Source organism: Anolis carolinensis, chromosome 1, assembly GCF_035594765.1.
Source record: "Anolis carolinensis isolate JA03-04 chromosome 1, rAnoCar3.1.pri, whole genome shotgun sequence".
NCBI lineage: Eukaryota > Metazoa > Chordata > Lepidosauria > Squamata > Dactyloidae > Anolis > Anolis carolinensis.
Genome location: NC_085841.1, coordinates 96,395,988 through 96,467,902, shown reverse-complemented (window position 1 = coordinate 96,467,902; position 71,915 = coordinate 96,395,988). Strand labels below are relative to the sequence as shown.

Here is a 71,915-nt window from a genome sequence, read left to right as displayed (position 1 = left end):
AGGATCTCCCAACTTTGTTCCTTAAACTCTGGGTTCAAAAAGAGACTGAGAGTCATGGCAAAATGGTCTTGTAAACCTGCTGTTTTTCTGACTTTTTCATTTCCCTCCAAATTACATGTTAAGGAGTCAAAGATGTTCAGGATGTTTTTGTTATTAAACTAGGTCCTATTGATTTAGACTCATCCTCACAATATTATTCTCTTAGATGCTTTAAAGACATTGCTTCGATGCCCATTAATGAAGTGATAGTAGTAGCTGAATAAGTTATTTCATTGGCAGTGCATTTGCATGGGTTTTATTATAATATTCTCGCTACCCTGAAAAATGCTCAGAAAACCAAAAAGGATTATTACAATGATCTTGGGGCGGGGCAGGGACAGGACCATTTAATCCATGTGCTCAGAAGCTTTACCAAATAGCTTGGCATGTGACTGGACAGTCCCCAGTGTATCCACATGCCAATAGACATGCTATAACAGTGTTTTCCAACCTTTCATCCTCCAGGTGTTTTGAACTTCAGCGCCCACAATTCCTAACAGCTGGTAAGATGGCTGGAATATCTGAGGGTTGAAGTCCAAAACAACTGAGGACCCAAGGTTGGGACGTGACATCTGCCATGTTGCTTGGTTTCTTTCTTATGTACCTTGCATCTATATCAGAACTGGATTATGTTGGTAGTTTGATGGTTGGTTTGTCATGATGTGTGAACATGGAACTGTGGGTTTTCTGTCACTAGCAATCAATAGTCATGAATCATTTGTTTGATCCTGGCTTATGATTCATCTTTCCTGACAATCCAGAGTAATAGATTCACACAGCAAAATGAACACAGCTTGTGTGGCGAATCTGTGCTTTGTTCAGCCCCTCCTGCTTGCTTTGGGGAGCCGTTGGACAGTGTGCATGAATGCTCTGCATCTAAACAATATGGCAAAACTCTCCTGCCCTGGGACATATGAACCAGGCTGCTTGCATTTTCATTAACGTTAAATGTTACTATTGCAGTTGGAAGTCTGAACCTATCACTGTTAATTTTCCTTTTTTGCATTATAGGTGTCCAGACGACCCTAAAATTCATTTATCCAGGGAACTACCCAGATGAAGCCCCCCTTTATGAACTGCTTTCTCAAGAGAGTCTTGAGGATAGGGATGTTACAGACATACTGAAATTATTGCAGGAGCAGGTGGGTAACATCCAAAATAAATAGACGTACCAGTGTATGTAGAAGTAAGTATATATGTTTTGTTTAACTGAGAAACAGGATTATGTCTCATTTTCTTTCAGAGCTCAAGATGATGGGTTATTTGTATGAAAACGCAAATAAAATACTTGATGTATAAATATTGAAAGAAAAAGAAATTTGGGTATTGTTGCTTCCTCACCTGTATTATTGAACTCAAGGCAAACTCTTGTACAGCTCATATATTATACCTTATTACTTAATTTCAGATTACATGGGTGTGTATTGAAATATCTTCCACTTACCAGCACCCAGTCAACCTCTGACATAATGTTAAGGAGTGATCAATCTTTGCTAAGTGGATAATTTCATTTAGTGCTTTCTGATCAAGACATATGAACATAGGTTTTTTTTCCTTTCATTAAGTCAGCAGTAGCTATGAAACATGCAGAGTGTGTGTGTGTGTGTGTGTGTATAGACCAAGATAATGTCATCCTGTTATGGGAGGCTGCATTCCACCAACGTAGTTGAAAGTGCAAATATGGGGACATCAAGGCTGGTTTCTTGCCATTTGCAAATTCCACCTTTACTGTATTAGTCTTAATCATTACAAGTAGTTGACAGAGAATCATAATATTTCATGGAATGATTTACCCAGGAGTGCCTGCCCTGTTTAGATTTTACAGTAAATAGGTGATGATGACTGTATGAGAGAACTCCGGCCTGCATCCTCCTGAATCTGCCTGTCCCTAGAGAGTTGTAGGGACCTGTTGAACATTGTGGGCATGGACTGCCTACTGTGAAATATTTTTGAAATAAAAATGTAACACAAATATTTTTTTAAAAATCTGTCATATCAATATTAAGCTTTTTAAAAGTGAAAGATATTCCCCTTTGTGTTTCAGGCAGAAGAGAACCTTGGTATGGTGATGATCTTCACACTAGTATCGGCGGTGCAAGAGAAATTAAACGAAATAGTAGATCAGATAAAAACAAGAAGAGAAGAGGAAAAGAAACAGCAGGAGAAAGAAGCAGAGGAGGCAGAAAAGGTGTGAGAAAACTATCAATGTAGAGTTATAAGTATTAGCAAGCTTTTTGGTGGTTAGGTGCAGGCTTTAAACACACTAGTCTTTTGCAAGACAAAGAGAAGAACATGGTAGTTCTTCAATTAGCATGGTAGCAATGGATATTATTTAAAATGGGATGGAGTATAAAATCAAATGAAGCCAAGTTGGGTAATATTACCTAATGATTGGTAGGATTATTTCTTTTCCTTTACCAAAAAACCCCCATCACATGGTAGGTAATTTGCCTTTCATTTTAAGATTCCTTTCAGAAGGCTAAGCTTGGTAGTTTCCAAAGAATATGGACAAATATACGTTGGTATTAATCCATTAAAAGAATATGAACCAAGCAGCAGCCATGAGATAATATATATTATAATATAATATTTGAAGAGGTTGGATGCCCACTGCAGAAAGAGTAAGTTGTTTTGGATCACTGTTCAGTTCTTTGATTCTAGGAAGATCTTTTATTTTGTCTGCACTAGTTACACTGGCCAGCACACATTTTGGTGCTTCAAATGTAAGATCTGTTTTTGGGTATATTTGACCTGTTGATTCCAAAAATGGAACCAGTTTTCCCCCATCAGCTCTAATTTTTGAGATGCAGGACATATGCTATCTACTCCTTTCCTAAAGAAGTTAGAATGGCTTCCTCCCTGCTAGCATTCAGGATCAAGTAAAAACTTTCCTCTGAACACAGGCCTTCCCTGAAGGAGAATAAATGCCAGATCTTTTGGGTGCATTGTTTTTACTAAAATGGACCTCCGGTAATGGACCTGACTACAGCCTAAAGGAATCGATATTAGATGGGATTTTTAATCTATTTTAATCTATTGAATGTTTAGTTGTGTTATTTGTTTGGATGCTAATTGCATCGATGTGATTTTTTATAATTTTTATTAGATATGATTATGTTTATGATGGTGTTGTTTATTTTATTGTATATTATGTTTTTGCTTTTTATGTGTTGTTTGCCACTTTAAGTCCTGATCTGGGAGAAAAGCGGGATAGAAATAAATGAATAATAAAATAATAATAATACCAGTTGCAATCTGTTCGACCACAAAAAATCATGATAACCATATCTCAGAAATGAAAGCTGATGTGGTCTATTCTATGTACTTTTTTGAATCAGCACTCCAAATAAAACCAGGAACAGGCCTAAAAACCAAGACACTAATTAAATGTATTATAATTGGTTTAATGTGCATATTGTAAGAAATTGGTGCGTTCCAGTTGATCACCTCCACTTATAGCCAGTATGCTCAAAGGGAGCCTGTCATACCCAAATCCAGCAGGACCTAGAAATCTTGTTTCTCTTTATTATAGTAAGCTAGAGGGGAAAAACAACAGAAGGGAGAAACAAACAAGTGCACCAACTCCTCCTAGATTTGGGTGAAAGATTAATCAAGCTTGAAGTTTCATGGTTTTTTAGTCACATGAATGGTCTACCAAAGAGCACAAGTGAATGTGCCCATTGTGTCTTATATTTGCCCCTTCTTGGCTTTCAAAATATGTAGTAGGTGTTTCTTCGGATTCCATTTGCTTGCACTTAGCATAGGAGTAGGTCATAAATGAATGCTAACTCTGTGAGATTTTTTAATTTTTGTATCAAGATATCAGCTTGAAGATGTCACATCTGAAGACAAAAGACATCAAAGCCTATATTATTTGTAGTATGATGGGGGCATTGCATGAGTGAAGCCAGGCTGTGGGTTCGAGCTGTTGTAGTGCATGCCAAGATTTCCTTGGACTATGTGAAGCAGGGACAGTTCTGATCAGCGGCTCCCAGCAGCTTGGGCCAGCATAGCTAATACTGAGGAAAGCTGGGTTTTGCAGTTCAGCAACATTTGAAGACCTTCATAAATTCCCATCCCTGATGTAAAATAAATAGGTCTGCAGGCTTTCTCACTGTGAAAGGAGACCTTTGGTTTCTGGGTTTCTGGGGATTTCCCTGTCTTGCTATATTTAATATGTGTGGAGTATAGAACCTGGTCTCATTTTCTGCTTTCTTTTTCCCATTTTAGAGCAGAATCAGTGTGATAGTTTGCACTGTTACCGTTAGGAAATAGAGTTTCCAGCTTGGATGACACTTTCCTTCCAAGAACACTCTTTGGTAGACATCTTTTTTTTTGAAGGAGAAAAATTCATTTTTCACAAACTATTGTTTTCATAGTTGGGAATGATTATATTGATGGCATGATTGGAGTATTAAAAGATCCCATGTCCTTGGTTGAATTGTCATGCATTTGCCATGATCTCTCCTACCCCCATTGTTTTGTTATAGCAAACCTTCCATGGCACTCCGGTCACCATTGAAACCTTTTTAAGCTGGAAAGCAAAATTTGATGCTGAACTTTTAGAAATCAAAAGAAAAAAGATGAAAGAGGAAGAACAGTCTGGGAAAAATAAACTAACAGGTAGGATGTGACACTTACCTTGAGTCTCCTATCTTGCTATGCGAGGGGTCCATAAAGTATGTCTCTCCCCCCCCCCCCCCCCCATGATGTTGGACTGCAATGCCCATCATCCATAACCACCATGGCCAGTTGTTAGCAATGCTGTTAGTTTCAGTTCAGCAGCATCTGGTAGACTTCAAAGTCATATCACAAATGTCGAGGCTTTGTATTTTACATGTTTCCTTTTTTCTAATGCAAAGAGAAACATGACCAGTGATACAGTGATGACAATATTATTCAGAAGCAAGCCATTAGTGACCAATTTTCATATATTGCTTGAGCATGGGCCAGTTATGTATGCATGATCTCGGATGGGCTTGTCTGTTCCTACTCCATTCTGTTTTTGTGTAGTTCTGAAAAGACTGGAAAAATCCAGTACTTTGATCTTTCTAAACTTGTCTGGTTTAAAAGCAGAAGTCAAAGCTTCTGGTCTTATGTGTTTTTGTGGAGGAAGAGGTGCAGAAACATGTAGCTGCAAGGCTTGTATCAGCTCATATACTACACCAAACTTTAGTTTAGCACTATATCTAAATTGGCTAAATCTTCAGAACACACATTTGCAGCCTTAAGCACTGAATGGAAAAGATAAGAATATTATCTTAATTTATAATATTTATATTACCTTAATTTAGTCATTTTGTATAAGGAATACTATTTTACTACATTATATATAATGGGACTAGATCCAAACCTCAGCAAATACCAAGTGCCCATTGCATTGTATATTGCTGTGAATTACATGGGGGAATTTCTGGATAGTCACCTATAGAGCCAAATATAGAGATATATAATTGTAACTGTCTTAATTCTAGTAACTATGTTTGAACCAATTTATTCCTACTTTTCTCTCGCAGGAAAACAGCTGTTTGAAAGAGATCATAATCTTGACACATCTGACATTCAGTTTTTAGAAGACGGTAACATGTTTCATTTATTCCTACTTTCAGTGCTATATATCAGGGTGGCAGAGTGCATTTTTGTAGCCCTCAGGGATAAAAAAAAAGTTGTTTTGCTACAGAATTCACTGAAAGACATTCTGGGAATTTAGAGGATGTTTCCACCTCATTAGGTATCCCTGTGGGGCCCCAGAAATCAAAGATATTTTTTGTATAAACTTTAAAACAATTGCCCTGAAATATACCTTAGAGAGTGTGGAATGCATTTTTTGCCACATTTTGCGTTTCCCTCAGGAAGATTTATGTCCAACAGCCCTTTAAAAAAAAAAACAGCAGGTGAAAATGCCATTTGAGCCCCCAGAGGGTGTTTGAGGACAAAAAAGGGGAAAAAATCTATTTTATTTTGAAGGAGTGACTGCAGTTGGAAAATGTGCCTTCTAAAGTCTTCTCAGGGATTAATGCAGTTCCCATCCCCTGCTATAAATGGTACTTTAAAAAAAAGTCCCAATATGAACTAACTAATTGTTGTTTCCAGTATTTGTTAAAGGAGATGTAACTTAATCTAATACATGCTTAACCTAATACCCGCTTAACAATGGGACTCTGAAGTTGAATGGGAAGATTTGGTACCACAGAAGGCAATGTGTCTCCCTCCCCACATTCCTTCCTCCATGTGATGAACTTCCTGTTGGAAGCAGACTTTTCTAGGAGGAAGGATATGGAGTGACAGTTATGGGTAGAAGATAAATTGATGTGAAATGACTACTGCTCTGAAAGAGCAAATAAAGGCTGTTAGAATTGCAGTCCAGAAGAGGTCACTCTAATACCACTGTAGCATTGGATGACCTACAGTGGGTAAAACATCACCATTCTAGTTTGGTTCAAGTTATGCTCAAATTCAAGAGTCACTTTATGGAAAAGTGAAAAGATATGCAGGCCTTCCCCCCTCTCTGCATCTAGTTTTCATTCCCAAGCAATTTTTTCAACTTCAGTCAATGTTCTGAGCACTCAAAATATGTGGTTGGAAGAGCAATCTCAGCAAAGAAGATCTTCCATCTCCTGTTACTCCACTCAGTCTCTTTATTGGGCTAGCAATACTTTGAACAAAAGCTTTTTAAATGCAGAGCAGAAGTTGAGGAGCTCTATATTGCTTGCCTTTTGTATCTCTGGTCCATCGAGTGATGTCAGTGAAGTGTTTGTTCTCATTTGAATGATCATTAGTTCAGAACATGTTGAGTTTCCTTTATCTGGAATTCTCTTATTCAAAATACTCCAAAATCATCCACATGGTGGACTGAGATAGTGACACCTTTCTTTTCTGACAGTTCAGTGTACACAAACTTAGTTTCACGCATAATATTATTTTTAGAATTGTGTATAAAATTATCTTCAGACTATGTTTGCAATGTATATCTAAAACCTAAATGAATTTCATGTTTAGACTGGGGTCACATCTCCAAGACATTTCATTATGTATATGCAAGTATTCCAAAATAGGGGTCACTTTCGGTCCTAAGTATTTTGGATAAGGGATACTCCACCTGTATAACTATATGGAGCACAGATGGGGAATGTTTGCCCCTCTGGATGTGTTTGGTCAAATGTTCTTGAGCTTTTTTCAGCCTCAGTGGGTGGACCAATGGTCAGGGGTGATACTTTTCAGCAATGTTACAGTACTTTGAATAATTTCTGTCTACATTGTGGATGGTGTCTTCACATCCCTCAATAGGTTTAGGCAGTAGACCGCAGGGTTTTGCTAAAATATGTCAAAAGGCTTCCTGGGCAGGCCATTTGGTAATGGCTTCTTCTTTTATAAAAGTGTCAACTTCCTCTTTTCTTTTTCCTCTGCCAGCTGGAAACAGTGTGGAAGTAGATGAATCCTTGTTCCAGGAAATGGACGACTTAGAATTGGAAGATGAAGAAGACGACCCAGATTACAATCCCGTCCATCTAGACAGTGATTAGACTGAAATTACTGTGCTTCCTATATTTGTCACCAGATTTGAACATTTGTACAGAGAGAAACCATGATATGCTTGGGTTCCCTTTGAAAAATAATGGAAATGTCTCCTTTGGCAGCTTTCATCATCATAGATAATAAAAGGACTTACTAATTGAAATATAATTTGCTTATCTCTCTCTAGCCTTCTTAAGGAAATTAAATCACATTGCAAAGTGTAACATGTTTTGTGAGCAAATTGTAGAGCTCTAGCCTAAGGTTGCTGCTTTGGGTGCAAAACAAAGCAAACAAACCTCATATTTTCTTCAGTCTCCACAAACAGGAAAACCAGTTATTCTAACAAGATGCTGAACCCTGAAGTTCTCAGTTTTAAATTCAATACAGAGTATGTATGGAAGAAATATAAATATGTGAAGCGAGATTGATGAGATTTAAAGACTGACTTGAAAAACTACAAAGTCGAGTGTGACTTCAGGCCAAGAATTTAACAAGATGCCAATGTCTATGGTTGTTGCTGCTGAGTGCAATTTTTGCAAAAGACATTTTGTTGAAATCCAGGAACAGTGAATGGCTGGAGTTTACAGACTTGCCATGTGCATCAATTACATTTTGGTTGGCAAACAAGCAGATGTTCCAAGTTGTTTCCGATCCACAGTGCAGTTCCTTTATTTTCATAGAAAATAAACAGCAATGTTCAGTTATTATAAATATGGCATGTTAGTTCATAGTTTTTTTACCGGTATTTACTCAAGTCTAATGCACACCTCGATTTTCAAAACACTGTAACCTATTTCACTCTTGTCCATAGAAGCTGATTTTCCTGGTTTTTAAGTATGCCATGTGTAGAAAGTGCTATGCCTGCAGAATGACCTGGCCTTTGTTCACCCTGTTAGAGAAACTGTTACTACTGGAAGCAAGTTATTACCATATTTTGCTGCAGACGGGCTTGTTGTAGGAATGTTACCTCCTTGTGGTAAAATCAATGGTTTCATCTGTAATCCGGACTTTTAGTTGACAGTATGACAACACATATATATATTGCATGAAGTCACTATTATATTTGAACGTTTCCTGTGGATTATAGATATCTACTTAAAAACAAAACTGAAAGAATATCTGAAAACAACACTGACACACTATAAAATACACGCATGTAATAATATAACAAATTTCATTAGTACATATTAAATAGTAAAAAGGAAATGACTTTAAAAGGGGGGACACATAGCTTGGCTTTCGGACACTCAGATCATGGTAATATTAGTTCCTTTAATCAATCTTCTCTAATACAAACATTATTGTAATTTTATTTATCTTTAAATTGAAGAAACATAAACATTATACTGATAATATCTACTACTCTCCAAATACTATTATTGATGACTTACTCCAATGACCCCTTAAATATGCAACAAAAGATAAGAGCATAATTTGATGTTTGTGATGTTTCAATGTGCTCCTCATTGCAGTATCCTTAATATTCTTCTGAATGAGCCCCAGGGCTTACCTTGACAGTTTGGTATGTATTCTATTAAATGCAAATGTTCCTTTATAAACCCTCATAAATTGTTGGCAATGCACTTGGAAGATTTCATTGTTAAAATCAATTTCAGCGGAACAGTTGAAATTAATCAAAAGGAAAAGTCTAAAAGGGAATTACTTCTGAGGGACTCAGAATGTAAGCTACCCTGTTTCCCTGAAAATAAGACATCCCCTGAAAATAAGACCTAGTAGAGATTTTGCTGAATTGCTAAATATAAGGCCTCCCCCAAAAATAAGACCTAGCAAAGTTTTAGTTTGAAAGCATATCCGGCACCTGCCAAACAGAACACCAGAGCATGCAGGATTGGTAAATGTACATACCAGTTGTACATGGAAATAATTGTAGTAACAAGAAATTCTTGATAAGATTCACAATTTGTCTGGCTATGTTGGTTTCTGATGACACATAAACAATAAATGTGAATTCTTCAACAATAAATGTTGAAGAATAAATGTGAATTCTTCACGGAAGAAGAACAACAATAAATGTGAATTCTTCTTCATGGAAAAATAAGACATCCCCTGAAAATAAGACCTAGCACATCTTTGGGAGCAAAAATTAATATAAGACACTGTCTTATTTTCGGGGAAACACGGTAACAAATATATGTGTTAATATTTGTTGGTTTTCTCTATAAGATGATGATGCTGGTTTTAGGTGGACAACTGTCGTAGTCAGCGTTGTAAAACGTAACCTACAGCCAGGGAACACGTCTGCTTCTTCAGTCTCATGTTGATGTCCTTCATGATCAATCAAGCTCAAAATGTTCTGCATCCACACAGTACTTGTATATTAAATATGAACAACTTGATTGAATTCTTCCCAAGGCATCAAAATAGCATGTACTTTAAATATGAGTGACTGGGAGGGGGAGGACCTGCTGGGGGATAAGTGATTATAAATATATAATAATAATAATAACTTTATTTTTATACCCCGCCTCTATCTCCCCAAAGGGGACTCAGGGCGGCTTACATGGAGCCAAGCCCGAATAAAAACAATAGCAATATAAAACACAACAATAGACAAAAAACATGTACAATTATAAAAATTTAAACATTAGCCAGTAAAAACAAATGACAAGAGCTAATAAAAACATGGATTAAAATGGAGAGGTTGTAAAAGTAGACTGGGTAAGGTACACCATATAAATATTGTAAACACAAGGTGACTGATAAAGTGCTGCAAATTCTTGGAAGTGCAAATTGGGATGGGAATAGACCCTGTGTCTTTATCAAGTTGACATAGGTAAAAAGTGTAAACCGGTACAGGAATGGTCACTGTCAAATATCACTGTCTCTGATTTTCTCTATATCTCTACTTCTCCCTTTTCCCCTCTATTCTTCGAACAACAGCAGGGAATTGTCAGAATGGTGTGCCTAACCAGACCCCATAGTTTATGTGGCCTTTTGGTTGTTTTGCTGCTTTCACTTTGCTATAGTTCCACCTTTGATATGTGTTCTCCATCAGATTTCACCCAGTCCTCCAAGCTTTCTCAGGGCCCTTCCACACTGCCCTTTATCCCAGGATCTGATCCCAGATTATCTGCTTTAAACTGGAATATATGAGTCCCCACTGCCAGATAACTTGGGATAAACAGATAATCTGGGATCAAATCCTGGAATATAGGAGCAGTGTGGAAGGGCCCTTAGGCCCCTTCTACACAGCTGTATAAAATCCACAGTATCTGCTTTGAACTGGATTATATATAGACTAAGATAATCCAGTTCAAATCAGATAATGTGAATTTTCTACTTTGATAACCTGGATTATAAAGCAGTGTAGAAGGGGCCTCGATCTCTCTCTTTTAGAATGAACAGAAGATAAACGGGGAGGGTGCTTGCAATAAGCCATTGCACCATCATTTGAATGAAACAGTATCAACTTTGTTCCACATTTTTGCTCCTATAATGGCTACGGACTTTTAAAAAGTGAAACCTTGAAATGTCACCCAACTAATAATGCAAATGGATATTAGTTGGACTGGCTGGAGGGCCAGTTCACTGTCCCTCAAACTGTTGTGTTTGGGTGTGTGGGCGAAGGTTACCTTGCCACATATGTGCTGCCACGCACACATGCACTCTGCCACTACCACCAAAACCTCACCACACATGCACACCCACACACCTCCACCGCATGTGTGTTTGTATGTGTGGTAGTGGTGGTGGGGGATGACCTTCATGAGCCAGATTTGGCCCACAGGCCATAGTCTGGGGATTCCTGACTCAGATGATGGTGATATGAAGACATATTGTTAGGAAGCTGCAGTCCTTGAGAGTGACACTTTCTCTGAATCTGAGGATCATTCTATGGAGCATACACCTCCATCCTTCAAACCAGGCTCCATTTAAGTAATAAATCTGGCTCTAATGATTAACTCTTGTGACCTATGAGTAGCCCAGAAATATTCTAATAGTTCTCTTGCAACCTTAGTGGTGTCACGTATCTTGTTGCCTGGCTGCTCTCTTGTTTTTGCCTGTTGTTTCTGTTTTTGTCTTTACCTTGGACTGACTCCCTTTTGGTCCACTCTGTTACTCCATGTTTGATAATAATCTAATGTGGAGGATAATGGGAAACTAAAGGCTATGGCCAGGAAAAGAAGGGTTGTAGATTCTGTCCTATTTGAAGCAGAGAAATGCCCCTCTTGTATGAAAGTTAATGCATCTACTAAGTCCAGAGAAGTAGGGATAGGAAGAGCGAGATTAATACTAGTCATGTGCTAAACTATCCTATATCCAGTACGGATTAGGTATATTTTGCTCCCATCTCTCTTTTTTGATACTGTTCCGTCCCCCAGGACGATGGTTTGCCTTACCTATTGGTCGTTTGTTTGGTTTCCCTCCTTTACATTTTGTTTCAGCCTCTGGCTGCAAAGCCCAGGAAAAGTGGCTTGGAGTCTGCAAGAGCTGGCTGCAGTTTTCTTTGCAATGATTGGTCAAAGAGTACAACATCTTAGGACCGCCCTTTTTTACCAGGGTCTAGTCTCCATTTTGGAGCCTCATTTTGGCTATAGTCTTCCAACGTGCTGCAGCTGTGCAAAGCTAACTGGGACAAATCATCCTCAAAACCAGGCCAATCTAAGCCTATCCAAATTAGATAAGTATTGAATTATACTGATCTGGAATAGGAAATCTAGTTAGAGGAGCAGGGTTATTCCATCGCTTCTAGAACTAATCTTTGCTGTAAAGATAGGGAAGGAAAGAGTTTCTCCTTCTAATATAGACAGCGTGATTAGGGTATAGTGGTTTTATAATCACCTTTGCCTTCTGGAACCAGGGATAATTCTGCAACTAAAACCTATGGAAATTTGTTTCATTTTCTGCAACTTTAAGATCTGTGCCAGGTTTACAACCTTGTATGAATAAACATCCTTTTTTGAAGTTCTCCAGACTCAGTCGTTCAATATTTTAGGACAGCTTATAGGGATTTGCAGTTCGCCCGGATAAAGGACGGCACGTTTCAGCTTTATAGTTTTTTTTTATTGTCTGGCGGACGGCACAGTTTTGAGGACGATCAGCGGTTTTCCGCTTGAGCTAGCCTGCACGGCCATAGAGACTTTGATTTTGTTGGTCTGTTGCAGTGAAGCTTGCTGCCATTCCTTCAGCCTCTGCAGTATCCTGCTCTTCAGCTGCGGCTGTTTCTGCAATTGCACGGCTGTGCAAAACCCAGCAATCTACCCCGAGCTCCTTCGGTGGCAGGTATCGAGCCGCGGAGCTCCAGCAGCAGTCTTTGGGCTCACACAGAGGTGGTGAGTCCAGAAGCACCAGGCCGGGACCCAGATAAGCCTGGCAACTCCAAAAGAAAGTTCTGGCTGAGTCTTCACAGTGGCTAGGATCTCGGCCGGGACAGTCGCCCGGCGGTGGTGACCTGCCTCATGGTCCGGCGGTGGTGACCTGCCTCATCATCCTGCGGTGGTGACCTGCCTCATTGACCTGCGGCGGTGACCTGTCTCATCATCCTGCGGTGGTGACCTGCCTCATTGACCTGCGGTGGTGACCTGTCTCATCGTCCTGCGGTGGTGACCTCCCTTCACAGCGGGGAGGAGGCGTCTCTTCTCTCCTCCTTTCCAAAGCCAGCCTCGGTGCTCCTTCGGCGGCAGGCCTCGAGCCGCGGAGCACAAGGTGCTTGAAAATTTGGCGAAGTCGCCATTTTGGCAGTTTACGTCACTCGGGCAAGGGAGGTATCAAGTGGCAAGTTGCTGTCAGTTGGCATTTTGCAGCTTGCCTACCAAAGTTTGGCGCCAAAGGTCACAATCTTTGTAAAGTATAGTTACTTAGTGATATATATTGCTATGGTTAAGTGCTGTGAATTGTATTATATATTGAATTTGCTTTTATTGTAAATTTACTTGCAGGTATATTGCATTTGCCTTTGTTGTAAATTTACTTGCTATTAAGAATACATAATGTCTATGCAATTTCAAGATGATGCAGATGGTATACCTCCTTCTGAGGCTGAAAGTAGGAATGAAAGGCCCCAAAGGATAAAGCACCCTTCAGCCAAGATGCTAGCCCATCTAATAGATGAAAAGGAGCTCCTCCATGTGAGGTTAGGTTCGGCATGGGAGCGAATTGTAACATTAATGGACAGAATTGAGAGCTTGGGTATTACAAGGGTGCCATCCATATTACAGACAGACCTTGAAGAGACCTTCGGTATTTGGAGGGGTTTGGTGTCTAAGATAGTCCAGGTCCTCGAGCGCATTAACGCCAAGGATTCAGAGTTAGAAATAGTGAGTGTCTTAGCTGACACTAATGAGAAAGAAAATAAGGTGAGGGCAATTCTAGATGCCTTGGAATTTAGTTCTCCATCTGTTAATCTAAGGTCTGAGCCAAAAGGAAATCAGTCTTCCTTATGCAGCCATGAGACCAATCTTTTAAAATCACCTGCTGTGGCACTTAGTCTTAAGTCCAACCGCTCTAGCCAGGTATCTAAACTAAGGGAGTGTGCATCATCTAAACATAGCCACTCTAGCAAGTCTTCTGCTGCTGGGAGTGCCATCTCTTCCCTAGCTGCCTTGCACATTAAGGAGGCTGCACGTCTAGAGCTAAAGAGCAAGGTAGCGGGGGCGGAGGCTGATGCTAAGGCAGCTGATCTCACCCTTCCCTTTAAAGAAGAAGAGCAACGACTGCAAATAGAACAGGCCCGTAGACAAAGCGAAATGCAAATAGAACAGGCCCAAAGGCAAGGTGAAATAGAAATGCTTAGAATAAGGATGGATGCTACAGCCAAAAGGGTAAGGGCTGAGACTTTGGCCAAAGCCCTAATTGAGCCACTCACAGAAGAAAATGTAAGCCAGTTACCAATACAGGATCCTTCTGCCAAAGTGTTTGCGCACCTTGGCAGCATGAACAGCCAGTTTTCGGATGAGGAACAGGAAGACTTCTCTCCTTACCCAGAGCAGGGCCCCAAAGTCACTTTTGAGTTTCCTGCAGAGCAGAGCGTCATAGCGGGGAGCTCACCCTTGCTCGAGCTACCTGTGCCTCCTGCTAAAACCCTAGGTCAGTCAATCAGGGCCTCAAGGCCGAGTGCTAGTTGGCCCCTACAGACAGCTGCACAGGGAGCCATCGATTCGTCAGTGGTCGATGTCATCCCTCCAAGAGGCCAAAGGTTGACGCAAGGTGCACGGTGGGAGTCCACTCCACAACAGCAAACTCCTCACTTGTTCCCTTCGACGCCAGAGTCCCAGCTTGTCTCCATCATCAGAAGCCCCAGAAGAGATCTTAAGGACAAGGGTGTCGAAAAGTTTTCGGACAAGCCTGAGGAATTTCTTCTCTGGAAGGCCACCTTCCAGAGAGCAATCAGAGGCTTAAAGTTATTGCCTGAGGAAGAACTGACTCTTCTGGCTGCATGGTTGGGCCCAGCCTCATCCTCACAAGTTAAGAAGATCTACGCAGCCCACGTAGCCGATCCCGACAAAGCCCTGGAAAAGGCCTGGGCCAGGTTGCAGCAGAGGTATGGGGCCAGCACAGAGATTGAAGCATCTCTTATGGACAAGCTCCAAAGGTTCCCAGCTTTAAAACTCAAAGACTTCAAACTCTTGTGGGACCTCAGCGATCTCCTTACGGAATTAGAGTCGGCCAAGGAGAATCCAGAACTGCCCGGTTTGAGATGCCTCGATCAGCACCTGTCCCAGAGGCAGATCTTGACCAAGCTGCCCTTCACTTTGCAAGAACGCTGGGGACAGGAGGTCTTCAACTACAAGGAGGCCCACTCCCAGGCATACCCTCCATTTTCTCATTTGGTCCAGTTCATCACCAGGGCGGCCAGAGAAAGGAATGATCCACAGACGGGCCTCCCCACCTTATACCAAGGGACCCAGCCAGAGAAGGCACCTAAAGTGGAGAAAAAACCATCCAGAGAGGCCAAAAGACCGGTTAGTGTTAAGGCTGTTGAAATTCAGCACAGGGCCAACGAATCCAAGTCAGAGGTGAAGGAGGTGCTCTGCCCTCCTGCCTCACAGTTTGGCCAACTGCCGGGAATTTGGCAAGAAGCCTTATAAAGAAAGACAACAGATTGTTCAGAAGCTGGGCATATGTTTTAGGTGCTGTGGAGCAACTCTTCACTTTGCATCCAACTGCAAAGAGGACGTCAAATGCGCAAGGTGTAACAGCCTTAAGCATTGCACCGCGATGCACAACTCTGACGCTGTCTCCCACGCCAAAGGGGACACGTTTTCCAAAAAAGGGTCATCTACTGAAGCCACCAACACGCAGGCCGCGTCACGGATGCAGGAGGATGCTCCATCGGTCGCCTGCACTGAACTATGCTCTGACGTGCACCAGTTCAGAGTCTGCCATCCCATCTGCCTAGCAGATGTATATCCAGCCAGAAGACCTTGGCTTAAAAAGAGACTTTACGTGGCTTTGGATTCACAAAGCGACGCCTCCCTGGCGACTCCAGAGTTCTTCCAACTGTTTGACATAAAAACCCAGACGGTTGACTACACCATGTCCACCTGTGTAGGGAAAAAGAAGTTGCAGGGTCGCATAGCATCCGGCTTTGTTGTTTCCTCTTGTGACCAGAAGAGACTGTTCGAGTTACCAGACCTCATTGAGTGTTCCTCTATTCCCCGGAACAAAAGGCAGATTGTCACCAGAGAAGTCGTGGAAGCCCATCCTCACTTGCGAAGGCTGAAGAACGCCTTACATGCTTTCCGTCCAGATGTGGACATTGCCCTTCTGCTTGGTGCGGACTGTCCGAACTTGTTCTATGTGAACGACCAAGTTAAGGGACCTCCAGGGGCGCCCATTGCTCAGCTGCTACCACTAGGCTGGACAGTTACAGGCCCAGTGTGCATAAATAGGATGCACCCTCCATCGTCGGTGGGCACTCGTCAAGCGCACGTGCTTCAAGGCAGTCGCCCCACACTAATGCATAGCTGTTTGAGTCATATCTCGGTCTATTGTCAGGGGATAACACCAGAGTATTCTTCCATCTTTGAAGTCTCCGAAAGGGATGAAACTACAGCGCTTTCCAAAGATGAACAGAGGTTTTTAGAGATCATGAACTCTCAAGTTTCCCGGAGTCCAGAGGTGAAAGTTTGCAAGATGACCACAGAAATCAAGATGGGCCAAAGATCTTGCCTGGAACCACACCGTTTTGAATGTTTTTCGGAGTGGCACAGTCTTCTTAGAGCAGTTGCTAGGCTTATACATCGTTTAGCTTGCAAAGATAGTGAGCCTTTACAGGTCCAGGATATGATAAAGGCTAAGAGCGTCATATTCAAGTCAGTACAGAGATCTGCTTTCAAGCAGGAAATAGCTAGGCTAGAGCAAGGGCTCAACATCCCTAATCAAAGTCTTCTAAATGAGTTAAACCCATTTCTAGACAAGGAGGGTATTTTGAGAGTTGGAGGAAGGTTAGCCAAAGCTAAACTCAAGGCGTGCATAAAAAACCCCATCATCATACCCCCTAATAGTCACACTGCATTGCTGCTCGTTCGGCATCACCATGAAAGGATCCATCATCAGGGTAGAACTCTAACTGAGGCAGCCCTTAGAAATGAAGGTCTGTGGGTAGTTAATGCCAAAAGGTTGGTCAACAGTTGTATTTTCAAATGTGTTAAATGCAGGCGCCTTAGGCGAAACTGTCAAAGTCAGTTAATGGCAGAACTACCTCAGGATAGGACTTTGACAGACCCACCCTTTTCCCATGTGGGAATCGATGTGTTTGGTCCTTGGGAAATTGTTACCAGAAAAACCAGGGGTGGTGTTGTAAATAACAAGAGGTGGGCAGTTTTGTTTACTTGTTTAGTAATACGAGCTGTCCATATAGAAGTCATAGAAGGAATGGACACTTCATCATTTTTAAACGCATTGAAAAGGTTCATAGCCCTCAGAGGGCCAATTAAGTCAATTCGGTCGGACTGTGGCACCAATTTTGTAGGTGCGACCAAAGAACTCAATTGTGTGTCTAGGTTTGGGAGAGACCCAAAGGTTCAGAACTTTACGAATACTGAACAAATTATGTGGACTTTCAATGTTCCCCACGCCTCCCATATGGGTGGTGTTTGGGAGAGGATGATTGGTATTAGTCGCAAAATCCTTAATGCCATGTTTTTGAGTCATAGGTCATTGACGCATGATGTTTTGGTGACACTTATGGCGGAAGTTACCGCAATTATCAACAACCGGCCGCTGGTTCCCCTTACCAGTGACCCTGAGAACTTACAACCACTGACTCCTGCACTTATTTTGACACAAAAGGTGCCAGGATGGAAGGACATCATGTTGCCAGTTCCGGACGGAACTCACCGTGCCCTGTGGAAACAGGTGCAGTCCTTGGCCAACCACTTTTGGAAAAGGTGGAAAGCTGAGTACTTAAGCCAGCTTCAAGCTAGAAGAATCTGGCAAAGCCCACAGGACAACATTGAGGTTAACAACGTGTTGTTAAAGGACAAAGACTTGCCCCGCCATGCGTGGCCCATGGGCATTGTATTAAAGACCTTTCCTTGCCCGGACGGTAAGGTCAGGAAAGTTCAATTAAAGACTTGCAACAGAGACAAAGTGTCCATTTTGGACAGACCAATTAGTGACCTCGTGTTGCTTATTGGAGATGTTTAAAGTTCTAGTGTTTGTATTGTCATATGTGCAAAGGTGTTTGTATTTTGGGGTGGTAAATTCCCACATCCTGGGAATTTAAGCGGGGAGTGTTCCGTCCCCCAGGACGATGGTTTGCCTTACCTATTGGTCGTTTGTTTGGTTTCCCTCCTTTACATTTTGTTTCAGCCTCTGGCTGCAAAGCCCAGGAAAAGTGGCTTGGAGTCTGCAAGAGCTGGCTGCAGTTTTCTTTGCAATGATTGGTCAAAGAGTACAACATCTTAGGACCGCCCTTTTTTACCAGGGTCTAGTCTCCATTTTGGAGCCTCATTTTGGCTATAGTCTTCCAACGTGCTGCAGCTGTGCAAAGCTAACTGGGACAAATCATCCTCAAAACCAGGCCAATCTAAGCCTATCCAAATTAGATAAGTATTGAATTATACTGATCTGGAATAGGAAATCTAGTTAGAGGAGCAGGGTTATTCCATCGCTTCTAGAACTAATCTTTGCTGTAAAGATAGGGAAGGAAAGAGTTTCTCCTTCTAATATAGACAGCGTGATTAGGGTATAGTGGTTTTATAATCACCTTTGCCTTCTGGAACCAGGGATAATTCTGCAACTAAAACCTATGGAAATTTGTTTCATTTTCTGCAACTTTAAGATCTGTGCCAGGTTTACAACCTTGTATGAATAAACATCCTTTTTTGAAGTTCTCCAGACTCAGTCGTTCAATATTTTAGGACAGCTTATAGGGATTTGCAGTTCGCCCGGATAAAGGACGGCACGTTTCAGCTTTATAGTTTTTTTTTATTGTCTGGCGGACGGCACAGATACTGACCAATGAAAAACTGCCAGAACAGCTTGACTTTGACATGTATATATTTCATAGGTTACATATTATATTTTTAACAATATTAAGTCTATAATCTGTAAAGTATTTTAACTGTGATCTGTTAATCTATGACAAGAAATGTTCTACGTTCAGTTCTCTGAACAGATCTTTGGTTTGAAGGACACTCTTTGCATGCTTTCACACTCTGCTTTTTTGGTTCATTTGTTGTGTGTGTGTGTGTGTGTGAGAGAGAGAGAGAGAGAGAGAGAGAGAGAGAGAGAGAGAGAGAGAGAGACAGCGTGAACGCGTTCACACATTTAGCCTTTCAAGAGTCTGTAGAAGGAAAAGAGAGCAGGTTTTTCTTAGCAAACTGTCACTAGTCTATTTATATTAATTTATTCCCAGAATATAGTAAGAAGTATTAAGCAGCAATTTCTGATGTTCTTCTAAGTTAAAAACAATTTCATAAAATACAACAAACAGGTAGAAAATTTAACATACATTGGATACTAGCTATGCCCGGCCACGCGTTGCTGTGGTGAAGTATGGTGGCATGGGAAATAAAGTATTGAGGAATTGGTGGTAGTTAAGGTAAAGGGTAAAGGTTTTCCCCTGACATTAAGTCCAGTTGTGTCTGACTTTGGGGGTTGGTGCTTATCTCCATTTGTAAGCCGAAGAGCTGCCGTTGTCCTTAGATTCCTCCAAGGTCATGTGGGATGACTGCATGGAGCGCCATTACCTTCCCACCGGAGCAGTACCTATTCATCTACTGTCATTTGCATGTTTTTGAACTTTAGGGTTGGCAGAAGCTGGGGCTAACAGTGGGGGCTCTCTCCGCTCCCCCAATTCAAACCTGCGACCTTTCGGTCCAGAAGTTCAGCAGCTTAGCGCTTTAACACGCTGCGCCATCAGGGGATATTATTTCCTAAAGGTTGTTAATATACAATATTTTTGTTTTTGTTTTTTTGTCTGTGTTAGCTGGTCCTGATTGTTTCCTTTGTGGAATTTCCAATTTCCCTGCTTTCAGAGTGTTGCTCTTTATTTATTGTCCTGGTTTTAGAGATTATATTGTTCTGTATTATTCTATCACAGTAATTATTTCATATTAAAGTAGAATCTCACTTATCCAACATTCGGTTATCCAGTGTTCTGGATTATCCAACGCAGTCTGCCTTTTAGTAATCAATGTTTTTGTAATCAGTGTTATAAATTCATTGTAATATTTTGGTGGTAAATTTGTAAATACAGTAATTACTACATAGCTTACTGGGCATGGAACTACTTTTTCTGTCAAATTTGTTGTATAACATGATGTTTTGGTGCTTAATTTGTATAATGATTACCTAATTTGATGTTTAATCAGCCTTTTCTGAATCCCTTCTTATTATCCAACATATTCACTGTTATGGTTGAGCCTTATGGCTCTGATATTGGGAGACGTGGTCGTAAGACTCCTCGGGAGTCAGATACTCTCGAGGAGCGAGAAAGGAAGCGGCTGCGGGACTTATTTGCAGAACCATCTGACGAGGACTCCTTTGAGGGTTTTACTGAGTGAATGGAGGAAGAGATGGTTAGCTCAGAGGAGGATGACATGGAATGGACTCGTGTGAGGGAGGATTTGGGTGCCACTGGCAATGATAGTATGGAAGGCGATTGGGGACCTTCAGGATTAGACCCGTGGACAAGTTGGAGGGATGGGACGGGATCCACAGCTGGGGATGCTGTGGGGCGTAGTCAAAGGTGTTTCAGTTCTGATGAGGAAAGTGATGAGGAGACGCCCGGAATTAGGGGAACAGCTGATAGCGATGAGGAGCTGTAACTGGCATAAAATGGGGTTTGGAAGCAATGGCTAATTGCGTTGGGCAAGGTAATCTGGACGAACGCTTGGGCTCTGTGTAGGAAGTTCCTGAAGACGGGTGTGTTTCATTTGCTGACTATGTAAGTTACCAAGGACATTGGGCAGAGACGGCGGGAGGAATTGTGTGGGCTTTTGTTGTGCAACCTGTGCTTAATCTTAATAGCTTGGACCTCCGTCGTCTTCTTGACGGACGCCATCTGTTTACTCTGGACTGACTGACTGACTGACTGACTACGGCCTCAGACTCTCCTTCCTGTGATTATCGTTGGAACTGGTGAACTACAAACGTCTGTACCTGCCTTACGACCTTCGGACCGGATTGGAACTTCGCTGACCGCTTCTGCCCTTGCCTGCTGCGTTTGTATCTGGAAATTGCTTGCTGTGTGGAGGAGTAACCTCTTAGTTACTCAAACATAGCTTTTGGCAGCAGAGAAGCATCTGCTGCCAGTTATTTGCATTTCTTTGAACCTTTTGTTCACCAGCTTTTGTTTGTTTAAGTCCCAGGCTGAAGAAAGCTTTTTTAGTTTAACCCGGATTAAACTCCGGTTTAATCCGGTTTATCTTTTGAACGTTTTTCTTGTGTCTTTTACTTTTAAGGCCAAGGTTTGCCTAGCCCTTGTCTTTTACGGGCATTTTTGGTTCTGTTACTCCAATAAACTCTGTTATATCTTATCTTGTGGCGTTCTGTCCTTGACATTCACTTATCCAATGTTCTGCCGGCCTGTTTATGTTGGATAAGTGAGACTCTACTGTATATTGATAATCTTATATTATCTGCTTAGAACTGAATTATATGAGGCCCCTTCTTCACAGCTGTATAAAATGCACACTGAAGTGGATTATATGGCAGCATGGAGTCAAGATAATCCAGTGCAAAGCAGTTATATAGCTGTGTGGAAGGGCATTGAGTCTACACTGCCACATTATCCAGTGCAAATTAGAGGCCTAAGTGAGGCCTAAGTCTGCCTGTCCCCTGGGTTGAGTGGGTTGCTAGGAGCCCAAGTGGGCAGAGCTTAGCCTTCTAACTGGCAGCAATTGGATAAAAACAATTATTCCTCTCCCTCTAATTAGGACTTTATTTTTCTTTTCTTTTTGTTGTATCAACCTAGAGGCGTGGATGATGGGTTGTGTTGTCAAATTTCGAGGTTGGAAGGCTTGTAGTTTTGTTGTTTTGTCGGTCGCCGGGATTCCATCACTCTTTTATATATAGATAGATAGATTGCAAGAATTAAGAATTAATTATCAGCACATGGGCTAAATGCCTAATCAAGTCCCATTTAAAAAATGCAGAAAAAAGGCCAAGAACAATTCTGGTAGATATAAGAAGGAAAGCTTCTTCTATCCACATATGTGCCACCTTTTCCTTTAGTCTAAGGGTACATCTACACTGAAGAATTAATGCAGTTTGACACCACTTTAACTGCCATGGCTCAATACTATGGAATTATGGGAGTTGTATTTTTTGACAATGGTTTTAGCCTTCTCTGCCAAATAGTGCTGTTGTGTCACCAAACTACACCTTGTATAGGTCCATAGCATTGACCCATGGCCATTCAAGTGGTGTCAAACTGCTTTAATTCTACAGTATAGATCAGGGGTCCTCAATTTTTTAAAGCAGGGCCAATTCACAATCCTTCAGACTGTTGGGGAGCCGAATTATAATTTTAAAAGGTACGAACAAATTCCTATGCACACTGCACATGTCTTGTTTCTTGTACAAAAAAACCCAACAACAACAATGAAATAACAATACAATATTTAAAAATAGAAACAATTTTAACCAACATAAACCTATCAGGATTTCAATAGGAAGTGTAGGCCTGCTTCTGACAATGAGATAGTCAAGTTAATTAGGATTGCTGTTGTTGTGTGCATTCAAGTCATTTCAGACTTTGGGCGACTCTAAGTCTAAAACCAAGGGTGGGAGCCAGGTAAATGACCTTGGAGGGCTGCATTCGGCCCATGGGCCTTAGTTTGGGGACCTCTGGTGTAGATGCATCCTAAGGCTCATTCAATGCTATGTAAGTGCCTCTTTTCAGAATTAATACCCAAGCTAACGGTATCCATCAAATTTCCTAGCTGATCTGTGCCAGCTACACGGGTAGGGAGATATAAGGGGACACCTCTCATTGGTTGAATCACCACTCGGAGCAGTAACACTAAAGGGAGGACCACTTTAAGTGTAGCATGAAACAGGGGAGGGGCTACTCCTGTGTTTTTCAGTGTCCTTTCCAACTCCATTGTCTGTGGCCCTCTGACAACATGAGATCTTCCTCTGAGTGACCTGAATGTCAGCCTGCACAGTATACAGCAGGCATGGGCAAACTAAGGCTTGGGGGACAGATGTAGCCCCCTAGCCACTTACCTCGGGCTCTCATTATTTTCCTTGTCTTCTTGGCATAAGGACATGGTGGCCCACCACATCCTTATTCCAAAAAGATGAGGGAGGAAGGCACGGAGCAGCTGAGAGCCCTCTGGAGTGCTCTCAGCCACCACGTGTCTCGCCCTCCCTGCATAAGGATGGTGCGAGCAGCCCCATCCTTATGCCAGGAGGATGGCTTGAGGAAGGCATGCAGCAGCTGAGAGCCCTTTGGAGCACTCTTAGCTACTGCCTGTCTTGCCCTTCTCCTGACATAATGTCAAGAGGACAGCTCGCGGATTGGGGGAGGAGGATTAGGGCAGTCGCCACATGTCTTGCCTTCCTCCCAGCATAAGGATGGGGTGAGCAACCCTGTCTTTATGGCAGGAGAACAACCTGAAGATGACCCCTGTCCTGCCCTTTCCTGGCCCTCCCCACCCAGTGTGTGCCCGGCCCCCTTCCCTCCTGACCAAGCCCTCTTGTAGAAGGGCTACACAGCTGTATAAAATGCAGTGGATTATATGGCAGTGTCGACTCAAGATAATCCAGTTCAAAGCAGATAATATAAGATTATAAATGGGTAATATAGCTGTGTGGAAGGACCTTGAGTGTACACTGCCATATAATCCAGTTCAAATCAGATAGTCTGTATTTTATAGGCAGTGTGGAAGAAGCCTGATTGAAGCGGCCCTGGGCGCCATTAAATGGCTGAGTGGGTTGCTAGGAGACAGAGTGGGCAGAGCTTAGCCTTCTAACTGGCAGCAATTGGAAAAAACAATTATTCCTCTCCCTCTAATTGGGACTTTATTTTTCTTGTTTTTTTTGATGTCCAAACACAGCGGGGATGCCCATGTCTTTTGTGGCCAAGTTTCGTGGGTTTTGGGTGTTTAGTTTAGCTGTTTACTTTAAGGCAGAAATAGTCAGCACATTTTGATTGATAGATAGATAGATATAGATATATATAGATATCTCCCTTTTGTATCTTTGAAGCAATAACTTCAAGATTGCACATTTTTTAAAATTAATATCTAGGTCTTCTATTCTATTCTGACCTAATTGTTCTGCAAAGTAAGACTGAGGTGGAACTTTTTGCTCCATTTTTTCAATTGTGTTTCTTGTAAAAAAAAAAAAAGTGTGATTACCAATTATTTATAGAATTTCAAACCCAGTTGGAGAATTTTTAAAAAGAAAATACCTGTTCTCTGACATCTATTTTCTTGGGAAAAATCCACTTTCGAAAGTTCCATTTTGCTCCAGAAAGAAAATTATTAAGTACATACATCAAGAGAAATCTCTTATATCATCACTCTTATAATAAGATATTAAGTAAGTTTATTCCCTGTAGTTAAAATGCTGTAAGAGGATAATTGTTAGCAGATGTTTCATCATCTCTGTTTCCAAGCAAAATGGATTAAATGTATACATGACATAATTACTTTCAATTTAAATTCAGTATTTGTTCATCATCAGTGGTAGCCATTCATCCTTTGAATTTCTTTGAGAGTTACAATATAGTTCTCTGACCAAACCAACCAACCAAAGTTTGCCAAACTTAGGACACAAGTTGCTCCCACTCCTAATTTTGAATCAACATTCAGATTGAACGAAGAAAATTTGCTTTCAAAAATGTGTGCATTTTTAGAAATTCAATTTTGAATTTTGACACTCTAAGAAATTTGTGCAAACATGTTTACAGTTTGTCCCAGCCACCTAATTTTTGTAAATTGATTTTCAAACAGGATTTTACACATTACTGCTTCATCATATTAAATTTGCTTCCAAAATGTGGGCTTTTAAAATGGTTTCTCTCTTGGTACTTTTAATTCATCATTGATATCCCAACAGAACTTTAAAGGCAGCTTCTCCATCAGCTTCTTGAAAACACTGTCGAACCTTTCACTCTGTGCCACAGTCATAATATTTTTCCAGTCTCCAATTGTACCTAGTGCATAATTCAGAAAGAAAGGGAGATGAAAGGGGCGGGTGATTTCCATTATTCATAATAGGAATATTAATGGTTAAAAACCATAAACTTTACTAGGAAGAACTCATGTTGTTTGGCACATCATTACTATACAACTACTTGTACTCTTATCTCCATTGTGAGATCAAATAGAAAGCTACAAAAATCCATGGCAGATTTTATTATGCTTATGAATGTTGAAACCACTCAGACAAAACACAAAAATTGTACTTTTGTTCCTTACTTCCACCAGAATGGCTCATTTGATTCAGTCAGATATCATATCTGCCTAAGAGTAGGACTAGTGGAGAGTTTGTTTTTTTAGTCAAACTTTTTTTTTATCAGGCTGAGAAGGCTGAGGGCAAATTTCCTCTCTTGGAGGATTTCCCCGTTTAAATTTCTTGCAGAGGCATCCCAAATAGTTTACTGTAAAAACAAAAGCAAAAGTAGACTTCTGGCCACTTTTGCTTCAGCATTTTGAACAGTTTATGCAGCTCGTAAAGGATTCTCAGGTTGAAAATTGACTTACAAATGCCTATATTTCCTTGATTGTAATATGCACATCACCCCTCACCCACATATAGATATCCCTTAAAATGCAGTGCATTTTAGAATCAGAGGATTTTTTTTTTCAAAGTTTCCCAGACATTATAGATGGCACCAAACCTTTGTTTTTTGGCAGAAACCCCACCTCCAAATTTGACTGTTATTGTTCCACTCAGTTTTCACTACTCTGGAATAAAATGGCATGCTTTGCAAGTATAGAGCCACCACTGTTTCATTATAGTGGAGTTCACTCAGAGATAACTAGGAAGCTTTGGTTGTAACTTTGTAATCATCTACGTAAAAAGTCAAGTTACTGTATTTTGTTCATTTTGACCCGTTATTGTACATCAAAATGTTATCAAAAAGATTGTTCTACAAATCAGCATTGAAACACAAAATTATTGTGCATGTCAAAGAACATGGAAATAGAGCTGCATTTTACATTAGGGGGTAAATGTTCATTATTGGAGAAGTGATTGTAATTCCATATTTTTATGCAAAACAACAATAAAGTTATTTACAAAATTAATTATTCTAGAATCCATGCATTGAAAGCCATGGAAATCACCAAGTCTTTCAGAGTGGAGTAAATAATTTTGATATTATTTAATAGCATTTTTAAAATTCTCAAAGACATTCTAAGAAACCTTTTCAAAATCAAATCTATTTTGTTGGTAGTATTAGCGTGTATCTTATAATTGATGGTGTCTCAGAATCAAAGAAATATGTTACATGCTTAAAGTGAAGGTAAACATGAACAGAATCCATATCTCAGAACAAAAAAGAACATAATTCAGCATAATGTAAACAAATTTTAAAAACCTGGATAATATAATGCATTTTCTGCATTCCTAAAACATAATACTGTTACTGCCATGTGAGCACCACCGAGTTTCATTAGTCACTGACCTACCTTTTCGAAGAAAAAATCCTTTGCTTTGATCTATGATATCAGAAGGTGCAGCCTTAGAATTTACTCTATTATCCATTCTCATTTTATCAAATGAAGCCTTATCCACAATATCATCCACCATTTTTTCAGTCAAACTCTTTCCCAGAAAGTTAATTATTTTCAGCACAGAGCTTTTCAGATCCTGAAATGGGGCAAGATTTAGATATGACATCATGAAGAAATGAAGATCTCCACAACCAGCCATTTTAATGTGTTGTAAATGTTGGTGGTGATGGTGATGCTTTGTTATTGTGTGATTCTCTTCACTGGATTAAGAGCAAATGCAGCAGTAACTGCCAATGATCTTTTTGACTTTGACTACATTTCCATTCTTTTGTTTCTTGATCCAGTGTGACAGCAACACAGTCAAAGGGAGCATCCTCATGGGTCACAAAATCCAAGGTTGGTCCAGAGCATTGCTGCTTTAAACCAGCCCCGGATTCTGAGAAGCTGTTATCATGATCTGCCTTTGGGCTGCAACAGTTGGGCCAAACATGGTATGGTTCTGCTGAATGTTCACCCTTAGCAGAGCAAATCCCCCTCTTTCCCTCAGGTAATATGGACATTTTTGTGGTGTTGCTAGAGCTCTGAGGCCAGTTGCCACAACAACATAAAACAGCAAGGAAATTCAATCCCCTTTCCCCTGCACCACAAATTGCAGGAAAAGGGGGGATGGCAGCACCAACCCAAAAGTAAAACATTTCCTGATCTCTGCTTACACGGGATAAAACCAGGTTAATCTTTTTTACTCTGCATTATGAGTCAAACATTTCTGGATGTCGGGTGGATGTCCAGTGGTAATTTCTGGCCCAATTTGTGGCTTCTGACCAGTATAGACAAGCTCTAAATATGTTTTCCCCATCTCTTGCTAATAAAAACCCTTAGTTTTCAATATTCAAAGCATAAAATATCAAAGATCCTATAACTAAACTTACAATATTTTGATGGAGCTCCAGTGGCCTCAGGATATTAGATGCATATTTAAAAACTCCAAAATCAGAACAGTAAATAAAGAGCAGCACTCTGAAAACAGAAGAATTCCAGACATGAATCAATCAGGGGCAGCTAACGACTCTGAACAATGAATTCCCCCAGGCCAGGATGTGAGGTCATTTAATAATAACAAAGGTGATTAATTACAACATTCACATTGGCCTCCAATAGACAAGAGTTCTTCCCCCCACCAAGGAACTTCCACAGATATATAAACCTTCCTTGCTTAGTTTCTCCATACCTCTCAACCTGTGAGGATGCCTGCCACAGATATGGGTGAAACTTCAGGAGAGAATACTTCTGGGACATACAGCCCGGAAAACACACAACAGCCCTATTAGATGCATTGTTTACAAAAAAGAGTGAATGAGCACCATAGATATATTAGTCCTAGTTTCTTCTCATGGTCATAATGTTTTAATACTATATCCTACAACTGCATTCACCATGTCTGAAGATCCCTTTTCTTGCTGCTAATCATATTATATATGCAAGATAGTTATGATGCACATGCTCATTATAATTTGTAAAAGAAATAGTAAATAATATTCTGATGGGTTGTTGTGAGTTTTCCAGGCTGTATGGCCGTGTTCCAGAAGCATTTCCTTCTGCCATTTCACCCACATCTATGGCAGGCATCCTCAGAGGTTAAGGGGCCTGAACCCCACAACCTCTTGTAGGGACTATAAGCCACAAAATAGTAAACTATTGCCTGTCCTGCTCACTTCAAAGGATCAGTCTGAACGCAGATCAGAGATGGCTGCTCTCAAATCCAATCTTTATTGAAGAACACATGACTTTGGAAAAGTCAGGAATGACCCAATGTTTACATACAACTATTTTTATAACTTTTGATGCTACGTAACACCACACGTAAATATCATCATCAAGTCCCACCCCCAATATCACATTACTACCATTTTCACACACTAGACCAATTATAATTGTTTATACTTTCGGCCCCAAGTTCCCAGGCATATTCTATCTTCTTCTGCCAGGTGCTCCTGGGATTGTTTATGTTATGACTCCCAGTTACAGGGCTGAATTACCAAAGCCCTGTAACTGGGTTCCATGACATGGTGCCCTCCTTTTCTTCGTCCTCCTCTTCGGTTCTTCTTTCATCACCAGCCTGAAACAAAACAATAATTCTATGTGTCCATTTTGTCCAAAGTACCCATATATTTTTTCAGTAAGCTACGATGGAATACAGGGTGTATTTTCCCTAAACTTTTTGGCAATGCCAACTGGAAAATCACCTCGTTGATAACACCCTGTATTCTAAATGGTCCAATATATTTAGGGCCCAATTTTTTCGAAGGTAGCCCTAGTTTGATGTTTTGGGTACTTAGCCACACTAAATCTCCTTTCTCCAATTTATCACCTTCCACCCTCTTTCTGTCTGCGAATACTTTATACTTTTTATGTGCTTCTTTTAAGGATGCAGTCACTTGACTCCAGCATTCCATCATTTGCGCTTTCCATTTCCCCGCCTCTGTTCCCTCATTCTCTGTCCATCTCGGCAGCTGGGGCAGAGGCTGTATTTCATACCCGTAAACTACTTCAAAGGGGGTTTTATTTGTTGCTGAATGTATAGTCGAATTAAAAGCTAGTTCTGCAAAAGCCAACCACCGAGACCAGTCATTTTGTCTCATGTTAGAGTACATTCGAAGGAACTGCCCAAGTGTCTGCTGAGTACGTTCTACCGCCCCATTTGTCATAGGGTGAAAAGCAGAACTTAAACTCCTTTCTGCTCCTAGCATTTCCAGGAATTTTTCCCAAAATTTTGCTGTGAATTGTACTCCTCTGTCACTGACCACTCTACTGGGACATCCATGCAGTTTGTAAATGTGGTTTATGTACAATTCAGCTAGTTTCTCGGCTGATGGTAGTTTCGTCAGTGCTATAAAGTGGGCCTGTTTAGAAAACAGGTCCAATACTGTCCAAATATAACGATGTCCTTTGCTAACCGGTAGTTCCCCCACAAAGTCCATAGCTACACATTCCCAAGGTCTGGTAGGTTCTGCTACTGTTTGTAATAATCCCATTGGCTTCCCTCCTCTCGATTTATTTCTGGCACAATCATCACATTGAACAACATAATTTTTTATGTCCTTCCTCATCCCTGGCCACCAGCAATGTTTTGCTATTGCTTTTGTTGTTTTTGTAATTCCTGTATGACCAGCGCTCTGGTTGTTGTGAAAACGATGCAAAATCTTGATCCTTAATGTTGCTGGGATATACAGTTTCTTGTTCACAAACCAAAATCCCCCCTTCTGCTCCCCCTGTTCTGCATTGGATGCGATCCACTGGTCTCCTTCATAAGACTGTTTCAGCTCGTTTCCCCAATTATCTTTTCCGTCGAGTTCAACCATAGCAGTGTTCTCCTTTTGGGTTTGTGCTCTTGTTCTGACAGCTAAACCCCATTGTTTGTCAGAGAATATTGTTCCCTCTTTTGCTGTGGGTATTCCTTCGTGTTGAGGCATGCGTGAAAGAGCATCTGCCAAGACATTCTGCTTCCCCTGAAAAAACTTTAATTGGAAATCGAACCTGCTGAAGTATTGTGCCCATCTAATCTGTTTGGGGGACAATTTTCGAGGGGACTTTAAATACTGGAGGTTCTTATGGTCAGACCAAATTTCAAATGGGATTCCGCTTCCTTCGAGAAAGTGTCGCCAGCATTCTAAGGCTTTTAATATGGCTAGTGCCTCTTTTTCCCATATCGGCCAACATTTTTCAGTTTCGCTGAACTTCCGGGACAAATATCCACAGGGTTTTAAGTTCCCATTTTGATCCTTTTGCAATAGTACTGCCCCATACGCACAGTCTGAGGCATCGCAATGGATTATGAAAGGGCTCCTGATATCGGGGTGTTTTAGAATGGGTCCTTCTGTGAAGCATTCTTTTAGGGTTTCAAATGCCTTTTGGCATTCTGGCGTCCAACTTAGTTTGGCGCCAGGAGCTTTTACTTTTGCTGTCTCTCCTTTCCCTTTTGTTTTTAAAAGTTCAGTAAGGGGTGCAGTTATTTGCGCGAAGCCTTTTATGAAGGATCTATAAAAATTTGCAAACCCCAGAAACGATTGCAATTGCCTCCTTGTTTGAGGCACTCCCCATTCTTTTACATCTGATACTTTAGCTGGATCCATAGCTAACCCTTCTGGAGATATCCGATACCCCAGAAAGTCAATTTGAGTTTTATTAAATTCACATTTGGACAGTTTTGCGTACAGCTTTGCTTCTCTTAGTCTCTGCAAAACTTCCCGGACCAATTTCACGTGCTTTTCCTTATCTTCAGTCACAATCAAGATATCATCAAGAAATATGAATACCCCTCTGTACAACAATGGGTGCAGTATTTCATTTATAAGCTGCATAAAGCACCCGCCTCCATTTTTTAAACCGAAAGGTAAAATTTTATATTCAAAATGGCCGAATGCGCAGGAAAATGCAGTTTTCCAAGTATCTTCCGGTTTGATCCTTAATTTATGATATGCTTCAATTAAATCAAGTTTAGTAAATATGCTCCCTTTTTTCAATACGGTAATTAAATCCTTTACTAAGGGCATAGGGTATTTATTGTCCTTAGTAATTGCATTTAAATTTCGATAATCAATGCACAATCTTAGGGAGTTGTCTTTCTTTCTCCTGAATAACACTGGGGCCCCGAGAGGAGAATTGGATGGCTTAATGAAGCCCCGCGCCAGGTTTTTATCAATGTATTTCCTCAATTCCTCCTTCTCCTGCACAGACATGGGATACACTTTTGGTTTTGGTAAGTTTGCTCCGGGGGTTATTTCAATTTCTACTTCTATATTCCTTTTGGGAGGTAATTTACTTGCCTCTTTCTGATTGAACACATCCACAAAGTCTCTGTATTCCGGTGGCAATAGCAGTGGGTCTATTTCACCTTCTTCATCTCCCTCGTCCTCCTCTTCTGCAATCTTGCTTATCTCCCATTGCGTCTGCTGTTCTTTAAATGCTAGGCTCTTTCCTCTCCAATCTACTTCGGGATTAGCCTGTTCGAGCCATGGTATCCCTAATATTACGTGGTATGTGGCGATAGGGGCTATCACAAAGGATATTCTTCCTTCCCATTTGCCTATTTTACATGGGACCTCCCGTATTTCCTTTGTAGATACTTCCCCAGTAGCCACTGATCCGTCTAGCTGCGAAAACGCAATTGGGGAGTCAAGCGCCATCTGCTGGCATTTCAATGCTCCTGCTAACTCTGGAGTTATAATATTCCTGGAACAACCACAATCCACAAATGCCTTGCAGGTGGCCCGATTCTCTAGCCCCGATAGGCAGATTGGCACTACTATCATGCGTTTGTCCCGACTCACCAATTTTTCTGGAGATTCTGGGGCTTGCACCTCCTCCTCCGCACGCCTCCCGGTTGCTGGCTTGGGCTTTGAGGGTTTTGGCGGCTCCCCCTTCCGTGCCCAGCATTCTGCTGCTCGATGGCCCGTCTTCCCACATACAAAGCATCCCGGTTTAGGTTTGTTGTCGTCTCCTCTGGAGGGAATCCCCGGCCTCCCTCCGGGTCTTTCCTGCTTCCTCGTTTCTCCTCGACCTCTCGCCACCGGTCTTTGCTGGCCGCCGCTGCTCCTGAAGCGCTTTACTTGGGCCAGGGTGGATTCAACGCGCCCCGCTAGTTGAATCCATCCCTGGAGCGTTTCGGGGTCATCTCTGTGCGCTGCCCAGCCGAAAACCTCGGGGCGTAGTCCCTCTTTAAATATTTCCACTTTGGTTACTTCGGACCACTCTGGCACCCTTTCCGCGAGGTGGAGGAATTCCTCTGCGTACTCGGGCACCGTTTTGTCCCTCTGCTTTATTCCTCTAAGCTGGTCTCGAGCTCTCAATTGCTCTAGCCGGTCTCTGAACCGGTTTTCCAGTGCGGCGAGGAAGCGGGGCACTGACCTCAGGCATGGGTCGTGTCTGGCATGGAGTTGCACGTACCAGCTGGCTGCTCCTCGCTTTAGTGTGTTGCCGATGGCTCGAACCCTGCTTGCTTCGGAGGGGAATGTGTGTGCATTGTCTTCCATGTATCCTCTGATGCTAATTAGAAAAAAGTTCAGTTCATCTGATTCCCCTCCGTATTCCAGTTTGAGATCTTCCCTTCTTGGCATCCATTCTGCGGCCCGTTGATGCTGTCTGGGAGGCATGGGGAAGGGTTGCATCAGGTTTCCTCGGGCGGCTCCTTGGAACACGCCGCGCCCCACTCCGGTGGTCATTCTGCGCGGCTCCCGAAAGTCTGCCGCCGCTGTCGGCCCTTCCGCCCATCCGCATACTGGCCTCGCTGTAGCCCCCTCATCTCGCCTTTCCTCGTCGTACGGCACATCCTCCTCCTCTTCCTGGATCCCCCGCTCCTCTCCGCCTTCGTCTGCAAATCCACTGGACCCGATCCCTGGCCCCGGTGGCCTTTCCACCCCAACGCCCATTCGGGGGGTTGGGAGCTCTGTTGGAGATGGCGGCCTTAGAGTTCCCAGAGCTCGCTGGCGCTCCACTTCGCGCGCCATTCTGTCTCGGAACTCCAGCTCCTGCCAGTATTCCTCATCTCCCTCGTCCCTTGCCGCCACGGGACTCTGCGTTGATGCTCGCTGGCCCCTCTGGCTCCAATCTCCTTCTTTACTTGGCTCTCTCTCGGCGCCATATCGGATGGGCTCCTTTTGGAGATTCTCTTCCAATAGTGGCACCAACCTCCCCACGGTTTCCGACAGCCTGGATAAATTTGTTTCCAGGATGGATAACCGCAGGGCCACGGTCTCCGGCATACTTCCTCCAGATCCCCAACTGGTTTCTGCAGCCGCAGAGACGCCTCTTCCTCCCCTGGGAATCCTCTGGGTCACGCCGTTCGGTCTGGGGTACCCCGTAGAGGAAGCTATGGCTTGCAGCGTCTCTTCTCTCTTCGGCCGGGCCCCTTGCAAAGGCCTCCCTGCCCCATTTGGGCTTTGATCTCCTTCTTCACTCATTATCACTTCACTGCGAATTCCGCAGGAGGGTGAGAACTGGATTCCTGACTTAATTGTCCTGCTCACTTCAAAGGATCAGTCTGAACGCAGATCAGAGATGGCTGCTCTCAAATCCAATCTTTATTGAAGAACACATGACTTTGGAAAAGTCAGGAATGACCCAATGTTTACATACAACTATTTTTATAACTTTTGATGCTACGTAACACCACACGTAAATATCATCATCAAGTCCCACCCCCAATATCACATTACTACCATTTTCACACACTAGACCAATTATAATTGTTTATACTTTCGGCCCCAAGTTCCCAGGCATATTCTATCTTCTTCTGCCAGGTGCTCCTGGGATTGTTTATGTTATGACTCCCAGTTACAGGGCTGAATTACCAAAGCCCTGTAACTGGGTTCCATGACAATTGCCTATATAGCTTTGCCTCTGCATATATCATATAGCCTTTATATAGACAATATAAGCACTTTGTATGAACCAAAGTAATATGTGCAACACAGGGCCTGTGCCCCCTCCCTTCCTGTGAACTAGTACCTTCCTTCAGGAAGTTCCAGAGAGAGAAGAAAGCTCAGAGTAAACAAGTTAGGTCATTGGTATCACTTATGCCAAGTAGGTATGGAAGGTGGGGGAGATCCTCAGCCATTGGTCAATTCTAGATAAGCCGAGATATAACATTATTTATTTGCTACGCATATGTTGCGACGGCCATTTGCATGTTACGGACCCACAAAATGTGGGTACCTACGGCTCTTTTGCCTTATCAGCTGTGATAATAAAAGGCTTGTTTTATTGCTCTCCTGGAATTCTCTCCTTTACTTCCCCTCCGGGCTAGTCTCCAACACTCTGAGGATGCCTGCCATAGACATGAGTGAAAAGTCAGGAGAGAATGCTTCTGGAACATGCCCGGAAAACTCACAACAACCCAGTGATTCTGGCCATGAAAGATTTCAACAATATTCTAATGGCATCATGAAGATTTTAGGAAGTCTCAGAAGTTTTGTTGTGGAACAACATAATAACAATTATACTAGAATAACTATGAATAAAAGTATTTTTATGTTTTCTCAAGCAGGGAAAGATTTTTTTAAATTACTAGCAGCCAAGAAGAAGTAATCTACATATTTTCCCCAAAAAGTTCAAGTGCTTTAAAAGAAACATGAGAACTAATATTCTCTACACTGACCAATTATCCTGAAAGGTGATTAAATCAGCTCTGTGGCAATCTTGAATTGTATTAACAAAAGTTAAAACTTGTTTTAAATTCTCCCTCAAAAATCTGGAACAAACTGCAACTTTGGACCTGTGCAAAGTTGATCATGTCCAAGATAGAACTGGCGACACTTATTTACATGGCCATCCTGTATTTTCTGAGCTTGGGCAATCTGGTGATATGAGATGCCACTCACTGTCCCTCTACTCTTCTCATTGCAGCAGTTAGTGAGCACAACATAGCTCATGAAGGTCACTCATTGCCTGGAGTGACACTAGCTAGAGTGATGAGCGATTTCTCCTCTCCCCCTCCAGCATCACTTTGGTACCCCGACAGACATCACTCCAGCAATGGATATTAGTCTCCCAGTGCCAGCCATGTTGCACCCACTGGTCACTGCAACAATAAGAATAGGAGGGGGACGATAAAGCAGGCCATGTTGTGGTGCCAAACAAGGTTCAGCATGGCTGGATGGCCAGAAATTCCTCCTACTTCAATAGGGCCAGGGCCAGAGCTGGAGGAGAGGGGTAGGCAATACCATCCGGGGATAATCCAGCATTCACCATCCTAAATGGCCTTCCCTAGTTTCCACCTGAAATGGAAGGGTCTAGGTTTGTTACTCATTTATAGTTACCGTATATACTCGAAGATAAGCCGAGTTTTTAAAATCTCTTTTTGGGGGCTGAAAAAGCCTCCCCCAGCTTATAATCGGGTCAAGGTCAAGCCAGGCAGCAGAGCCTGGAGGCTACAGTATGTTTTCTTTTCCCAAACCTCCGTTCTCCGCTTCTCCTCCCAGGCTGGAGTTATCTTATTTTTTAAGAGAGAGAGAGAGAGACAAGGGAATATTTTCAAAAGCAAAAGGAGAGTGAGTGAGAGCCTCTTGCAAGCCAGGAAGAAGAAAAAGAGAGACTCTTGCAAATTTGCAGGATTTATTATTATTATTACTACTATTGCAAGAACGTTTGAGTCAATAGGGAGGGAAGGAGGGAAAGAAGAGCAACAGAAGGTGTGTATTTCTTTTTATTCCTAAGGAAACAAAAATGGGGTGGGTTTTTTGGGAGGAAGGGAAGTTTTAAAAAGCCTTTTCTGGCTACTTTTAGAGTTTGAAAAGGGATAAATAAAAGAGGTGGGAAAGGGGAGGAGAAAAGAGGCCAAAGTTGTTTTTAGGAGGGTTTTGCTTGCATTTCTTCCTTGGGCAAATGCATGCCCCAAAGCTTGTAAATAATATATAGATTTCCCCCTACAAATACATTAATTTAATATATGAATTTTCCCCTCATATGTTTGCAGGTCTTTGCAAATCCTATCTACATTTAGATGTCTAGAGATTTCCATGTACCTGTATATCTGTACCTATGTATATACATTAATTTTATATATGAATTTCCCCTCACATGTTTGCAAGTCTCTGCAAGTCCTATAAAGATATACAGTAGAGTCTCACTTATCCAACATTAGCTTATCCAACGTTCTGGCTTATCCAATGCAGTCTGCCTTTTAGTAGTCAATGTTTTTGTAGTCAATGTTTTCAATACATTGCGATATTTTGGTGCTAAGTTCGTAAATACAGTAATTACGACATAGCGTTTTCTGTCAAATTTGTTATATAACATGATGTTTTGGTGCTTAATTTGTAAAATCATAACCTAATTTGACGTTTAATAGGCTTTTCCTTAATCCCTCCTTATTATCCAACATATTCGCTTATCCAATGTTCTGCCGGCCCGTTTATGTTGGATAAGCGGAACTCTACTGTAATTATATATAGAGCAATGTCTAGATAAATAGATATTAATATAGATATAGGCCTTTTAAATATGCACACACACACACAGAGATGTCTAGATAGATGTAAACATAGATAAATGGGACTTGCAAATATTGCAGGAGGGAAATGCACAGAGGATTTGCAAACTTTTCAGGGGGGAAATGCAAACGTGAAATTAGTATATATAATTATAGAGCTATATCTAGCTCTGCATTGATTATATAGGCATTGAATGTTTTCCTGTTACTATGTTGGAAGCCAGCCTGAGTCCCCATGGGGAGATAGATAGAGCAGGATACAAAGGAAGTTGTTGTTATTGTTGTTGTTGATGATTATGATGATGATGATGATTATAAAGTTATTGTTGATACCATATTGTTTTTATTGACCCTACTTATGCACTTACAGAGTTAGCTTACTGTTTTTCTTTGAAATACTGTAAATATTCAAAAAACATTTACCCCACTTATGCCTCAGTTAATGTAATTTTATTGGTATCTATTTTTATTTTGAAATTTACCAGTAGCTGCTGCATTTCCCACCCTCAGCTTATACTCGAGTCAATAAGTTTCCCCAGTTTTTTGTGGTAAAATTAGGTGCCTCGGCTTATATTCGGGTTGGCTTATACTCGAGTATATACGGTAAGTTTTATTGTAAGAGCTGATCTTTATCCGCACAGGCACCGAATGTTATATGACATCACTACAACCTGGACTTTTTAAAAAACCTTGTCTTCCCAGTTGAACTGTTCCTCTTGCCTTCATTGCGAAGCAGTTGGACTTCTTGTTCTTGAAGAGGGATAGCAACTCTTATCTTTCCAAGCCAGTTCAGAACTTCCACTTGCAATCTATTTATCCACTGGGTGACAGGTCTAATATTTTATAACTGACCCAATAATATGAGGTAAACAAGGAGATTAATAAAGATTTCACAGAAACTAATTTAATTTACCTCGGTCCTACTGTCAATGATATCAGAAAAAAGAGACCTTTTGTCTTATGCTCTCAATTGACCTCTCTGATATTATCTCAGGCCAAAAACGATTGTTTACACTACTGTAATATTCTAGTGTTATATAATGTAACTTTCTTATGATTTTGATGAGCCATCGTATTGATGTTGAGTGTTGATTGTTAACTCTATTACTGTTATACCCTTACTATTCCCCAAGCTGTATTTGGACTCTGCTCGTTTGGACTAAAGCAATGTGCTCTACGTAGGGTTGCCTTCAAAGACTGTTCGGAAGCTGGAACTAGTCCAACGTTCCGCAACCAGGTTACTAACTGGAGCGCCATTCAGGGATCATACAACTCCTCTGTTGAAGCAGCCCTACTGGGCACAATTCAAAGTGCTGGCTTTGGCCTACAAAATCTTAAACAGCTCTGGTCCAACTTACCTCTCTGAATGTATCTCCCCCTATGAGCTGCCCCACAGATTAAGATCTTCGAGTGAAGCCCTGCTCTCGGTCCTGCTGCTGTCACAGGTGCGTTTGGCGGGGACGAAAGTCAGGGCTTTTTCGGGGTGGCTCCACAGCTGTGGAACTCCTTGCCAAGGGAGATTAGGGAAGCCCCCTTGGATGTGGGATGTGGGACCAAGCTTTTGGCCCATTCTAGGATATGAGTTGATGTAACCTGATGTATTTGTTGGATTAATGTGAAGTTGAATACAGACTGGCTCTGAGTTTTGGCCCAATGCTGCTGGCCTTGCTGTAATGGTTACAGTGTTTTACTGTTTTAATTGGGTATATATTGGTTTTTAAGTGTGTTTTACGATTGTTGGTTTTTTACTATATTTTGTATTATATGTGGCATTAAGACCACTCTGGGTCCCCCTGGGGGAGAAGAGTGGTATATAAATTAAATAAATAAATAAAACTGTATTCCATTAATTTACAAATCAATATACCTTACAGTAAATGATAAACAGCTCAGTATACACAAAAATGGAAACAGTGAGTAAAATGACTGGCTCCTTGAACTAAATATTGTGTCCAGATTCATCACTTCCAAACTGGACATTCTATCCTTGCTTAACTCACCCATGATGGTCTCATTCTCTCTAATGCAAATGACAACATGAAACATAGGTGTGTTTTCCAGTGTTACCGTCTGGATGATGCTAGTGGAAAAGTTACTTTCTCCGTATTGTTGACCTTCATGAATCAATCAGTGTATGCAGTACTGAATTTTACTGATGCATTGTTTGGATAGATGTGTGTTTCAAATTATAGCCTGAATCCAGTTAGTCCCAACTAGACTAGACTTGTTCAATTATTACCAGAAATGAACATAGGCCTGCTCTAGTTGGGACTAACAAATAGACTTAGGCCAAAAATGTTTTTGGTCCGCTCTTGAAGTTTCTTTGATTGATTTTCCTTGACCCACGGTATACATGGATTTCAAGTACAATAGTCTCGGTTCTCTGACTTCCACTCATCCAACACTCCCTATTATCTGACGCTCTGGGGCCACCTCACTTTCTTTGCTCACTCACTCGCCCTACTGGCCAGCCAGGTCCTGGTTCTGCATGAATGAGAGGGAGGGCGGGGGGGGGGGGGAGGCAGCAGCGGTGGCAGAAACAAGAGCCTGGCCTCCCCTTCCTGCCTCCTCTGGACCCCAACTCCCTACCCCACTCGTCCCGGCAGCAAAGGCAGCAGCAGAGGCCACCTTTGTCACCCTCCCTCTCTTGCTCGCTCACTCACCGAGCCAGGTCCTGCTTATGCCGCTGCTGCCAGGACTCGGCCTGGTGAGTGAGTGAGAGAGCGAGAGAGGGTGGGTGAGTGAGGACAGCAAAGGCGGCAGTGGCGGCAGAAGCAGGAGCCTAGAAGCAGTCAGGCTTCTGCTTCTGCTGCACTTTTGCCACCCTCACTCATTCACCCGCCTTCCCTCACTCACTTACTCACTGGGCCAGGCCTGGTTCTGTTGCCGCTGCCGGCACCCAGCCTGGTGAGTGAGAGAGTGAGGGTGAGAGAGGGACGGCGGGAAGAAACAGTGGCAGAAGCAGGAGACTGGGATGAGTGGGGTAGGGAACTGGGGCCTGGAGGAGGCAGAAAGGGGAGCCGAGCGAGCGAGCCATCTCTCCCTATTATCTAACATTTTCACTTATTCAACATTCTGCCCATCCGTTTATGTCAGATAACCAAGACTCTACTGAATTTCTGCATTTTTCTGGACTCTTCCAAGTAATAACTGGTTTGATTAATGTGATTTCATTTATTTCCTGGCATTTACAACTGCAATTATGAACGCATAACTTCAGGTTTGTATTCCCAGGGCCCACCTATTCAGTTAGTACAAGGACCTTTTGAGAAACTGCTACTGTGAGTGACAGTGACCTGTTCTTCTGACTGGGACACGACACTGACATTTTGAAGCCTCTTGCAAGGGGTTTCTGAGATAAGAACAAATTGAAACAGCTTACAAACTGCTTCTAGTTCCTTGAGGGCAGAACTAAAAATATCAGTCTGCTGTCCCACTCAGGTCCTGTAAAATCTTATGTCATTATGATTTCTTGGGAGAGTTTAGGTTTGATTTGGTCATTTTACTAGCGCAGTTCTCTGACAAAAAAAGACAGCATACCAAATTGTGTATATCAAGGAATATATTGGATAAAATATAGGACAAAGAATTCTCTCATCCCAAGTATGAATCAACACCCAGCTTCAATGAGAAAAAAAATATTTTGATAATGTGTATATTTTGAGAAATTAAATTCAAAATTTGCAGATGACACCAAACTGGGAGGGATAGCTAACACTCAAGAAGGCAGGAGCAGAATTCAAAACGATCTTAACAGATTAGAGAGATGGGCCGAAACTAACAAAAAGAAGTTCAACAGGGACAAATGCAAGATACTTCACTTCGGCAGAAAAAAATGAAATGCAAAGATACAGAATGGGGGATGATGCCTGGCTCGACAGCAGTACGTGTGAAAAAGACCTTGGAATCCTCGTGGACAACAAGTTAAACATGAGCCTACAATGTGATGTGGCGGCGAAAAAAGCCAACGGGATTCTGGCCTGCATCAATAGGGGTATAGCATCTAGATCCAGGGAAGTCATGTTACCCCTCTATTCTGCCTTGGTCAGACTACACCTGGAATACTGTGTCCAATTCTGGGCACCACAGTTGAAGGGAGATGTTGACAAGCTAGAAAGCGTCCAGAGGAAGGCGACTAAAATGATCAAGGGTCTGGAGAACAAACCCTATGAGGAGCGGCTTAAAGAGCTGGGTATGTTTAGCCTGCAGAAGAGGCGGCTGAGAGGAGACATGATAGCCATATACAAATACATGAGGGGAAGTCATAGGGAGGAGGGAGTAAGCTTGTTTTCTGCTGCCCTGCAGACTAGGACACAGAACAATGGCTTCAAACTACAGGAAAGGAGATTCCACCTGAACATCAGGAAGAACTTCCTCACTGTGAGGGCTGTTCAGCAGTGGAACTCTCTCCCCCGGACTGTGGTGGAGGCTCCTTCTTTGGAGGCTTTTAAGCAGAGGCTGGATGGCCATCTGTCGGGGGTGCTTTGAATGAGATTTTCCTGCTTCTTGCAGGGGGTTGGACTGGATGGCCCGTGAGGTCTCTTCCAACTCTACGATTCTATGATAATGTTGGCATTATGACAAATGTATGTAAAATTGTTACAATATGTAAGAAATCAGTTAATGTGTGTCAACTGCAAAATAAGATGCATGAAGCTGATTGGTTGAGCCATGTCTGGAGAGCTGGTTAAGCCTGGGAGTTTTTGATACTGTTGCATTTTTTTTCAGGCTTTTGCTAAGCAGGTGCAGAGAGTTTTGAAGAGAAAAGCAGAGAGAGAGAATGAGAGACAGAGAGAAGTTCTGAAGTGTGCTCTTGCTTCATGAGCTGCTGGAAGGAATTTATCCACATGGACAGAGGAAAGACTATTTTAGATCTCTCATGAAAGAACATTGTGTGAGTTGGTGCAACTGATCACATTGTACATATATTGTGGATTTAAGAAAAATAAACCACTTGTTCTTTATTGTTCACCTGTGTGGCACATATCTTCTTTCTCTGGCAAGGGAGTGTGTGGACTACACATTTTGATTTTTCATTACATCACAAAAATTGTATCTTGAAACTTCTTGAAAAATGATTTTGAAACAGAGCTGGAAAATTCTGAGATTCACCAAATTAAAAGTAGGCAATGCAAATGTGAAAAGCTCATTCAGGTTATTCGTCATTGATATCCCAGCAGAATTTGAAGGGCAACTTTTCCATCCGTTCCTTGAAAACACTGTCAAACCTTTCACTTTGTGCAACTGTCATTGTATTTTTCCAGTCTCCAATAGTACCTGGTGCAGAATTCAGAGAGAAAGGAAGATTAATGTGATGGTTATTATCCTGTTATCTGTAGTGGGGATGGTAGGTAAATTTTACTGTGGAGAACTGAGGCTGATGGGTGTGCCACTACTGTACAACTGTCTGTTGTTTCATGTCTGTTGTGAGGTCAATTAGAAAGTCCACAAACATTCATGGCACCACAGCAGCACTTCCTAGAACTTTAGTTTCAAGAATCCCTGACAAGCTGGCAAGGGCTTCCAGGAGTTGGGAAGGAAACAGCTTGTGCAGGCCTGGCCTAAAACATGATGCAGCAGGTGCTGGGTAAGGTTTTGCACTTTCAGAGAATCACTCCTATTGATTATCACCAGCCACAGACTTACCTTTGCGAAGAAAGCGCCCTTTGCTGTGATTTAAGAGCTCAGGTAATGGATATGCAATACATATACGAGGATCCGTTCTCATTTTTTCAAAAGAAGCCTTAACCAAAATATCATCCAGTACTTTTTCAGTCAAACTCTTTCCTAGGAAGTTACAAATTTTCAGAATGGAGCTTCTCAGATTCTGAAATGGGATATGGTTTAATTATTATATTATAACATGTAGGGAATAACTCGATGTGAGAGGGACGTGGGTTTAGAAAAAGAATTTCAAAGATACTTGTAATGACTATAAGTCCCATATGTTTTGATTGACCTAAGTTGCAAAAGGCCTATGTTTGAGGAAGGCCTGCACTTGAGAGAAAATGCTGATGTTTGGGAAAAGAGTTGTTCCAGAGAAAAGAAGTTACTTTCAAATAATAACAATATATCAAATCAGAACCTTACCCATTACTCCCTAGAATTCTCATACGGTTTTGAACCTATACTTGCAACAAGTCAGGGTCAGTAACATGAAAGCACCATTGTCTAAAGAATCACATGTTGTTACAGCATAGAAAACCAATGGGACTGCGTGATGGTTAAGATGCTTGTGATGTAGCCAACATTAGACAAATGGGGTAAACGATCTTTGTAAGCCAATAGGATATGCTTACTATTTTCTGTGGAAGTGATAAAAACCTTTGCAACCATTTTGAAAGGCGGACAAATCCTTTGATTGCATGCATGCATGTTTTTGTCACATTGCTATGGCCACGCAATAAATATTTCTTTTGCAGTTTGAAGATCCAACTTTTGTGGTGTCTTTCCTCACCCTCTCCACAGAAAAGGGGCCTCCTGCTTTTGACTTTGGATTAAGAGGAGTATTTTTACATCTTTTACATCTTTGCCCCTTCAGATGGTTGATAAAATTTCATATATCTGACCAATTAGAGGACTTATTTAATAACAAATATTGAAGAAGGCATCTCATCACCATTGGCGATCACTTGTGTCCGAGTATGATTGCCTTCCAACTGTAGGATCTTGGTGGTGGGTCCATAGGTGACTGTAGAGACCTAATCTTGACTTGCATGTTCTTCCACAGTGTGGACACTGATTTCTAGGTGGAAGATGGTCCTGGTCAGGGTTGGCTTGATGCACCTTCCTCTTGACGTGTTTCTCCCTTTCACCCTCCATTCATGCCTCTTCGAATTCCACAGCACTGTTGGTAACAGCTGCCCTCCAGTTAGAATGCTCAAGGGCCAAGGCTTCCCAGTTCTCAGTATCTATGTCACAGTTTTTAAGGTTGGATTTAAGCCCATCTTTAAATCTCTTCTGCCCCCCAACATTCCGTTTTCCATTCTTCAGTTGAGAGTATAGTAATTGCTTTAGGAGGCAGTGATCTGGCATTTGGACAACATGGCCAGTCCAGCAGAGTTGACAGCGGAGGATCATCACTTCTATGCTGGCGGTCTTTGCTTCTTCCAGAACACTGACGTTTCTCTGCCTCTCTTCCCAAGAGTTTTGCAGGAATTTTCTGGAGGCAACGCTGATGGAATCATTCCAGAAGTTGAGTGTGATGTCTGTAGACGGTCCACGTTTTTCAGGCATATAAGAGGGTTGAGAGGAAAATAGATTTATAGGCAAGCATCGGTATCCCTAGAAATGTTCCAATCTTCAAACACACTTTGCTTCATTAGGAAAAATTCTGCACTTGTAGAGTTTAGATGGTGTTGTATTTCAGTGTCAAAATCGACTTTTGTGGAGAGGTGGCTGCCAAGGTATCAGAAATGATCAACTTTTTGTGAACGTTACAACATTAAGCTGTATTTCTGGCATTGCAGAGGGATTGAGTGGTGCCTGCTGGAAGAGCATTTTGGTTTTCTCGATGTTCAGTGAGAGTCCAAGCTTCTCATATGCTTCTGCAAAGGCGTTTAGAGTGGCTTGTCGGTCTTCTAAATGAGCAGAGACTATATTATCATCAACACATTGGAGTTCTATAAGCGATGTTGTGATCTTGGTTAAACAGCTTGCCATCTGTCTGATAGAATATTTCCACATCGGTGGGTAGCTTTTCATCAATAAGGTTCAGTATCATAGCGATGAAGATGGGGAATAAGGTTGGGCAATAACACATCTTAAATGGGTCATTTTGGGAGCCACTGATGTCCAAGACTGTTGCCATCATGTTATCATGGAGGAGCCACAGAATGTTCATGAATCTGTCAGGGCATCTGATTTTTAGGTCCAGAGACCACTGTGATTCACTGTGTGGAATGCCTTTGCAAGGTTAATGAATGCCAAAATCAAAGAGGTTGATTTTGTTCCCTGCATTTTTCTTGGAGCTGTTGTGCAGTGAAGATCATGTCCACTGTTCCTCTGGAGGGGCGGAAGACTGTGCAAGGATGTCTTCTGAGACAAGTAGAAGGTGGTTTGCAAGGATTCTTGCAAGGATTTTCCCAGCAGAGATTAGAAGGGAGATATCTTGATAGTTTCACAGTTTTTCCTTTCATCGTTTTTGAAAAGGATGACGATGGTGGCATCTTTGAAGTCTGCTAGGATTTTCTCAGTCGCCCACACTTTTTCAATGAGCTGGTGGAGTTGTGTCAGCTCAGGTCCACCCTCTTTAAAGATTTCAGCAAGGATCCCTTCAGGTTTGCTGGCTTTGTTTTGTTTGTTTGTTTGTTTTTTGTCTGATGTTTTTGCTGACTTCCTCCAAATTAGGCAGTGCTACAAGCTCATCCTTGGTTTGTTTTTGTGGGATTTGCAAGATAACCTCTTTGGACATGTTGGAGCTGTGGTTAAGGAGGTTGTGGTAGTGCTCTTTCCAACATAGTGCAATTGATTTTTTATCTTTCAGAAGTTTGGTTCCATCTGATGAGCGTAGAGGGTGTATGCCGTGATTTCTTGGACATAGATGACCTTTGCGGCATTAAAGAATCCCGTACATCTGCAAAGTGTTGGATTTCTTTAGCCTTTTTTGTCCACCAGATGTTCTTGAGTTCTCTTGTCCTTCTTTGGACCTCAGCTTTTGCACTGGCGTTGATCGTTTTCTTAGCAGCACAGTTGGTGTCTCTCTGCCATATTTGGAAAGCTTTACTTTTCTTATCATTTAACTGTTGAATCTCATTATCATTTTCATCAAACCAGTCTTGATGTTTCTTAGTTTGGTATCCAATGGTTTCTTCACAGACTCTGATGATGGAGCTCTTCAGTTTATTCCAATGTTCCTCAACATTTTCAGGGTGTTCTATGGGTAGATGATCCTTGAGTGTTGTTTGGAGAAGGGCTTGTATAGAGGGCTCTTGAAAGGCTTGGATATTCATTTTACGCCTTATCTTTTTTCCTTGGAGTCTGCGTTTGGGGGCAGTCTTGATGGCCATCATAGATCGGATTAGCCTATGGTCTGTCCAGCAGTCATCAACATTTGTCATGGCTTTTGTGAGGAGCATATCATGGCAATCTCTGGTGCATGTATTTACATAGTCTAAGAGGTGCCAATGCTTTGATCAGGGATGCTTCCATGATGTCTTAAGCTTGTTTTTTCTGGTGGAAGATGTGTTTGTGATGAGGTTGTGTTCCACACACTTGGTGAGAAGCAGGATGCCATTTGGATTGTTGTTTCCAACCCCAACCTTTTCTATGGCTCTTGGCCACAGGTCGAAGTCTTGTCCAACTCTCATGTTAAAGTCACCCAGGAGATGATTTTGTCTTCTTTAGGTATCTCTGAAAGGATGGTGTCCAGCTGACAGTAAAAATTTCCCTTAATGTATTCATCATCATTGAGTATTGGTACATAGGCACTTATGATGGTTGCCTGTTGGTTTTTGGCAAGGTTAATTTGCAGAGTTAAGAGTTGTTCGATGGGTGCTTTGGACAAGTGCTTCACCAGGTCGTTTCTGATAGCAAAGCCTGCTTGGCGTATTCTTCATTCTTCTTCATGCAGTCTCTTCCAGAACAAGGTGTAGTCTCCTTTTTATTCCTTCAGCTGTCCCTCTCCTAATCCAGCGGATTGAAAAAGACAGATTGGTTACTTTTAGAAAACTATCTCAAGAAAGATTAAAGACGTAAGGGGGAAAGAAGTTACATTTAGTTTCTATATTGACTTTAATAAGTTGTTATTTTACAGGAGTAGAAAGAGTCATCGAATACCTCTTTCCAGACTGTGTGTATGGTGCCTTTTCTTTCTTTCTTTTTCTTTTTTTAAAAATTGTATTTCATACTTTCCTATACATTTATTGTTCCCCCACTTTCATGTATAAAGGAAATCTTCTATCTTTTGTCTCTTTTTCTTTCTTCTTTTTTTCCTACTTTTCTATATTTTATATTGTTCCCCCACTTTTTATGTATTAAAAATATTCTTTTCTTGTTTAATAAAAATTATATATGAAAAAAAAGAGTTGTTTGTTAATGCCGATGGGTGCTTTGGACAAGTGATTCACCAGGTCGTTTCTGATAGCAAAGCCTGCTTGTCGTATTCTTCATTCTTCATTCTTCTTCTTCATGCAGTCTCTTCCAGAACAAGGTGTAGTCTCCTTTTTATTCCTTCAGCTGTCCCTCTCCTGCTCTCTGGATCTCCTGAAGTGCTGCTATGTCGATGTTAAAGCATTCCAGCTGTTGTGTTCGGGGTGTTCACTGTCTGTGTTGTCCAGCAATATCTGTATGTTCCATGTTCCAAAGATCATTTTTCTTTTTTGGCTGCAAGGTGGTGACCCTTTTGGATGGCAGTCCAGTCAGGGATGAGAGAGGCATACTATGTTTAGGGTACCTATTCCCTGTGTGGAGTGAGCAGAGTGGATCCTAAAAAGGGCTGCTCAGTTGTGGATGCAGCTGCCGAACTACTCAACTGCCTCAGACCTTGAGGTAGAGCAAATGAATGCATATCCACTGCCCATGTGCCAGTCTGTGACTAGGGGCGTCCAGATTTCACAGTCCTGCCCCATCACCACTCACTTTTGTTGGACTTTTGTTGGTTTAGTTTCATATTTCTTGGAAGATGTCTTCTGCCTTCACAGCTTTTGCAACATGTGCTATGATGTCATCTGTTTGCTTCGCCATTAAGGTCTTCAGATTGTTCTTGGTCTGACTCCTCCCCTGCGGCCCCTCCTGGAAGTACATGCATGTACATTGGAACATGCAAGCCCCATCACCACAACAAGGTGACAATCCATCAAAGGGGCATCTACTCTGTCATAGGTTGCTAGGGAACTTTAGACCTACACTCAGATTGGATTTCTTTTTAATTTCCCAGCCACTTACACAGTACTCTCCTGCTTCGTTTTCTCACCCTTTCAACACCGCTTCTTTCTTTAAACCACATTTATAATTCCAAGGATCAAACAAGAGCTGTCTTGTGATTTTCCTACATAAGCTTAAGCACATGCAGTTTGATTTTGAAATTAAAGCTGTGTTTAGCGATTCTGATCATTTAGAGATCATTTAGAGGCTAACCATACATTTTGAATTCCTAGATCTTTCCCTACTGACTTTGCTGAACACTGCAGTACCATTGACACAAGAAAGAACCACTAAGTTTCTCTACCAGTTTAAGAACATACAGACCGTTACTTCTTCCCAAAATAGTCTCCGATAAAGTTATGTTAGTCTAATTGGAAAAGCAGAAAAGGTGTGTAGAGTCGTACCTTCTTCATTTCTTCATACATAAGGAACAGAATATTAAAGTTGTCCTTCTGAGCCCACCAGCCTTCTATGTGGTCTAACCATAAATCACCTACCACTTGGGGAAGAAAGAGTAGGTGTTAGCATAGTTAAAATGGCATTTGGCACCAGTGGTTGTGATTTCAAGAGCTGCAAAATTCGAGCTTAGTTTTGGTCTCAACTGAAGGCTTTTCTTGCCATTATGTAGAATTAGGAAGGTGCTTCATGTAGATGATTCTGAAGAAAAGGAAACAGACACTTGGGTTTCCCATGAGTCCTTCTTGCATTTTCCAAACTCGTTCTGCTAATTTGGGAACCTGCTTCAGATTCTCTCCTATCACCTATGTTGAAATAAAACTGAAGAGCCAGGATCCTTGGATGCCAGTCATAGCATGGCAAGGGGCATGGCTGTGTCCCAAAGAGCACTATGTTGTCCGTCAATATGTGAATGATGAGCATAACATCATACTAAATGAATAAGCTAATCATAGAACTTCTGTGATATGATTTTGTTATTCACAAATATTAAGGAAAATCAGGACTTGTAACCAAATGCTACACCAGAAATCATGGTGTGTATTTTTAGTATGTCGATCATCACTTGACTGAGCTATCCTTAGCCTGGAACTGCTGTAATTGTTGCAAAAGTAGAATCTGGAAAATGACGTTGCTTGTGGGGATCCCAGTCACATTTTAAGAACTCAACTGCCAGGGTATATACTTGTCTGTACCTGAGTGCCCACAGAGTTAACATTTTCCCAAAGAATTTGGATATGAGCAAAGATGTATGTTGCTATGTGATGAACATCAGAACGGAGTTGACCTATTGCCATTAACAGCACCTGGTATGACATTATTTATCTTCGCACTTTTCACTTTTTTAGTCAAATAGGGGGTGATGCGGGGGCAAAAGTGAACTACTTAAAATACTTATTATTGCTTACTTTTACCAGCCAAAAACCTCTCCATGAAAATGTCAAAGTCTTCTATTCCTTCAATGTTGGCAGCAATTTTGGAATAATGGTAGAATGACACCAAGACATCCTTTGGGTTTCTGGCCACATAAATAACCTGTATTAAAACGATATTGAGAATTCTAATGAAATAATTTCTGATCACATGAACAATATGCCTAGCAATGGGACTTTCTCTAAAACCCAGTTTTTCCAATCATATTTCTGGTTTTATACTTATTTCTATTAATAATAATATTAATGCTATTAACTGGAAATAAGAATGGATCCATTCCTATTTTCTTCCTCCCTTTCCACTCTTCTCACTTCCCTTTCCTATTCCTGAGCTGTTTGGTTGTGTCTATTTACTATTTTACAGTTATTCATTGATGAAACTATGAAACTGCTGTAAAAATGAAAAACAAATCTGGAGTAGCAGCAGAAGTGCAGGAAGGTCATGTTACAAGGCTTTGCAGAAGTACAATTGTAGTACCATGGATTGGATAATTTGCACACCTGCTTGAATGCAGGGAGGTACATATGCTGGTATTTATCTTCAATCCACGATATACAACTACTAGTCTCACATAGCATGGATAGAAATGGCTTCTCAAAAGATGTTACCTTGTTGTAGCGAATGAAGAAAGACTTTTAAATTGTTCTCTTACTGCTTGTGTTCCCGGTCCCCTTATGGCCGTGAAAGACCTTAACCTCTAGCTTCACTGAATCTACCTTCATACCACCTTTGACACCAAGGTAAATCAATACCTCAAGCAAGATACAACTTTGTGACAATGAATGTGATTTCCTGCTTCTTGGCAGGGGGTTGGACGGGATGGCCCATAAGGTCTCTTCCAACTCTACTATTCTATGATTCTATGATTCTATGATAACACCCCAATTCTTCTTTACCTACATAGTTGTTTACCATCTTTTATCTGATGAAGCAACCAGTGAACTTTGGAAACTATTATGGTGCCTTTTCTCCACTTAGATTCAATTTAACATGTTCACATGATCTGTCCTTTATAAACAACATAATTCAGCCATCTGATTTACATGTACTTCAAGCCTTCAACAGAACCCAATGCAGTTGTTCTGTAATTCTAAGTTGGAGTCACAAGAATTCTCAATCAAGGAATTCTTCATGCATTCAGTAATGCACATTTCTCATGTTAGAAAAAGCTTATTTCTCTTGTGAGATGATGGAACAGTCACTCTATATATGTCTCCTCCATTGGAGTCTTGTAGCTCAAGTGGAGAAGTTTGTAGACAGGAGTCTATTTCTTCTGGTAGAGGTTAGCCCCTCATCCTCCCTTCTCCCAATCGCCATAAACAGACACAAAGGGGAACACACACACACATATATACACACCTTTTGCTGGCAGCTATGCATTTTTCAACCAACACACTTACAAATTAAAATGCATTTTTCTTGATTTATTTTACTTAATTATTTCTTTTTTTATTTGTCAGTTGTACCCCAGTCTACATTTGCTAAGACACCGAGTTTTAAACTTGACCTCTCACTGTAGCACACAAGTACACATCTTCATTTTCTGTTCCTATGCCTCCAAAGGCTTGGGATTCCAATAGATTCATTTCAGATCTCAACATAGGAGGGAGAGGATAAATGACTTTAAAAGAAGGTGGAGGTGAGTAAAGATAGTGAACACTTTCTTATCTGATGAAGACAGTACTGCTAGCATGTGTCACCTCTATTGGGAAGGCCCATTAAAAAAAAATCCACTTGCCAAGGCCTGTTATCTACATTTTCACCATGGAATCTCCTGAGAGGTCCTAATTCAAAAAAGCTCCCAGGACTCATATTTCCTCAAGCATTTCCCAAACCGGGACCCACATTAATGCAAACTGACTCATATGTCATTCTAAAATTTATATATAATGCCCAGTGGGCTGTCGTCATTCCTGGTCCCTGATCCAGCCTTCCAACTCAGGGACCCTTTTAGCTTAACACTTGCTCCTATGACCAGGCTCCCACCTCAGGCAAAGGCAGAGGGTAAGTGCACCCTTATTGTATGCTGTGTGGCAGCAGCCAGGTACTCTGGAGTCATGTGTTGGTGGGCAGGAATGAAGTATCAGCCCTTAAGTATCCCTCTGCATGGGACATGAAGCTAGGCTGTGCACTGAAACTGAACAGGAAAGCAAATAGGCAACAAACAATTGGCCAAAGAATCTATTAAATCTCAGCACTGCCAACCAGCTCACAGCTCTAGCCAAGATAAAGTATTTTATACAACACTAGCTGTGCCCGGCCATGCATTGCTGTGGCATATGGGAATCCTTTGTTGACCAGGTGGAATAGCAGTGAATAGCCTTGCAGCCTCAAAGCCTGGCCGTTTTTTTCTTATGCGAATCCTTGTTTGGTGAGCTGGAATACAATGGAATAGGCTTGCTGCTTGGAAGGCTGGGTACTTGCGTTCTAGGGGAATGGTTTTTTGGCCAATTCGAATTGCACTGAATAGCCTCGCTATTTCAAAGCCTGGCCGCTTTCTATATAGGGGCATCCTTCCTTGAGCAAGTTGAACGTGACGGAGTAGCCTCATGGCTTCAAAACCTGAGGGTTTTCTATTTAGGGGAAATCTTGTTTGGCCAGGTTGAATTGCACTGAATAGCCTCGCTGCTTCAAAGCCTGACCTCTTTCTACATAGGGCCATTCTTCGTTGGCCAGGGTGAATAGGACAGAATAGCCTAATGGCTTCAAAGCCTGGGGGTTTTCTATCTTGGGGAAACCTTTGTTGGCCAGGTTGAACAGCATTGAATAGTCTTGCTGCTTGCAAGCCTGGCCGCTTTCTACCTTGTGGAATTCTTGGTTGGTCAGGTTGAATAGCAATTAATATTCTTGGTGCGGCAAGTATAAATGCTACAATTAGCCACTTTGATTAACATTTAATGGCCTTGCAGCTTCAAAACCTGCCTGCTTCCTGCCTGGGGGAATCCTTTGTTGAGAGGTGTTAGCTGGCCCTGGTTGTTTCCTTTCTGGAATTCCCCTGTTTTCAGAGTGTTGCTCTTTATTTACTGTCCTGATTTTAGAGATTATATTCTTCTGTATTATTATACCACAGTCATTACTATATATTATATTTATAATCTGGTATTAACTGCTTTGAACTGGATTATATGAGGCCCGTTGTACACAACTGTATAAAATCCACACTGAACTGGGCTATATGGACTCAAGATAATCCAGTTGAAAGCAGATAGTGTGGATTATCTGCCTTGGCATTCTGGGTTATATAGGTGTGTGATAGGACCTTGAGTCTACACTACAATATAATCCAGTTCAAATTAGATAATCTGTATTTTATAGGCAGTGGCCTGAGTGAAGAGGCCCTGGCACCATTGGGGCTTAGTGGGTTGCTAGGAGACGAAGTGGGCGGAGCCTACCCTTCTAACTGGCAGCAAGGGGAAAAAACAGTTCTTTCTCTGGGTTGTTGTATGTCTTTCTCTTCCTCTAATTTGGGCTTTATATTTTTAGGTGTTTTTTTGTTTGTTTGAAGGACATAGCTTGGATGACTATGTCTTTTATGGCCAAATTTGATGTGATTGGGTTCAGTGGTTTTGCTGTTTACTCCATAATAAGGTGCCACATTACATTTTTATATATATAGATGGTTAACCTCATCTGAGGTTAATGTGACCACTATAGAATTGTTTGGTGTTTACAAGGATGCCTTCAGGGTCTGGCAATGTATGAGCCATATTTTCTGGTTGTTGGCCCTGGTCACACAATATTGCAATCACAGTGTTCGCTCGCTACTTTGTTGCTCGCTTATTGCATACTTGCTCTTTTGCGGGGACATTATTTATTTATTTACTGTTGCTGCTTCTCCTCAGAGCTGTTCCCTTGCTTCATGCCTGGCATATTTCTCTGGCTGTCTTTGCTCATGCAGCCAGGGAAGAAGTTACGCTGCTCCGCCCGGTCTATGAGCGAGTGAGCGAGGGAGGGTGGCTGAGAGAGAGAGAGAGAGAGAGAGAGAGAGAGAGGGTGGGTGGCAGGAGCCAGGAAGAGGCGGCCAGGTGCTTCTGCCGCTCCAACCGGACCACATTGGAAACGTACAACTGATTCTCCATAGGAATCAGTCTGTCTCTCCCAGTCCCGCCCCCACCTCACTCTCTGCCATGCCTCTCTCTCCAGACCCACGCTCCTTTCATTCTCCATAGGAAGGGGGCATCCTGAGGAGAAGCAGCAACGGAGTAAATACAGTAGAGTCTCACTTATCCAACATAAACGGGCCGGCAGAATGTTGGTTAAGCGAATATGTTGGATAATAAGGAGAGATTAAGGAGAAGCCTATTAAACATCAAATTAGGTTATGATTTTACAAATTAAGCACCAAAACATCATGTTATACAACAAATTTGACAGAAAAAGTAGTTCAATACACAGTAATGCTATGTAGTCATTACTGTATTTACGAATTTAGCACCAAAATATCACGATGTATAGAAAACATTGACTACAAAAATGCGTTGGATAATCCAGAACATTGGATAAGCGAATGTTGGATAAGTGAGACTCTACTGTAAATAAATATTAAACTAATAATACTTCACGCATTTTCACTTATTGCGGGTGGTCCTAGAACATAACCCCCGCAATAAGTGAGGAAGCACTGTATATCCTTTCTAGCATAGTACAAATGAAATGACAGAGCTCAGTTAACAAAACAAGCCATGGGGAAATGTCAATTATTGATAAAATGGGGTTGTTGATGCTCACAAAACCAGAATAGTATAGAGCTACATTTTTAGCTGTGTGTATTTGTATGTGCATGCTTTCAAGTGGATCTACACACACAGCCTTTATTGGCATATAACAACAAAATTACAACACAGATATATACAAAATGAGAAGTCACCGTTAAAAAAAATACTTAAATGTTACTCTACCATGACTCAATCACTGGGATGTTCAGAAGAGGTTTGTCTTTTCTTTCCTATCATTCTGAGAGAGTGTGATCTTTCCATCACCACCCAGTAATTTCCTGTCAGAGCAGGGATTCAAACTCTGGTCTCCATGGCCATAAGACCAATCCTCAAACCTTTACACCACATTGACTCTCACAAACTTTGTTAGCTCCTAGAAATGGCACTGCAGAAATGTACCTGCTGCAGATTCTCTGCTTCTGGCAAACTCAGCGCAGTTAGTAAGTCATGAGAATTATGTAAATTTAATGATAGAAGTAGCAGACCTACCTTGGTTCTCCCATTACCCAAACCCCTTGGCACAAATTGACAGTGCATGTGTGTAGCAAAATGACGAGGTGATGGGCGATTGGCATTATCCATTTTGCGGATGTTGTACTCCAGCTGTGGAGCTCTGCCAAACAGATCTGTGCCTTCAGTCCCATTTCGATGACCTTCATAACAAATCATGCTCAAAATGTGCTGTGTCCACCTGGTGCCTGTGTAAATATGAACAATCTGATTAATTCATGAAACTTTATTTTCACAATACAATGCTCGAGGAGACAAAAAAGAAGTGTCTGAAGCAAAGGCATCATTGGCTGAATCAGATGACATCAAGAAAGGTTGATGGAGAAACTTTAAAGCATGAATTGGTTGCCAATATTATTCCCAGGCTTCTTTATTTATTTCATATATTTTTACAGTACTTGTTCTCATGAGTGAATAACTGGGTACAAAAAAGGTACTTCCCTGTTATTAGAGAGCCAAACTTGGAAATGTAATGATAACACTGAGAGCTTAATGTTGTTTTTTGTTTGAACAAGCCTGTTTGCCAAAAAGCATGAAGCCACAAAGAAGCACCTTTAACTATACCTGTTCTGTTTTTCTACACAGATCCCACTAGAATGAGATGATAGTCCTGAGGTGGCAGCTCTGATTCCAGACACCAAATGATATGTTTGTAGAAAAAAATTGAATTGAATTACAGTTGGAGAAAATAAAGGGAAAACAAAACATTGAATACGTTTTAAAATGTATTTGCACAAAAAGCAAACAGCAAAAATACAGAAATATCTTTCAGGCCGTGATTGAAAATGCATGTTATTCAAAATAAATGCTTGAAAAATAGGGCATAAATGTCAGATACCTGGTGCTACAACTTCTCACTGGTGGGAGGGAAGAAATAAATCAATGGGAAGTCACCTGTCTAGGCTCTGGGAGAAAGGAAAAGGTGGTGTATTCTGCTCCATTATTTCTTTTTCTATCATAGCCATGACTAGACACCTTTCCCTCCTCTGAATTGTCCTCTCTACATATATGTAAGCTAAGCAGTAGCATCAGTGAACTCACCAATCTGATGAGGACACGGAGCTACACATCTGAAGCATTTTGCTTTATCTTTTCGATGCTCAACTTTGACCTGAGTCTCTCCTTCCTCGGTTTATCTTTCTATGGCCCATTCTGTTCTATTTCTGCTTCTTTACATTTTTATCTCAAGATATATTTGCTTTGTTCAGTCATGGGCACTTTCTGAAAATGGAGGGGACAACATAAAGATACCAAGAAAGTATGTTCCATCTCCTGCCTCCAATATCCTGAATATCTTCCACTCTCAAAATGTTGATTCATGAATTTACCAGCAAGAAATCTCTTGCTGTATAGCTGTGGATATGGAATAATGGATTTCTATGTAACATAACATTTTTTCCAAGGTAAATAAACAAATCTTACCTGATTTCGGATAAGAGACTATAAACACATCACTGTCTCTGATTTCAAAATCCTGCAAAGAATCTATGTATTCTGGTGTAGCAAAACCTTGAATAAAATAGCATCCTTTGTGCTTAAACAGATACTTCTCTGATGGCTCCATTCCCAGTGCTGCTAACACAGAAACAGAAAACATGAAAATTGTTCTCTGATTGAGTGGAATGAGAAACAAGAAAGAATATTTGAAAAATTATGTTTTTGCAGGACATCGTACAGCCCATTTTGCTATAGTTTTAAGTGAATATCTGACAGAGTCTCAACAGAGTTTGTGGCAGCCACAAAAACCAAGTTTCTGGAGTATAACAACTACATTTAAAGTACGTACTGCTCAATTAAATAGGAATAACACTTTCAAACCAGGAATGGAATTTTTTCCAAATATTGTTACATAGTGTTCTATGCCCTGGAACCGAGAGACAAAAGATCCAAAAAAACTTTTGACTTGGCTTCTAGATTATAATAATAAAACTTTATTTATATTCTGCCCTATCTCCCCAAGGGAGCTCATTCACAGGAATGGAGTGCTGACTCTGATCCTTCAAGCTCCAGGAAGGATGGATGCAGATCATTGTTTCTGCTGGTTTGGAGATCAAAACTTGTGGGGGGGGGGGGGGAACTCTATTATGTTTATGGGGATGTGTGTGGGTGAAGGATTTCCTTCAAGGTGCAAGTCATGACCTATAAAGCCCTAAACGGTTCAGGCCTGGCCTATCTTCATGATCGCATCTCCCTCTATATCCCGGCGCAGACCCTTAGATCTTCCGGGGAGGCCCTCCGCTTGCTCCCGTCCCAAGTACGGTTGGTGGGAATGAGGGAGAGGGCCTTCTCAGTGGTGGTCCCCCACCTCTGGAACACCCTCCCCAAAGAGATAAGGCAAGCCCCATCAATGGCATCCTTCCTTAGGGACCTGAAAACTTTCAGCAGGCTTTTGGAAATGACTGATCCTGAAACCCTAGATGCCGCATGGCCACCATACGGTTCCTGCTCTGCACTTTACCCACTGCCTTCGATTTTATGGATGCTAGTTTAATTAGTTTAACTCTTGTTAGCTACTCAGCAGGTCTGAAGTGGTGAAATCCTGGCTTTTGCCCCCTGCAACCCATTCACACTTTGCCCCTTACTTTATGTTATTCTTACTATTTGGCCTTTACCCTAGCTCTTACAGCTATCTTGTTCTATTCAGAAATTAAGCCCATTGGTTGTTAAATCGTTCAATGGAGTAATTTGAAACTATTTTTTATACCTAAAGAACACATTGTTTTAAATTTTTATTATGCTTAAGCTGTTGTTTTATTATTGGACTGTTGTACGCTGTATGTTAGTATCGAATGTTTACCATGTGTAAACCGCACTGAATCCCCATGGGAGATAGAGCGGTATATAAAGTTTTGTTGTTCTATTTGTGCCCACATCTGGGTCTGGTGACTCAATTGCCACCTTGCCTGGCTGCAGTGCTACCTCTGAAAGGCTTTGCTAAACTCCATAGAAGCGACTGCTTAAAACTACAGTATACTAATTGAGCCCCGCTACCTCCCACCCAGAAAAATCTCAGAGGCTATTTATTCTTTTGCTGCTTGGAATTCTAAAATATATCTGCCTCAGCAGCAGGGGGAAATATGGCCAAATATGATGCTAACATGACTGGACTTAACGTCAGGGGAAACCTTTACCTTTACCTATGATTCTAAAATTACAACCCTAATGGATATTTTTGTTAAGCCTTTCTAGTTTGACTTGCTTTTGTTTTGCCTTTTCTAAAGCGTTTCCCTTTGGTTTTCACATTCTTACCTTTTAAAGAAGCTTCCTAATTAAGAATATAACATAGGAAAATACTTACTTGTATGAAGAGAAAAACTTTGGCTTGCCTGCAGGCTTATCTTGCTGGTTGGAACTGGACTGAACTCTCAAAAGAGCAGCCCATCCTTTTTAAACCATCTTGTGAATGGCGCTTCCTCGCGGCGAAATGGCATAATGGCACGTTTGTTTTGAAATGTGGTCTCTCTCCCTGCTTCATAGTGATCTGGATCAGGAATATTTTCTCTCTCCTTGCTTCAGAATGGAGTACTTTGAATTTGGACTGGTGCTTCCCCTCATTGCCCCCCCCCTTTAATTCATTCTCTCTCTCTCTCTCTCTCTCTCTCTCTCTCTCTCTCTCTCTCTCTCCTAGAATTTTTATTAATTCTTTGGACTATTTGAAATAGCTGAGCAGCTTGTTTGAAATAGTTTTGGATGATTATTTTCAATGTTATGTATTTTTAAAAATGTATTTACAGAAAGGAGACTTTTAAAAAATTAATGTCCTAAGGATCACTGTTCTCCTGGAAATGGATTAGATTAATACATTTACTCAGAATATTCACAATGCCTGCTGCTTTTTGCTTCTTCTTCAACTGTGGTCTAGTCTCTGCATATACTCAGAGACATTTTCTGTATTGTTTTACTTCACATACTACAAGAAACACATTCATAACCTTTCATTCTACCCTTTAATAATTCAAGCTTGTGGTGCTTCATCTTTTTTTACCTATATTAACTTTTTCTGAGATGGGTTCATTTTGAAATTTCAATTCAGGCCAAATACCTTAGTAGAAAAATACATTCATATCAAATGCCACTTTTAATTTCATTAGAAGGATTCAAGGTGTAATAACCTTTAAGTTTTTCATTAGTTCGTATCATTGTGAAATTTTAACTCTGGAGACACTGTACAGTACAGTGGGACCTCGACTTAAGAATGCTTTGAGTTGAGAGCTGTCACTCGGCCCAGGTTTCACTTTGACATATGAGCAGCATTTTGACTGAAGACCTAACGCTAGAAGGAGCACTAGCGCGAGAGGACAGGGCTTTAGGGTTTCAAGGGAGCAGCCTCTGTGCCTTGGGCTCTTGTCCACTTTGGGAGATTGCAGTCTGCTTGTTCTTGTCTGTTTTGAGGAACTTGGGGTTAGTTGATTTTGTGTGGTTTTTATTTCTGGTATGTTTGGCTTCATGAAGAGAGAGAGGTAAAGACAGCAAGAAAAGGAGGCAGGCTGAAATGAGTACAGTATGAAGAAAATGATGCTTCTGCCTCTTGACTTTGTGCTTTGTGTTACCTTGTCACAACATTGTGCTTCTACCATTTAAAGTTGACCTTTTTATTGTTCCATGTAATGCACAAGTTTTGCCTTGTGCCCACACACATTTTGTTGCCTCAAATGTGCTCCCATGCCACAACTTTGTGCTTCTACCGTTTTAAAGTTGATTTTTCTTTTTTTATTGTCCCATGTGAATGTGCATTTATAATCATTTGTTTTTTGTAAATTACATTTTCTTATTTAAAAACACGTAACAAAAAATGGGGGTTCAGCGGGCTAGAATATATTAATAGGATTTCAATGGGAAAAAATGCTTTGAGATAAGAGCAATTTTAGTTAAGAGCTTGGGCATGGAACTGATTAAACTCTTAACTCAAGGCATCACTAGATGTGATTAACAGTTCAGAATACATATACAGTAATAAGAAATACTATGTAAAATGGGTTGGTTTCTTAAAACCAAACTGCACAATACATCACCTGCATGAGTGCTTTTAAAGCCTCCTTTTGGAATCACGTCTGCAGCCCACATGAATTTTTAAATAAGATCCTTGTACTGGCATCGACATCCCTGTCAAAAATTCACTTTCAAAAACTCACTTTATCTCAGAAATACAATTTCTAAGGGCATCAAGAGAATACATTTGGGAAGAAAGTGAGATGCCAGTGAAATAATAAAATATTTCATCTTTTAAGTTATTGTATTTAGGCGGCTACAGTGATATAAACTGACAATTCTAACAATTATTTTTGTTAATACTTTTCTTTTAAAATCAGCATTGGCTCATTGATTAGTATTTGTGAATAAATTTTACTTTTGACATAGTATCCCTTGAAATTTACATTTTTCAAACAATATATAATCTATCGTGCAATTAATCTGTTTTTCTTTGTAATTCTCCTGTAGTGACCTGAACATTATACCAAACATAACATTTAAATATAATCAATTCTGCTTAATTTGGGATTGATTCCTCATTAGTGATTTAGATTATTCCCTTATTTGATCTTTTACATAGAATCTGATTTTATTCACATATTGTAAACAATAAACAATCCTTAATGTGATTCTCTATTCATGGTTTGCAATTTTCTGAACATTGCAATACAGTTTTCTGATGAAAATTAGAAATAAATACTTGGGTGGGACAAATATGAGATTCACCAAATTAAAAATAGACAGTGCAAATGTGAAAAGCTCATTCAGGTAATTCATCATTGATATCCCAGCAGAATTTGAAGGGCAGCTTTTCCATCCGTTCCTTGAAAACGCTGTCAAATCTTTCACTTTGTGCAACTGTCATTGTATTTTTCCAGTCTCCAATAGTACCTGGTGCAGAATTCAGAGAGAAAGGAAGATTAATGTGATGGTTATTATCCTGTTATCTGTAGTGGGGATGGTAGGTAAATTTTACTGTGGAGAACTGAGGCTGATGGGTGTGCCACTACTGTACAACTGTCTGTTGTGAGGTCAATTAGAAAGGCCACAAACATTCATGGCACCACAGCAGCACTTCCTGAAACTTTAGTTTCAAGAATCCCTGACAAGCTGGCAAGGGCTTTCGGGAGTTGGGAAGGACACAGCTTGTGCAGGCCTGGCCTAAAACATGATGCAGCAGGTGCTGGGTAAGGTTTTGCACTTTCAGAGAAGCACTCCTATTGATTATCACCAGCCACAGACTTACCTTTGCGAAAAAAGCGCCCTTTGCTGTGTTCAGGAGATGGATACGCAACATATATACGAGGATCCGTTCTCATTTTTTCAAAAGAAGCCTTAACCAAAATATCATCCAGCACTTTTTCAGTCAAACTCTTTCCTAGGAAGTTACAAATTTTCAGAATGGAGCTTCTCAGATTCTGAAATAGGATATGGTTTAATTATTATATCATATAGGGAATAAATCGATGGTTGACAATATCTGACCAATTAGTAGGACTTATTTAATAACAAATATTGAAGAGTGCATCTCTCATCACTACTGGCTATCACTTGTGTCCGAGTATAATTGCCTTCCATGTGTAGGTGGTGGGTCCATAAGCAGAGACCTATTCTTGACCTGCGTGTTCTTCCACACTGAGGACATCGATTTCTAGGTGGAAGATGGTCCTGGTCAGGGTTGGCTTGACGCGCCTTCCTCTTGACATGTTTCTCCCTTTTGCCCACCATTCATGCCTCTTCAAATTCCACAGCACTGTTGGTAACAGCTGCCCTCCAGTTAGAATGCTCAAGGGCCAAGGCATCCCAGTTCTCAGTATCTATGTCACAGTTTTTAAGGTTGGATTTAAGCCCATCTTTAAATCTCTTCTGCCCGCCAACATTCCGTTTTCCATTCTTGAATTGAGAGTATAGTAATTGCTTTAGGAGGCAGTGATCTGGTATTTGGACAACATGGCCAGTCCAGCAGAGTTGATGGTGGAGGATCATTGCTTCTGTGCTGGTGGTCTTTGTTTCTTCCAGAATGTTGACATTTGTCCACCTGTTGAGTGTGAGGTCTGTAAACAGTCTATGTTTCGCAGGCATATAAGAAGGTTGGGAGGAAAATAGCTTTATAGGCAAGCATCTTGGTATCCCTACAAACAGGCCTGTAGCCAGGATTTTGTTTCGGGAGCGGCTGGGATTTTGGTTCGGGGGGGGGGGGGGCTGAGTCTGAGTGGGAGGGGGTCTACCCTAGCAAACCTTTTGTATTGTTAACCCAATACCGCCATGCATATGGGATATATTGAGCATGGTGATCAGATCATGATATGAATAAACATAACAGTTTAAATAATAAATGTAAGGCTTTTTTGCGGACCACCCTGAGAATTGGGGGGGGGGGGGGCTGAAGCCCCTCAAGCCCCCCCCCCCCCCGGCTACATGCCTGCCTACAAATGTCCCTATCCTCAAACTCTCTCTGCTTCATTAGGAAAAATGCTGCACTCGCAGAGCTTAGACAGTGTTGTATTTCAGTGTCAAAGTTGACTTTTTTTGAGGAGGTGGCTGCCAAGGTAGCAGAAATGGTCAACTTTTTGCTAATGTTATAACATTAAGCTGTATTTCTGGCATTGCAGAGAGATTGGATGGTGCCTGTTGATAGAGCACTTTGGTTTTCTCAATGTTCAGCGAGAGGCCAAGCTTCTTGTATGCTTCTGCAACGGTTTTTAGGGTAGCTTGTAGGTCTTCTTCTGAATGAGCACAGACTACATATTGGAGTTCTATAACAGATGTTGTTGTGATCTTGGTTTTGGCTTTCAGTCTGCTGATGTTAAACGGCCTGCCATCTGTCCAATAGATGATTTCCACACTGATAGGTAGCTTTCCAACAACGATGTGCAGTATCATAGCAATGAAGATGGAGAATAAGGTTGGGGCAATAACACATCCCTGTTTGACACCTGATTCCACCTTAAATGGTTCATTTTGGGAGCCATTGCTGTCCAAGACTGTTGCCATCATGTCATCATGGAGGAGCCACAGGATGTTCACAAATTTGTCAGGGTATTCGATTTTTAGAACCAGAGACCACTGCAATTCACTTGCCTTTGCAAGGTCAATGAATATCATGTACAGAGGTTGATTTTGTTTCTTGAATTTTTTTTAGAGCTGTCATGCATTGAAGATCATTTCCACTGTTCCACTGGAGGGGAAGAAGCCATTCTGGGAGGATGTCTTCTGAGATAGGTAGAAGGCGGTTTGCAAGGATACTTGCGAGGATTTTCCCAGCAGAGGTTAGAAGGGAGATAGCTCAATAGTTTTCACAGTCTTTCCCCCCCCTCATTTTTGAAAAGGGTGATGATGGTGGCATCTTTGAAGTCTGCTAGGATTTTCTCAGTCACCCACACTTTTTCAATGAGCTGGTGGAGTTGTGGTGTCAGCTCAGGTCCACTCTCTTTAAAGATTTCAGCAAGGATCCCATCAGGTTCGCTGTCTTATAATTTTTTGTTGGCTGATGGTTTTGCTGACGTCCTCCAAATTAGACAGTGCTGCAAGTTCATTCTTGGTTTGTGTTTGCGGAATTTGCAAGATAACCTCTTTGGACATGTTGGAGCTGTGGTTAAGAAGGTTGTGGTAGTGCTCCTTCCAACATAGTGCAATTGATTTTTTATCTTTCAGAAGTTTGATTCTGAAAGCATAGAGGGTGTATGCCATGATTTCTTGGGCCATAGATGACCTTTGTGGCATTAAAGAATCCCCGTGAGTCATGGACATTTGCAAAGTGTTGGCTTTCTTTAGCCTGTTTTGTCCACCAGATGTTCTTGATTTCTCTGGTCCTTCTTTGGACCACAGCATTTGCACTGGCATTGGTCGTTTTCTTAACAGCACAGTTGGTGTCTCTCTGCCATATTTAGAAGGCTTTACTTTTCTTAACATTTAACTGTTGGAATTTGTTATCATTTTCATCAAACCAGTCTTGAAGTTTCTTAATTTGGTATCCAATGGTTTCTTCACCACTCACTTTTTTTGGACTTTTGTTGGTTTAGTTTTATTTTTCTTGGAAGATGTCTGTGCATGACAATTCGACAGCCTGCTGTGAAGCATTTGCTCGGTTCTTTGTGGACAAAGTCGCTTTGATTCACTCTGGCTTTGACACCATATTAACGGCAGTCTCCGAGGATGTAGCATGAGCACCTGCTTGTCCTATTTTGATGGATTCTTTTCAATTGGTTCAGCCTGAGGATGTGGACAAGGTGCTTGGAGAGGTGAGGGCTACCACATGCATCCTAGACCTCTGCCCATCCTGGCTGGTGAGAGAAGCCAGAGGGGGATTGGCTGAGTGGGTGAAGGTCATGGTGAATGCCTCCTTAAATTGCCTTAAATTGGCTGTGATCAAACTGCTGTTGAAGAAGCCTGTTAACTACTGTTAAATTGCCTTAAATTGGCTGTGATCAAACTGCTGTTGAAGAAGCCATCACTGGATCCCACTCAATTGGACAGCTATCGGTCTATTTCCAATCTCCCCTTTTTGGGCAAGGTTGTGGAACGTGTGGTGGTCGCACAACTCCAGGCATTCTTGGTAGACACCGATTTTCTAGATCCGGTGCAGTCTGGCTTTAGACCAGGACATGGTACTGAGACAGCTTTGGTCGCCTTAGTAGATGATCTACGCTGGGAGCTGGACAGGGAGAGTGTATCCCTGCTGGTTCTGCTGGACCTCTCAGCGGCCTTCAATACCATCGATCACGGTATCCTTCTGGGATGCCTTGCCGGGATGGATCTCAGAGGTACTGTTCTGCAGTGGCTCCTGTCCTTCCTGGAGGGTCGGTCCCAGATGGTGTCATTGGGGGACACCTGCTCGGCCCCACAACCATTGTCTTATGGGGTCCCGCAGGGGTTGGTACTGTCCTCCATGTTGTTTAACATATACATAAAGCCGCTGGGAGAGATCATCCGGAGTTTTGGGGTGCAGTGTCATCTGTATGCAGATGATGTCCAGCTCTGTCACCCCTTCCCACCTGTCACTAAGGAGGCTGTTCAGGTCCTGAACCGGTGTTTGGCCGCTGTGTCGGACTGGATGAGGGTAAACAAATTGAAACTGAATCCAGACAAGACAGAGGTCCTCCTGGTCAGTCGTAGGGCCGAACAGGGTATAAGGTGACAGCCTGTGTTGGACGGGGTTGCACTCTCTCTGAAGACACAGGTTCATAGTCTGGGTGTTCTCCTGGACTCATTGCTGAGCCTGGAACCCCAGGTTTCAGTGGTGGCCAGAGAAGCATTTGCATAACTAAGACTTGTGCGCCAGCTGCACCTGTACCTTGGAAGTCTGATTTGGCCACAGTGGTCCAAGCTCTGGTTACATCTCATCTGGACTACTGCAACACTCTCTACGTGGGGTTGCCTTTGAAGACAGCCCAGAAGCTCCAGTCAGTACAACAGGTGGCAGCCAGATTAATAACTGGCGCGGCATACAGGGAACGTACCACCCCCCTGCTAAGCCAGCTCCACTGGCTGCCAATATGCTACCGAGCCCAATTAAAAGTGCTGGTTTTGACCTATAAAGCCCTAAATGGTTCTGGCCCAATCTACTTGTCCAAATGTATCTCCTCCTATGAGCCAGCAAGATCCCTAAGGTCATTTGGTGAGGCCCTGCCCTCGGTCCCATCTGCCTCACAAGTGCAGCTGGTGGGAACAAGGAACAGGGCTTCTCGGTAGTAGCTCCCCGGCTGTGGAACACCCTCCCCAGGGGTATTCAACAAGCTCCAACACTTTTGGGCTTCAGAAGAGCCCTAAAAACATGGTTATGTGCTTAAGTTTTTAATGAATAATGGCAAAGACGACACAGACAGACCCATGGCTAAAGCATGAGGTTTTTTTGGAAGAATGGATCTGACTATGTTTTAAAATTTTTATACTGTATTTAATAGTTTTAATTGATTTTATGTACTGTGTGATTTTGATTTTGTGTAGGCATCGAATTACTGCCATTGTTGTAAGCCGCCTTGAGTCCCTTTGGGTGAGAAAGGTGGGATATAAATGTTGGAAATAAATAAATAAATAAATGAGTATTTTATGTGTGGAGGTCAGCGCACTGCCAAACAAGACACAATGTTCACAGAATGAGGGTCCCATCCAGTGGCATGGTTAACATAAAAACGGTGGCTTCTCAACTGTTGCAGCTTTCTTCTACCTTCACAGCTGTTGCAACATGTGCCATGTTGTCATCTGATTGCTCAGCCGTTGAGGTCTTCAAATTGTTCTTGGTCTGACTCCTCCACTGCGGCCCCTCCTGGAAGTAAATGACTCCAACGGTTACACACGCATGTTCATTGGAACATGCAAGCCCTCTCACCACGACAAGGTGACAATTCATCAAGGGGACATCTATTCTGCGATAAGTTGCTAGGGAACCTTAGACCTATACTCAGATTGGATTTCTCCTTCATTTCCCAGCCATTTACAGTGCTTTCCTGCTTCGTTTCCTCTCCTTTTCAACACCCATTCTTTCTTTAAGCCACATTTATAACTCCAAGGATCAAACAAGAGCTGTCTTGTGATTTTCCTACATAAGCTAAAGCACATGCAGTTATGTAGTATACTTTGATTTTGAAGGTAAATCTGTGTTTAGTTAGCAATTCTGATCATTTACAGACCTTGCTGAATAGGCTAACCATACATTTTGAATTCCTAGATCTTTCCCTACTCACTTTGCTGAACATGGCAGTATCACTGACACAAGAACTTCTAAGTTTCCATACCAGTTTAAGAACATACAGACCGTTACTTCTTCCCAAAATAATATCCGATAAAGTTATGTTAGTGTAACTGGAAAAGCAGAAAAGGTGTGTAAGGTCTTACCGTCTTCATCTCTTCATACATAAGGAACAGAATATTAAAGTTGTCCTTCTGAGCCCACCAGCCTTCTATGTGTTCTAACCATAAATCACCTACCACTTGGGGAAGAAAGAGTAGGTGTTAACATAGTTAAAATGGCATTTGGCATCAGTGGTTGTGATTTCAAGAGCTGCATATTTCCAGCTTAGTTTTGGTCTCAACTGAAGGCTTTTCTTGCCATTATGTAGAATTAGGAAGGTGCTTCATGTAGATGATTCTGAAGAAAAGGAAACAGACACATGGGTTTGCCATGAGTCCTTCTTGCATTTTCCAAACTCATTCTGCTCATTTGAGACACTGCTTCGGATTCTCTCCTATCACCAGCATTGAAATAAAACTGAAGAGCCAGGATCCTTGGATGCCAGTCATAGCATGGCAAGGGGCATGGCTGTGTCCCAAAGAGCACTATGTTGTCCGTCAGTATGTGAATGATGAGCATAACATCATACTAAATAAATAAGCTAATCATATAAATTCCGTGATATGATTTTGTTATTCACAAATATCAAGGAAAGAGAAGACTTGCAAGCAAATGCTACCATATAATCTTTTCTAATAAGAGAAGTTTCAAGATAGACACTGTGGTCTTTTCTTCCCTTTAAAATGAACAGGTATAGTCAGAAACAAATTATGGCTCTATGTTTTGACTTGGACAACAGACATCAAGTTATATTTATGAATAATAATAATAAATAATAACCTTTATTTTTATATCCCGCTCCATATATATATATCCCCAAAGGGACTCGGGGCGGCTCACAACAGGGACAAGCCCGAAACAACAACACAACATATTTTATAAAAACTTAAAACATTTCAACGATACACAAAATAAAATAATGGACAATACATTAAAATCCAAGCAGATAAAATCAGAGTAATTAAAAACAAACCAGCGGGGACAGGTTTCATAAAGTGCTGTATCATGGAAATGAGTAACAGTGATAAAGTGCCATACGCTTTTAAAACATAAAGAAGTATTCTGATGACAGCTCTATTGGGCCTATTCATTCAAATGAGCTCTGGAACAACCATGTTTTTAATTCCCAGCAGAAAATGGGCAAGGAAGGAGCCGACCTGATCTCCTTGGAAAGAGAGTTCCAGAGCCGGGGGACCACTGCCGAGAAGGCCCTCTCCCTCGTCCCCACCAGCCGCATTTGAGACAAAGGTGGGAGCGAGAGGAGCGCCTCCTTGGATGATCTTAGGGTTCGCGTTTAAGGCTTTATAGGTAATAACCTGCACCTTGAATTGGGCCCGGAAACTTATCGGTAGCCAGTGGAGCTGTTTAAACAAAGGAATTGACCGTTCTCTGTAACTAGCTCCTGTTATTAATCTGGCTGCTGATCTCTGAACCAACTGAAGTTTCTGATCCGTCTTCAAAGGCAGCCCCACGTAGAGTGCATTGCAGTAATCCAACCTGGAGTTGACTAAGGCATGGACCACCATGGCCAAATCAGACTTCACGAGGTACGGTCGCAGCTGACGCACAAGCTTTAACTATGCGAAAGCCCTCCCGGCCACTGCCGACACCTGAGCATCAAGTGTCAGCGCTGGAGGACCCCCAAACTGCGGACCTGTGTCTTAAGGGGGAGTGCGACCCCTTCAAGCGCAGGTTGCCACCCTATGCCCCGATTGGCCGCATGACTGACCTGGAGGACCTCTGTCTTGTCAGGATTAAGTTTCAGCTTATTCACCCTCATCCAGTCCATCACAGCGGCCAGGCACCGGTCAAGGATCTGAGGGGCTTCCTTGGAGTTTGGTGAAAAGGAGTAGTAGAGTTGAGTGTCATCTGCATAGAGATGGCACCCAACTCCAAAATCCGGATGACCTCTCCCAGCGGTTTCATGTAGATGTTAAAAAGCATGGGAGACAGAATAGAATCTTGCAGGACCCCACAGGACAATGGCCAGGGGTCTGAGCAGGAGTCTCCCAGCTTCACCAACTGGGAACGGCCCTCCAGAAAGGAGCGGAGCCATTGCAAAGCAATGCCCCCAATACCCATTCCGGAGAGCCGTCCCAGAAGGATACCATGATCAATGGTATCGAAAGCCGCTGAGATGTCCAAGAGAATCAACAGGGTCACACTCCCCCTGTCAAGTTCTCTGCGGAGGTCATCCACCAAGGCGACCAAAGCCGTCTCCGTACCATGACCGGGTCTGAAACCAGACTGTGATGGATCCAGATACTCGGTCTCTATCAGGAACCCCTGGAACTGCGAGGCGACCACCCGCTCCAGAACCTTGCCCAAAAAGGGAAGGTTCGAAATTGGCCGGTAGTTGTTAAGAACCGACGGGTCAAGGGACGACTTTTTCAGGATCGGTTTAACCAATGCCTGCTTTAAGGTAGATGGAAAAAGTCCCTGATCCAGTGAGGCGTTTATTATCTCCACAAACCAATTTGCCAACCCCCCACTGGCAAGTTTTATTAGCCAAGATGGGCAAGGGTCTGAAGCGCATGTGGTCACTCTCACAGCTCCAAAGATCCCCTTGACGTCATCAGGGTGAATCACTCTTTCATAAAAAAATGAAAACATTTTAGAATTTCCTTTATATTTATACAAACATTTTTGGACTTGAGTTTTCCACCACACATAAGAACAGTTCATTCCAGCAATTATGGTGTGTATTTTTTTAGTATGTCGATCATCACTTGACTGAGCTATCCTTAGCCTGGAAATGCTGTAATTGTTGCAAAAGTAGAATCTGGAAAGTCGGTGCTTGTGGGGATCCCAGTCACATTTTAAGAACTCAACTGCCAGGGTATATACTTGTTTGTACTTGAGTGAACACAGAGTTAACATTTTTCCAAATAATGTGGAGGTGAGCAAAGATGTATGTTAATGTGTGATGAACATCAGAACTGAGTTGACCTATTGCCATTAACAGTACCTGGTATGACATTATTTGTCTTCTAACATTTCACTTTTTTAATCAAATGGGGGGGGGATGATGCAGGGGTAAAAATGAGCTATTTAAAATACTTATTATTGCTTACTTTTACCAGCCAAAAACCTCTCCATGAAAATGTCAAAGTCTTCTATTTCTTCAAAGTTGGCAGCAATTTTGGAATAATGGTAGAAGGACACCAAGACATCCTTTGGGTTTCTGGCCACATAAATAACCTGTATTAAAACGACATTGAGAATTCTAATGAAATAATTTCTGATCACATGAACAATGTGCCTAGCAATGGAACTTTCTCTAAAACCCAGTTTTTCCAATCATATTTCTGGTTTTATACTTATTTCTATTAATAATAATATTAATACTATTAATTGGAATAAGTATGGATCCATTTCTATTTTCTTTATCCTTTCCCACTCTCCTCACTTCCCCTTCCTAGTCCTGAGCTGTTTGAGTGTGTCTATTTACTATTTTACTGTTATTTTTGCACTTCTGTCATTCATTGATGAAACTATGAAACTGCTGTGAAAACGAAAAACAAAACTGGAGCAGCAGAAGTGCAGGAAGGCAAGGTTACAAGGCAGGGCCGGCCGGAGATATTTTTAAATGTTAAGCGGGGGTGCTAAAAAGCGCCCCCGCCACCGGCCCCGCCTCCCACGCCCTGGCCCCGCCCAGCGTGCCCTGGCCCCGCCTCCCACGCTGTGGCCACAGCACAGCTAGGCCATTCGGGCCTTACTTCCTGGCCGCGGCCGCCGATCGCCCGGGCGGCCGGCGGCCGCGACCAGGAAGGGCCAAATGGGCTATCTGCGCTGTGCCCGTGCGCACAGCGCAGATAGCCCATTTGGGCCTTACTTCCTGGTCGCGGCCGCCGGCCGCCCGGGCGATCGGCGGCCGCGACCAGGAAGTAAGGCCATTTTGCCCTTAGTCAACAAACTAAGGGCAAAAATGGCCTATCTGGCAGTGCGCATGCGCACAGCCAGATGAGCCATTTTTGCCCTTAGTTTGTTGACTAAGGGCAAAATGGCCTAGGTGTGCTGTGCGCACGCGCACAGCACAGCTAGGCCATTCGGGCCTTACTTCCTGGTCGCGGCCGCCGATCGCCCGGGCGATCATGGGCACTTTCTGTCATGGGCACTTTCATGGGCACTTTCTGAAAATGGAGGGGACAACATAAAGATACCAAGAAAGTATATTCCATCTCCTGCCTCCAATATCCTGAATATCCTCTTCCACTCTCAAAATGTTGATTCATGAATTTACCAGCAAGAAATCTCTTGCTGTATAGCTGTGGATATGGAATAATGGATTTCTATGTAACATAACATTTTTTCCAAGGTAAATAAACAAATCTTACCTGATTTCGGATAAGAGACTATAAACACATCACTGTCTCTGATTTCAAAATCCTGCAAAGAATCTATGTATTCTGGTGTAGCAAAACCTTGAATAAAATAGCATCCTTTGTGCTTAAACAGATACTTCTCTGATGGCTCCATTCCCAGTGCTGCTAACACAGAAACAGAAAACATGAAAATTGTTCTCTGATTGGGTGGAATGAGAAACAAGAAAGAATATTTGAAAAATTATGAAATCTATTCAATTTTCCCTTCTGCAGAGATCAAAAACACGATGAAGGTTTTTATAATGATTACACCATGTATCACAATTTGTCTTCCTAGGTTATAATTTCCTAATTGGTTCTATCATAAAAACATGAGAAAAACTTTATTAAACTGCAAAACTTTGTTTTTGTGAGACACCGTGCAGCACATATTGCTATAGTTTTTAAGTGAATATCTGACAGAGTCTCAACAGAGTTTGTGGCAGCCACAAAAACAAAGTTTCTGGAGTATAACAATTACTTTCAAAGTACGTACTGCTCAATTAAACAGGAATAACACTTTCGAACCAGGAATGGGATTTTTTTTCAAATTTTGTTACATTGGAACAGTGAGACGAAGGATCCAAAAAAACTTTGGATTTGGCTTCTAGATTCACAAAAATGGAGTGCTGACTCTGATCCTTCAAGCTTCAAGAAGGATGGAGGCAGATCACATTGTTTTTGCTGGTTTGGAGATCAAAACTTGTGGGGGAAAACCTGTTATGCTTATGGGGATGTGTGTGGGTGAAGGATTACCTATTTGTGCCCACATCTAGATCTGGTGACTCAATGATGGAGCAGAGAGGACAGAGGAACACCAATTGCCACCACGCCTGGCTGCAGTGCTACCTCCGAAAGGCTTTGCTAAACTCCATAGAAGCGACTGCTTAAAACTACAGTATACTAATTGAGCCCCGCTACCTCCCACCCAGAAAAATCTCAGAGGCTATTTATTCTTTTGCTGCTTGGAATTCTAAAACATATCTGCCTCAGCAGCAGGGGAAAATATGGCCAAATATGATTCTAAAATTACAACCCTAATGGACATTTTTGTTAAGCCTTTCTAGTCTTACTTGCTTTTCTTTTGCATTCTCTAAAGAGTTTCCCTTGGTTTTCACATTCTTACCTTTTAAAGAAGCTTCCTAATTAAGAATATAACATAGGAAAATACTTACTTGTATGAAGAGAAAAACTTTGGCTTGCCTGCAGGCTTATCTTGCTGGTTGGAACTGGACTGAACTCTCAAAAAAGCAGCCCATCCTTTTTAAACCATCTTGTGAATGGCGCTTCCTCGCGGCGAAATGGCATAATGGCACGTTTGTTTTGAAATGTGGTCTCTCTCCCTGCTTCATAGTGATCTGGATCAGGAATATTTTCTCTCTCCTTGCTTCAGAATGGAGTACTTTGAATTTGGACTGGTGCTTCCCCTCATTGCTTCCCCCCTTTAAACATCTCTCTCTCTCTCTCTCCAATTCTTTGGACTATTTGAAATATCTGAGCAGCTTGTTTGAAATAGTTTTGAATCATTATTTTCAATGTTATGCATTTTTAAAAATGTATTTGCAATTAGATTTTTTTAAATTAATATCCCATGGATCACTGTTCTCCTTAGATTTTGATTGCTTAATATTAAAAGAGAATACATTATTGTTCTTTACCAAATCATTGTTC

The 71,915-nt window shown here is 41.7% G+C and overlaps 3 protein-coding genes across 5 annotated transcripts in view; 1 reads left to right on the top strand and 2 right to left on the bottom strand.

Annotated features, from left to right (window-relative positions):
* Positions 1 to 8,265, top strand: part of rwdd1 (RWD domain containing 1) — a 12,194-nt gene extending 3,929 nt beyond the window's left edge. For both annotated transcript variants that reach the window (XM_008120542.3, XM_003215574.4), the window contains 5 exons: positions 1,051 to 1,181; positions 2,084 to 2,227; positions 4,530 to 4,662; positions 5,556 to 5,618; positions 7,450 to 8,265. In XM_008120542.3, the coding sequence (XP_008118749.1) occupies positions 1,051 to 1,181; positions 2,084 to 2,227; positions 4,530 to 4,662; positions 5,556 to 5,618; positions 7,450 to 7,562 (584 nt within the window). In that variant the 3' untranslated portion in view covers positions 7,563 to 8,265. The remainder of the gene's footprint in view (positions 1 to 1,050; positions 1,182 to 2,083; positions 2,228 to 4,529; positions 4,663 to 5,555; positions 5,619 to 7,449) is intronic.
* A 31,921-nt stretch (positions 8,266 to 40,186) lies between these two features.
* Positions 40,187 to 57,532, bottom strand: LOC100565027 (amine sulfotransferase). Of its 2 annotated transcripts, none has more exons than XM_062979772.1 (7): positions 57,418 to 57,532; positions 55,542 to 55,691; positions 54,099 to 54,307; positions 48,870 to 48,996; positions 47,910 to 48,004; positions 42,289 to 42,469; positions 40,187 to 41,919 (listed from the first exon to the last, which is right to left on the bottom strand). In XM_062979772.1, exons 2-7 carry the CDS (start codon positions 55,681 to 55,683, stop codon positions 41,798 to 41,800), a joined length of 876 nt encoding a protein of 291 aa, XP_062835842.1. In that variant the 5' UTR covers positions 55,684 to 55,691; positions 57,418 to 57,532; the 3' UTR covers positions 40,187 to 41,797. The 2 variants fall into 2 exon arrangements, with proteins under 2 accessions (XP_062835842.1, XP_062835845.1); XM_062979775.1 differs by having other exon boundaries at positions 55,542 to 55,694; positions 57,418 to 57,518.
* A 1,702-nt stretch (positions 57,533 to 59,234) lies between these two features.
* LOC100560559 (amine sulfotransferase) lies at positions 59,235 to 69,180 on the bottom strand (the record flags this gene model as incomplete). The annotated part of the gene is made up of 5 exons (XM_062983291.1): positions 59,235 to 59,981; positions 60,337 to 60,508; positions 65,257 to 65,355; positions 65,925 to 66,019; positions 68,955 to 69,180. Coding segments are annotated over 5 exons (723 nt in total), but the record flags the coding sequence as incomplete, so codon positions are not given.
* Between the last annotated feature and the right edge of the window lie 2,735 nt (positions 69,181 to 71,915).

What these genes read in the sequence shown, in the direction of transcription:
- LOC100565027 (XM_062979772.1), bottom strand. Translation starts at nt 55,683, where the DNA reads ATGGAGCCATCAGAGAAGTATCTGTTTAAGCACAAAGGATGCTATTTT. An exon ending in TGTATGAAGAAATGAAGAAG is followed by an intron (nt 42,470 to 47,909) that starts GTACGACTCTAC and finishes ATCCCATTTCAG; the next exon opens with AATCTGAGAAGCTCCATTCT. An exon ending in AGGGCGCTTTCTTCGCAAAG is followed by an intron (nt 41,920 to 42,288) that starts GTAAGTCTGTGG and finishes ATTCTGCACCAG; the next exon opens with GTACTATTGGAGACTGGAAA.